At 42.6% G+C, this 72089-nt stretch overlaps 3 protein-coding genes and 1 pseudogene across 4 annotated transcripts in view; 1 reads left to right on the forward strand and 3 right to left on the reverse strand.

Annotated features, from left to right (window-relative positions):
* The window catches only part of WTIP (WT1 interacting protein), a 23961-nt gene extending 4596 nt beyond the window's left edge, over positions 1 to 19365 (reverse strand). For both annotated transcript variants that reach the window (XM_060083649.1, XM_060083650.1), the window contains exons 1-5: positions 18562 to 19365; positions 13418 to 13519; positions 948 to 1015; positions 726 to 788; positions 429 to 559 (exon numbers count right to left, since the gene is read on the reverse strand). In XM_060083649.1, the coding sequence (XP_059939632.1) occupies positions 429 to 559; positions 726 to 788; positions 948 to 1015; positions 13418 to 13519; positions 18562 to 19246 (1049 nt within the window). In that variant the 5' untranslated portion in view covers positions 19247 to 19365. The remainder of the gene's footprint in view (positions 1 to 428; positions 560 to 725; positions 789 to 947; positions 1016 to 13417; positions 13520 to 18561) is intronic.
* Positions 19366 to 21439: 2074 nt separating this feature from the next.
* Positions 21440 to 21782, forward strand: LOC132479605 (large ribosomal subunit protein eL30-like; annotated as a pseudogene).
* A 6013-nt stretch (positions 21783 to 27795) lies between these two features.
* UBA2 (ubiquitin like modifier activating enzyme 2) lies at positions 27796 to 60304 on the reverse strand. Its single transcript, XM_060084269.1, has 17 exons — positions 60119 to 60304; positions 58180 to 58263; positions 57205 to 57275; positions 55948 to 56012; positions 54456 to 54556; positions 52773 to 52894; positions 46409 to 46476; positions 45835 to 45956; positions 42366 to 42465; positions 41310 to 41476; positions 39477 to 39570; positions 39274 to 39386; positions 36328 to 36483; positions 34782 to 34878; positions 31935 to 32040; positions 30225 to 30361; positions 27796 to 28655 (listed from the first exon to the last, which is right to left on the reverse strand). The coding sequence occupies exons 1-17, from the start codon at positions 60254 to 60256 to the stop codon at positions 28474 to 28476; spliced, it is 1923 nt and encodes a 640-aa protein (XP_059940252.1). The 5' UTR covers positions 60257 to 60304; the 3' UTR covers positions 27796 to 28473.
* Positions 60305 to 64885: 4581 nt separating this feature from the next.
* The window catches only part of PDCD2L (programmed cell death 2 like), a 22673-nt gene continuing 15469 nt past the window's right edge, over positions 64886 to 72089 (reverse strand). The window contains exon 7 of the mRNA XM_060083996.1: positions 64886 to 65336. Within this exon, the coding sequence (XP_059939979.1) occupies positions 65206 to 65336 (131 nt within the window). The 3' untranslated portion in view covers positions 64886 to 65205. The remainder of the gene's footprint in view (positions 65337 to 72089) is intronic.

Below are 72089 nucleotides of genomic sequence, written 5' to 3' on the forward strand. Positions count from 1 at the left end.
CCATGCAAGGCAGCAGCACAGGACCAGAGGTCCGAGGGCTGAGCCTGGAGCCACAGCAATGGAGAACAGATCACCTGGTCACATGGGTACCGGACAGGCAGAAAGAGACTCTGCAGAGACCCCAAGCCCCCATTCCAGGCAGAAGAGTCCTGCCTGGCCACTAGAGCAGCGGGACAGAAGCTAGGTGGGGCAGCCCAGAGTCCCCACCGCTAGGACAAGGGGGTGCAGGCAAAGGCAGGGGGAGGAGAGGACTGAGACAGAAGGCTCCAGCGGAGATGTGCGCCTCGCCCCACCACTGAGCACACAGCGGAGGCCACAAGTGAGCGGGCCAAGAATGGAGGGCACAGACAGGCAGGCCAGAAAAATACTCCTGGGGAGAGGCAGGGGAACCATGGGAGTCACACTGCTGCACAGCGCCGGCTACTCACGTGTGATAATCTCGAACACAGTAGATGTTGTTCTCCACGTCCACAGTGAAGGGCACGCCGTCCAGGCACTCGTTGCACACCGAGCACCGGAAGCAGCCCGGGTGGTAGGACTTCCCAAGGGCCTGCAGGATCTGGGGGCAGGAGGCACTGAAGGGTCAGTGTAGGTGGAAGGCTCAGCACAGCCCCCAGAAGACACTCTGGCTCTGAGCCCCTGGCAGGTCTCCAACAGGTGAAAGGGTGGGGTCCTTGACTCTGCGCATGTCAGAGGGGCTCCAGGAGCCTGGGGGAGGTTCTCACCATCTCCATGATGAGGTGTCCACACACGCTACACTTGTCAGCCGTTTGCTGGAAGCCGGAGTACTGGGAGGGGACACAGGATCCAGGATGTTATGTGACAAAGGGGCACTCGCTGCCCAGCCAGCATCTGCTTCCTGGCCTCAGGTCACCACATGAATCAGAAGGAGGGTCCCCGCCCCTGCTCCCACCCATGGCACCAGCCAGGGCACAGCTTTGACTCACCAGGAAGTCCTCCTGGCAGTATACTTTCTCACCCACATTGTAGAACGCCTTCCCGCGAAGCCGTCTCCCTGCAAGGACGAGGGTTGAGAAGGGGGTCCCTGGCCTGCCGGGACCAGGGACAATGCTCCTGCTGCCGTTTCTCAGCACCCTCCTCCCACAGACGAGAAGCGGATTGCAGACAAATATTTAAATTTCCCTCTAATGTTATGTTATTATCGTTACGCTAATTAATATTTTTTGGTTTTGTTTTTGGTTTTTTTTGCGGTACGTGGGCCTCTCACTGTTGTGGCCTCTCCCGTTGCGGAGCACAGGCTCCGGATGCGCAGGCCCAGCGGCCATGGCTCACGGGCCCAGCCGCTCCACGGCATGTGGGATCCTCCCGGACCGGGGCATGAACCCGTGTCCCCTGCATCGGCAGGCGGACTCTCAACCACTGCGCCACCAGGGAAGCCCAGCTAATTAATATTTTTTAAAAATTAAATAGAATATGTTGTTGACAAAACTGTGGTAAGAGGTTGTCAAAGCAAACATATGAAGACCTGTTTCTCAAATGTAAACTGAAGTTCTGATAATTAAAAAAAAAACATTTGCGGGCCTCCCTGGTGGCGCAGTGGTTGAGAGTCCGCCTGCCGATGCAGGGGATACGGGTTCGTGCCCCGGTCTGGGAGGATCCCATATGCCGCGGAGCAGCTGGGCCCGTGAGCCATGGCCGCTGGGCCTGCGCGTCCGGAGCCTGTGCTCCGCAACGGGAGAGGCCACAACAGTGAGAGGCCCGCATACCGAAAAAAAGTAAAAAAAAAACATTTGCTTTAAGTTCAGTGGAATTCAGAGCAGACTCCACAGAATGAATTTCTTTTTTTTTTTTTTTTTTTTTTTTTTTTTACTTTTTCTTTATTTTATTTTTGGCTGCGTTGGGTCTTCGTTGCTCCGCGCGGGCTTTCTCTAGTGGTGGCGAGCAGGCGCTACTCTTCATTGTGGTGCACGGGCCTCTCTCATTGCAGTGGCTTCTCTTGTTGCGGACCACAGGCTCTAGGAGCATGGGCCTCAGTAGTTGTGGCTCACGGGCTTAGCTGCTCCGCGGCATGTGGGATCTTCCTGGACCAGGGCTCGAACTCGTGTCCCCTGCATTAGCAGGCAGGTTCTTAACCACTGCGTCACCAGGGAAGCCCAAGAATGAATTTCTTAATCTAGAAACGTTAGAAGTACAACTCTCACCAGGTGAAGGAGCCCAATATAAAAAAAGGTATCCTTTATTCCAAGGATGCCAGGATAGTTCAACATCAGCAAATCAGTCAGTGTGATACATCACATTAACAAAATGAAGGATAAAAATCCTATGATCATCTCAATAGACATAGAAAGAAAAAGCATTTAATGAAATTCAACATACTTTCATAATAAAAACTCTCAACAAAGCGGGTATAGAGGGAACGTACTTCAACATAATAAAGGCCATATATGACAAGCCCACAGCTGATATCATAAACAATGGTGAAAAGCTAAAAGCTTTTCCTCTAGGATCAGGAACAAGACAAGGATGTCCACTCTCACCACTTTTATTCAACATAGTATTGGAAGTCCTAGCCAGAGCAATTAGGCAAGAAAAGGAAACAAAAGGCATCCAAATTAGAAAGGAAGAAGTAAAACTGTCGCTATTTGCAGATGACATAATATATAGAGAAAACCCTAAAGACTATCAAAAACTGTTAGAACAAATGAATTCAGTAAAGTTGCAGAATACAAAATCAATACACAAAAATCTGCTGTGTTTCTTTTACTAAAAATGAACTATCAGAAACAGAAAATAAGAAAATAGTCTATTTACAATTGCATCAAAAAGAATAAAATACCTAGGAATAAATTTAACCAAGGAGGTGAAAGACCCGTATATTGAAAACTACAAGACATTAACGAAAGAAACTGAAGAAGACACAAATAAATGCAAAGATATTCTACGCTTATGGACTGCAAGAATCAGTATTGTTAGAATGTCCACACTACCCAAAGCAATCTATAGATTCAACACAATCCCTATCAAAATTCCAATGGTTTTACTGTTGGTGGGAATGTAAATTGATACAACCACTATGGAGAACAGTATGGAGGTTCCTTAAAAAACTAAAAACAGGGGACTTCCCTGGTGGCACAGTGGTTAAGAATCCACCTGCCAATGCAGGGGACATGGGTTCGAGCCCTGGTCTGGGAAGATCCCACATGCCACAGAGCACCTAAGCCCGTGTGCCACAACTACTGAAGCCCGTGCACCTAGAGCCTGAGAGCCACAACTACTGAAGCCCGTGCACCTAGAGCCCGTGCTCCGCAACAAGAGAAGTCACGGCAATGAGAAGCCCTCACACCACAATGAAGAGTAGCCCCCACTCACTGCAACTAGAGAGAGCCCGCGGGCAGCAACAATACCCAACGTGGCCATAAATAAATAAATAAATAATTTATTAAAGAAAACTAAACTAAAAACAGAACTACCATATGACCCATCAATCCCACTACTGGGCATATACCCTGAGAAAACCATAACTCAAAATAAGTCATGTACGACAAGGTTCATTGCAGCACTATTTACAATAGCCAGGACATGGAAGCAACCTAAGTGTCCATCGACAGATGAATGGATAAAGAAGATGTGGCACATATATACAATGGAATATTACTCAGCCATACAAAGAAACGAAATTGAGTTATTTGCAGTGAGATGGATGCACCTAGAGTCTGTCATACAGAGTGAAGTAAGTCAGAAAGAGCAAAACAAATACCATATGCTAACAACTATATATGGAATCTAAAAAAAAAAAAAGTTCTCATGAACCTAGGGGCAGGACAGGAATAAAGACACAGACATAGAGAATGGACTTGAGGACACGGGGAGAGGGAAGGGTAAGCTGGGACGGAGTGAGAGAGGAGCACTGACATATATACACTACCAAATGTAAAACAGATAGCTAGTAGGAAGCAGCCGCATAGCACAGGGAGATCAGCTCGGTGCTTTGTGACCACCTAGAGGGGTGGGATAGGGAGGGTGGGAGGGAGATGCAAGAGGGAGGGGACGTGGGGATATACATATGCATATAGTTGATTCACTTTGTGATACAGCAGAAACTAACACAACATTGTAAAGCAATTATACTCCAATAAAGATGTTAAAAAAAATTCCAATGGTATTTTTAGAACAAATAATCCTAAAACTTACATGGAACCACAAGACCCTAAATAGCCAAAGCAATCTTGAGAAAGAAGAACAGAACTGGAGGCATCATGCTTCATGATTTCAAACGGTATTACAAAGCTACAGTAATTAAAAAGTATGCTGTTGGCATAAAAACAGACACATTCATCAGTGGATCAGAATAGCAAGCCTAGAAATAAACCCACACATATATGGTCAATTAATTAACAACAAAGGACCTCACATCTATTAGAATGGCTATTATCAATAAGACAAGACATAACAAGTGTTGGTTAGGATTTAGAGAAAAGGGAACCCTCGTTCACTGTTGGTGGGAATGTAAATTGGTGCAACCTCTGTGGAAAACAGTATGGAGGTTCCTCAAAAAATTAAAAATAGAACTAACATATGACCCAGCAATTCCCTTTCTGGGGTATTTATCTAAAGAAAACAAAAACACTAATTCACAAAGATATCTGCACCTCTACGTTCACTGCATCATTATTTACAATAACGGAGAGATGGAAACAATCTAAGCGTCCATTGATGGATGAATGGATAAAAAAATTACACACACACACACACACACACACACACCAGAATATTATTCAGCCATAAGAAGAATGAAAATTAAATCTTGGCATTTGCAACAACATTGATGGACCTTGAAGGCATTATGCTAAGTGAAATAAGTCAGACAAAGAAACACAAATGCCGTATGATCTCTCTTATATGTGGAATCTTTAAAAAAAAAAAAAGCTCATAGTCCCAGAGAAGAGTTTGATGGTTGCAAGACACAGGGGGTTGGAGATGGGAGAAATGAGTGATGTGGGGTTTTTTTAGTTTAAACAAATTGAACAAAAACTTTAAAAGAAAAAGCCATCCTTGTCAAAACCACAGCCCCAGCAGACCTATGAGAGGCATTCCCATTAGAGTCAGGAGATGACAATACCTAACCAGGAGCAAGAGGGAACCTCCCCCACCTGATGAAGGGCACCTATGAAAGCCCCAGAGCTCACATCAGATATAATAGTGAAATAGTAAATGCTTTTCCCCTTAGGATTCAACAGTATACTAGATGTGCTAGGCAGTGCAATAAGACAGGTGAGAAAGGAAAAACTATAAACACAAATGACATGATTGTGTTATATAGAAAATCATAAGGAATCTATGAAAAAACTGCTAGAACTAATAAGTAGGTTTAGCAAAGCTGTAGAATAGGTGGTCAATATATGAAAACCAAAAATATTTTTATATTCTAGCAACAAGTGATTGGAAAATAAACTTACAACTTTTATTTTTATTATTTTGAATGCATTTTACTAGCACCTTCAGTATTCCTTTTTTTAAAAAATATCTATTTATTTATTTGGTTGTGCCAGGTCTTAGTTGCAGCATGCGGGCTCCTTAGTTGTGGCATGTGAACTCGTAGTTGCAGCATGCACGTGGGATCTAGTTCCCTGGGCAGGGATCAAACCGGGCCCCCTGAAGTGGGAGCACGGAGTCTTAACCACCGCGCCACCAGGGAAGTCTCCTAAACTTACAATTTTTAAAATGCATTTATAACAGCATCCCAAAAAAACCATAAAATACTAAGGGAAAAATTTAATGAAAGATGTGTCTGACTTTACTCAGCAAAACCAAACTTTGCTGAGAGAAATTTTAAAAGAGCTACATAAATAGTTATACCACTGCTGGAAGACAGTTCTCCATTGGATCCCTTCCATTTCTGCACATCTTTCAAACGGCTTGCGGCTTTCATTCCGAATTATCTTTCCAAGGACGTCTGTGGAGCAAACTGCTTAGAAGACAGAGATAGCATCTCCCTCTGAAGCAGAAGGCAGGTTGGTTTGCTGTTCAGTATAAATAAAGATAATGTGCTTCTCTGGGATAAGAGTCACACAGCTTTGCTGGCAGCCCATTATAAAAGCCTGGGGTTCCCTAAGCTCAGGTTTCCTCAGCCATGACATAGAGACCCACCGCCTGTGCAGCACACAGCTGGCATCCATGTCACCACTGTGGGACCAAGGAGGGCACACAGAACCGATGTGAACATGAAGCTCACGCTGCCTGCAGTGCTGTATCTGTCCCAGGAAGGTCGTGTCTTCAGCCAGCACCCGTGAAACACTGGCAGGCTAGCTAGTCAGCTTGCATGCAGGAAAATATCTTGGACCCTGCACAGTTTCGACAACCATCCTCATGGCTTCAAACGTTCTCATATCAATTCTCCCCAAATTGATCTACATATTCAATGCCACCCAATCAAGTTCTCAGCACTCTATTTTTTTCTGTGGAAACTGATGTGCCAATTTTTTAATTTATATAGAAATACAAAGAACCTAGAATAGCCAAAATAATCTTGGAAAAGATCAACAAAACTAGAAAACTTACACCACCTATTTTAAGACTTACAGAAATCAAGACAATGTAATATTGTGGTAAGGAGAGACAAAAAGATCAGCGGAACAGAATGGAGGGCAAAAATAGACCCATAAATATTTCAACAAACATACACGTGGGAAAGCAAAGTCTTTTCAGCACATGGTGCTGGAACAACTATATATTCATACGGAAAAACGAATAAGACTCAATTCCTTACCTCATACCATACAGAAAAATTAACATGAAATGGTTATCAACCTAAACATGAGACACCTAAAGCTTCTAGAAAATAACAAAGGAGACTATCTTCACGACCTAACAGGGGACAAAAAATTTTAAGTCACCAAAATAATAACCGTAAAACAAAAAAAAAAGGAAGAAAATATTCACAAAACTTTTACCATATATATTCCTATAACTAAATAATAAAAGACAACTCCCAATTTAAAAACTGGGCAAAAGAGGGACTTCCCAGGCAGTCCAGTGGTTGAGACTCCACGCTTCCAGTGCAGGGCCTGCAGGTTCAATCCCTGGTCAGGGAACTAAGATCCCACGTGCTGCATGGCAAGGCCAAAAAATTTTTTAAATAAAAATAAAATAAAAAGGGAGTAAGAATTAAATTAAAAATTATTTTTTTAAAAAAACTGGGCAGAAGACTTGAACAGACTTCACAAAAGAAGATATAAATGGCCAAGAAACAGAAGAAAAGATGCTCAAACCTCATCAGTTGTCAGGGAAATGCAAATTAAAACCACAGTGAGATACCACTTCAAATCCATTAGAATGGCTAAAATTAAAAAGACTAAAATACAAGTTGTTGGCAAATATGTAAAATAACCCAACTCTCTTACATTTCTAGTGGGAGTATGAAATGATACAGCCCCTTTGGAAAATAGTTTGGCAGTCTCTTATGAAGTTAAACGTACACTTAGCCTATGACCCAGAAATTCCATTCCTTGGAATTTACCCAAGAGAAATGAAAACATTTGTCCACAAATGACCTGTACAAGAATGTTCATAGCACAACCTAGTATCTATCAACAGATAAATGGATAAACAAATTGTGGTATATTCATACAATAAAAATGCTATTCAGCAATAAAAAGGAGTGAGCTACTGATTCATGTAACAACATAGATAAAAAAAAAAAATGCGGGGCTTCCCCTGTGGTGCAGTGGTTGAGAATCCGCCTGCAAATGCACGGGACATGGGTTCGAGCCCTGGTCCGGGAAGATCCCACATGCCGCAGAGCAACTAAGACCATGTGCCACAACTACTAAGCCTGCGCTCTAGAGCCCGTGAGCCACAACTACTGAAGCCTGCGTCCCTAGAGCCCATGCTCTCCAACAAGAGAAGCCACCGCAATGAGAAGCCCCGGCACCACAACGAAGAGTAGCCCCTGCTCGCAACAATGAAGACCCAATACAACCTAAATAAATAAATAAATAAATTATTTTTTAAAAAGAGAAAGAAAATAGTACATACTATTATGGTTGCATTTATATGAAGTTCTAGAACAGACAAAACTAATCTATGATGGTAGACATCAGAACACTGGTTGAGTGGATGTGATGGGAGAACATATGGGGATTAACTGAAAAAAAGGGAAGATGAAAGTTTCTCGGGTGCTTAAAACTTCCTATAACCTTGTTAGGGGTGTGAGTAATATAAATGTACACATTTATCCAAAATCTTTGAACTATATACTTAAGATCTGTTTGCTGCACTACATGTAAATTGTACTAAATTAAAAACAAAAACAAAGGTAAACCGAACATATCTTGTGCCAGAGTAAAGAAGTGCTCAAAGAACAATGGGGACATGTCAAAAGGGCACAGGAGTCAACTGGAAGGGACTTCCTCTGGCAATCTGAGCATCAAAAAGAATAATGATGGTACTGCAACACATTACATGAATACAAGTCCATAAGTAATAAGAATACTCATAAAAGAAAAAATATATTTGCCCTGTTTGAGTTTTTTCCTTAATAAAAAGTTTTCAGGGACTTCCCTGGTGATCCAGTGGTTAAGACTCCGCACTTCCACTGCAGGGGGCACGGGTTCGATCCCTGGCTGGGGAACTAAGATCCCACATGCCACACAGAGCGGCCAAATAAATAAACAAAATAAAGTTTTCAAACATCCCCTAGGGAGATGCACCTTCAACATACACCTCAATGAATTCCCACAGACTTCCACAATCAGAAATTACAAAACACATGAGGAAACAAGGTATCATCACCAAGAGTGAGGAGAAACAATAAACAATAGAAGTAGGACTTCAAAAGTCATCAGCTATTGGGATAATTAGATACAGAATACAGAACAGGTAGGTTTAATATGCTTAAAAAATAAAAACAGATGTCCAAAACATGAAACTACAAAGATTTCTTGGACACATTAAAAGCAATGCTGTACCCCGGAGGAATGTGAGGAGACAAGTGAAAGACCCAAAAAGAAGAAAAAGCAAAAGCCCTGGGGGCTTCCCTGGTGGCGCAGTGGTTGAGAGTCCGCCTGCCGATGCAGGGGACACGGGTTCGTGCCCCAGTCTGGGAGGATCCCACATGCCGCGGAGCAGCTGGGCCCGTGAGCCATGGCCGCTGAGCCTTTGCATCTGGAGCCTGTGCTCCGCAACGGGAGAGGCCACAACAGTGAGAGGCCTGCGCACCGCCAAAAAAAAAAAAAGTCTCGGGAGGCACTTAGGAGAATGGAATGGAAGACCCATGTGTCTCCTCCAAACCCCCAAAAAAGAAATCTTTTTCCAAGGAGGAGCTGGTTAGTAGTGATCCTGAAGAGACAGCTGGCAGTGGAAGTCTTACCAAGAGGAAGAAATCCTTCCCTAAAGAGGAACCAGTTAGTGATCCTGAAGAGTCAGGAAACAAGAGGGTCCCCAAGAAAAAGAGGAAATTCGCTTCCAAGGAGGAGCCACTCAGCAGTGGACCTGAAGAGGCTGCTGCCAGCAAGAGCAGCAGCTCCAAGAAAAAGAAAAAGCTCCGAAAGCTATCCCAGGAAAATTAGAATGGACATTTCCCTAGTAGGGCATAACTTGCAGAGATATTTCCCAACCAATCCCCTATAGCCCAATAAAAATTAAAATTAAAAAAATAAAATTAAAAAAAAGCAATGCTGTAAACAAACAAACAAAAATGATCCTTGGCAGTTATGTTTGGGGCAGTATAAGGTTTGTTTTCCCATATGCTTCACAGTGTCTTTTAACGAATAGAGGTTTTTAATTCAAATGTAGCCAAATTTGTCAATCCCCTCTTTAAAGTTTGGCAGTTTTTGCGTGAAAAAAACTTTTTTCTTAACCAGAAGACTGGTAAAGATATGTTTCTGTATTTATTTCTAAAATTGTCAAGTTTTTCTTTACCCATTTAGGTCTTTGATACACCTGGATTTAATTTCATTATTTTATATGGATAACCACTTCTCCCAGAACCATCTGCAACACTGTCTCTATCACCCATCAAGTTTTCACAGAGACATGGGTCTGTTTCTAAACTCTCCACTCTGTTCCATTGGTCTATTTGTCTATCCTTGCCCCAGTACCACATGAAATTAATTAATGTAACTATACAATATATACTGACACCTGGTAGTGGAAGTTTGCCCAACCTACTCTTCTTCAAGATCATCTTGATTATTCTTAGCCTTTTGCTCTTCCATTTAAATTTTAGAATTAGCTTGTCAAATTCACAAAAGCCTGCTTAACTGGAATTACAATGCATTATAGATCAATTTGGAAAAAACTGACATCTCAACACTATTTTATATACCCATGTTCAACAGTATATGAATATTTACATGATTATGCTACATTTCTTTTTCTTGTCTTACTGCAATGACTAGGACCTCCAGTACAATGCTGAATAGAAGACATGATTGCAGGCGTCATTGTCCTTTCCTCTTTTAAAGGTCCATTTTTCTTATATTTCACCACTGAGTATGATGTTTGCATAGATTTTTTTTTTTTTTTTTTTTTTTTTCGGTACGCGGGCCTCTCACTGTCGCGGCCTCTCCCGCCGCGGAGCACAGGCTCCGGACGCGCAGGCCCAGCGGCCATGGCTCACGGGCCCAGCCGCTCCGCGGCATGCGGGACCCTCCCGGATCGGGGCACAAATCCGTGTGCCCTGCATCGGCGGGCGGACTCTCAACCACTGCGCCACCAGGGAAGCCCTTTTGCATAGATTTTTAGTAACCAACTTTTATCAGGCTGAGAAAGTTCCTTTTTATTTCCAGTTTGCTAAAATCTGAATGTCAGATTTTATTGACTGGTTGTTCTATTCCTATTGAGATGATTATATAGTTTTTCTTCTTTAGTTTGTTAATGAGGTGAGTTACATTAATGAATTTTCTATTGTGACTCCACTAGTACTCTTCAGGTAAGCTCAACTTGGTCATAATATATTATCCTGATTCATACACTGTTGAACTCAGTACCAGTGGAAAGAAGAAGGGAATAAATAAGAACACAAGAAAAATTCCCAGAACCGAAGGGCAAGTCTCCAGTCCAATGGGGCTCTGTGTGTACGCAGCATCACCAATGGCACAAAGCCTACACCAAACATAAAGTATCCTAAGCCAAGTAGCTACAATGCACAATCTCAGGAGCACCATTCCTGTGGCATCTATGTAAGTGGCAACCCCTGAAACTGTGCAGTTCACAGCCCTTTCCAGAGGCTATTACAGGATTTGCTCAATGATAGCCCTCTTCCTGAGATCTCGCAAATGGAAAAAAACAGATCACACACACACAAATGAGAATCAGAATGGCATCAGAATTGAGCAGTAACCATGGCTTCTGGAAGATAAATCTATGACTTCAAAATGTTTAGTGAAAATTATTTCCAATTTGAAAATCTATTCCCAGTCAAACTACAAATTGTGAGGGTTGAATAAAGGCATTTTAGACACAACAGAATTCAGAAAATTTACCTCCCACATTGCCCTGCTTAGACAACTACAGCAAAACACTGGACAGTTTTGGTTGTTTCACAGCTTCGATTCCTCCCTACTTCTCCAAGTTGTGTTCAGTAACCAACCTTACCTCAGAAAGCCTGTTGTGTTTAAGGGAAACCTGAATCCACTCCCCTATCAATGGATGGGTTTGATTAGTATAAAGCTAATTCTTCTTCCCTTGTAATGGTTCAGAGAATCAGGCAAGTAAGTCAATCAAATCATAGCACTCCCCCCAGCCACAGGGGGCTTGGTTCAGGAATGGATGTGTGAGATGATCTGGCCAATGATATACAGGAAGATGTTTGCTAGATGTTTTCTGGAAAAGAAGTTTCCCCACCCCAAAAACATGACCAGAAGAAATGGCCCCTCTTCCTCCAGACCAGTGGTGTCCCAATGGAAGTCTCAAGCTGCCTCAGACATTTCACTACCATAAGAGAAGTCGCCCTAAGGATAAAGCCAAACCCAAGGGAAACACAGCCAAGCTATTCATAGGGCCTAAGCCACTAGATCAATCCCAGCCTGAAGCCAGCCCTATCTCTGGGCTCCCAGTTCAATGAGTCAAGAAATATTCTTAGAGTTTAAGCCTCCTCAGCAGCTTTTCTGTAACCTGCAGCTGAAAGTTTCTAGGAGACAGTGGATTCAATCCAACCAATATACATGAGAAGGCACAGAATGAACACCTCACAGGGGACCAGAGAGCAACTGGCTCAGACTAAGGAGAGGCCAGGGGCTCCAAGGGGGAACTCAAAAGAATGCCTACTAAAATGGGGCAACTGGAGTGGGGAGAGGAAACTGAAGGATATGTTAAGTCAAGACAATGCAAGGAGAAGAAAAGGTTGTTAAAAAAGAAAACTCCAGGAAAAGTAAATGACTATAGAAAAAAGGAGATATAACCCCAGTATAATCCTTGGTTCTGCAGTGAATAATATTTACATAGTCATATATTATAGTAATATAAACCTGGTTTATTGACTTAATCACAACTTATGATGACTACACTGAGAAGACAGAAGGAGAGAGGGGAGAACAGTCAGCATGAGAAACTATTCCTCACCTACCACAGCAAACATAAGTAAATCATTTCCAAAACTGATAATCAAGAAACAGCAGTGTATGCTGTTAGAACACGGAGGTGCCTACTAGATGAAGTTGCTAAAAAATACTAAGTGGCTGCCCCTGGGGAACAAGACCCGGGTAGAAAGATAGGTGGGTTTTTGCTATTGCAAAAATAGCTTCTCAGGACTATCTGACTTAACACTGTGTACATATTACACTTTTTTTTCTTTTAACATCTTAATTGGAGTATAATTACTTTACACTGGTGTGTTAGTTTCTGCTTTATAACAAAGTCGTATTACACTTTTATAAAATAAAATGTTTTGTATTAAAATGTTTTGTGTATATAAATAAAAGATGTCTTCTCAGGGCAAAGCATGAAAGAACAGTACGAAGATCAAGAGTGCAGACTTATTAGGTTGGTTGGATTATAGTTACTTTTTTCTTTTTATAACTTTGTCTAGGTTAAATTAAAACATTTATATTTTATACAGTGTGTAAAATTAGGACAAAAAATATATTGCAGGGAAAAAAATATTAGCCTCATATCCAGGCAGGCAGAAGGCACATCTCTGGCTCCACAAGCCCCACCCAGGCAACCAAAAGACATCAGTACCCTGCCCAGGACAGAGGTTCCAAAGCCAAGGGCTAGAAGGGCAGCCTTTCCCTGTGGCCAGCAAAAGGCTCCTCCCTGGCCTCACGCCTCCCTCCCCAGGGCCCAGCAGATCTCCCCAGGAGCCTGGGCCTCTCAAGCAGACTAGGCCAGAAGAAAAGGGGCCATAACTCAGCCTCCTCCACACTCCAGCCTGGGCCAGAGCTGGGTGGTCCATCTGTCTGGGACTTAGGTGCAAGGGGATCCACAGTACAAGAGGGACAGGGGAGAGGTTACCTACCACAGGAGTTGCAGGTGAAGCAATCGGTGTGATACAGGCTCCCCATTGCCTGGCACGCCTGTCTCGCTCCATAGATGCCAAGCCCACACTTGATGCAAATCCCTATGGAAGAAGAGGCAGGAAAGAGCAGCGATCAGCACCAGGACTGTGGACTTGAATGGACATGCATCTGACTCCCAGTCCTAATGCTGCCCAGCCACGTGATCTTGGGCAAGGAAATTCCATAGGCCTCCATCGCTCCATTACTAATGGCTAACGTGGGGACAGGAAGGGTACCACTACTTAGGGTTTGCTGCTGTTGTTTGAGGACTCAAAGAGTTTAGCAAAGCACGTGGCAAGTCAGAGCTAACTGACACTGTCCACACCATCAAAATTACAATGACATGTTTATACCTGGAAAGTTGGTCTAAGCCCCTTCACCTTGATCTGCTCGTGGACAGAGGGAAAATCCTTTGTGCTGTCTATGAACCCAAAAGAATGAAGACCACATAGACACAACCAGGGCAGAGTCCCTGACCCTCCCAGCCACACGTCCTTCATCTGTACAATAAGGTCAAGTTATTCTCTTGTTCAGTCAACACATGGACACTGACACCCCACATAGTTTAGGTGCCTGAGATTCTGCAACGCACCAAATCCCGCCCCCTCAAGGAGCCTGTATTCCAGTGGAGAGAGATGGACAACAGGTAAATCACATCTCAGGTAGAAACAAGTGCTATGGAGGAAAAGAAGGCTGATTAAGAATATGTCTGAGCGTGTGATTTTTAAAGAGGATGGTCAGAGAAGGCCCCAGTGACAAGGTGATATCTGAGCAAAGGTCTAAAGGAAATAAGAGAGGGAAGTTGCTCTGCAGGGAATAACTGAGTGGATTTGGGGACCACCCCAGGGTGGGGTGCTTGGCAGGCAGGGGAAGGGTGGTAAGGAGAGGGGTGACCAGCAATGCCAGGGCAAAGGCCAGCACTAGCCTTAGGGAACTCTCTAGCCAGCCCTCCTGGAGACCGTGGAGACGGCAGGTGTCCAGCCCAGACACCAGAGGTCCTCTCACAGACTCACCAAAGGTCTCCCATGCCACAAAGGGAATGGAGACAGGCCCCCCACTGCCCCCTGGACCCTAAGACTTCTGGCTGCTTCAGGACATGCTGCCCTCACCCTCTCCTCCCTGCTTTCCACCAGATCTCTCTCCTTAACATTTACCATGGCTGAGCGTCTCCCATCTTAAAAAAAACCTCCCTGCCCCATCAGCCACCCCATTTTCCCCCTCCCCTCAGTCAAGAAAGAAAGCTTAGTCCACATCCTGTCATCTCCTAACGGTGCAGATTCATGGACTTTCTCTTCTGATCTTGCTAAAGGGGGCCCTCTCCTCCTCTCGGGTCTCCAGAATATGACCCGCACCTGGCTTTCTAGTTCTTCTCTCTTCCCAGTTCTACTGGGTACTCCCTTGCTCAGTCCTGGGTCTCTCATGCCTCAGTCTCCCCAGGGGAGTGAGAGACAGTTCAGATGCCCTCAAACCCGGCAGGAGAGTAAAGGTGGCTGGTGGGCACCCAGGTGAATGGAGAAGAGAGCCACGGCCGCCGGAGGTCACAGACACGCCTCAGCTCCACTGATGGCTCCCGGGGAGGAATGCAGGGCCAGCTCTTCTAAAGATTCTGATTTTTCAAGAAAAGCTAGAAATCTAGATTTGTGCGTGAAATCTTTCCACACTGAAATTGTTAACTTAAACGTTCTGAGAATTTGAAAGCCAAACACGCCACGTCTACAGGTCTCCACAGGTGGCTTTACCCCAGTGCTATCTGCTCTCAAATGCTCAGCCCTGCCGAGGCTCCTGGCACTCTGCCCAGCCTGGATCCCTCTCCTGAGCCACTAATCCACCTCCCAGATGGCCCCAGACCCCCTCAGGTCCAGAAGAGAGCTCTGGGTTCCTGCTCAGAAAACGGCACTTTCAGGAAGCATCCAGGTCTACCCCATCTTTCTCACCTCCAACTCTGTTCCCTACTCTGGACTTCATTCCCTCCCCTCACTCCCACTGGCCCGATTCAACGTCATCAATTCTCATCCCACTTGCTGTTTCAACAGCTTCCTCACAGCATCCTACCCTGGCCCCCGATAATCCATCCCCAAAACTGCAGCCAGACTTATCTTTCTAAAGTGAAAATGACCCACCCTCACACCTTCACTCTTGTCCATCAACTTTGAAAACCTGACCTTGTCATTTGACTAAGTTACCAGAAAACACGATGCAAGGAGCAAAAGTCGGCTACCTATTGGAAGCAGAACAGAAGGATGGGCCAGAGGGGAAGTTATGACCTTGTATTATTTGTTTCTCGGTTCTGTTTGATTTTTTGCTAAATATGAGCTTGCACCACGTTAATGAAAATACGCTGAAGGAGGACAACCAGGACCACGAGGTACCTCCAAGATCCAGGGAGTAGACTGCTTCGGAGGAGAGCTGACTCCACCTTTGGGATGCAGTAAGATCCAGACCAACAAGACCTGGCAAATGCCCTCTGGTGTTTGGGGCTGGGGCTGGGGCATCGCCAGGGTGCTGAGCAAGAGCTGGGTCAGTCCAGTGGGAGGAGACAGAGATGGGCTGAGGGGAGATCGAAAGCGGATAAGCAAAGACGATGTCAACCAGACACTAGGATGCGAAGACGGGATGAAAGGGCGGATAAGACCTTGGGGCCATACAGGTTTGGGTTTGTTGTTTTTTCTTATTTTTGTTGTTGTTGCTTAATATGTTATACATATTTATAAACAAAAGAAAAGGGCCAGCGGAAAGAGGAAAGCTGAAGATGGAGGAGGTACAGGTTGGAGATGGAAGGACCTTCATCCTCAGACCTGGACATGGACTTGAGAGCCTTCAGGGAAGGGACAGGAAGCCAAGACTGCAACTGCTGACCCCATTATCCTCAGCAAAGTAGAAAGCACGGGCAGGGCCAGAGAGAGAGGCAGGCTGTTGAGGGACTGAAAGAGGAACTGACCAAGGCTCAGAGTGACGGGTGGTGCCCAGAAGAGCACCAAGGTTAAAGGCCATCGCTCTGCGGCCTAACAGAGCGGCAGAAAAGGGGGCTGCAGCACTGACTTGGAGCCACGGTTCTGCAGGGCAAACAGCAATCAGAGGAATCAGAGGTAGTGGTGAGACGCAAGCTGCACCCAGAACTGGAGACAGCTGAAGCGAGGCAAATCCAGGGTGTGGCCTTGGGGGTGGGCGGCTGAACAGAAGGCAGAGAGATCACCAAAGTGAATGAGGTTCTGGAGGCCTGAGGCTGTTGGCTGGCTCATGGCCAGCAGAACTTGGTCAGGAGAGATGCCCATGAAAGCAAGAGAGCAGCCAGGAGGTGAGCGGGCGCCAGCGCCAAGAAGAAGGGATGGACAGAGAGGAAAAAACACTCTAAGGGTGAGGTTTATCAAGATCTCTTGAGCTCATGCTACCTGCAGACTTCCTTTTGGAAAATGTTGTATTATTCAGGTTGATCTGTACGAAACTGCCGCTTTCATAGCCCCAAGATGTGGAATATCGGCAGTAAGATAACAGCAGTTCAAGCAAATAGCTGCTCATATTTTTTAAAAATCAGGAAAATGTTACCTAGATCCGGCTTCTCTTTAAAAAAAACCCCGAAGATCTATCATCACTGACCTCTCACTCCCACGTGGCTTCAATGGGAGCAGCAGGTCCCATGAGAAAGGATGACCCATCAGCCCCCTCGCTTCTCCCACTACTTGCCCCGATCTTCACACACAGATTCAGGAGTAGCTACGGAGGCCCAGAGAACACACCCCTGCCCAGGCCCTGCAGCGAGTGGGGACAGGAAAAGGGGCGGTCTCCCCGGGAGAGAGCGCTGGAATCTCATTCTCTTCAGAAGGCAGCCCAGCTTCTGCTCCTGGTAGCCGCCTGGCATGAGAGGCAACGGCTTCCTACTCCCTCCCTGCTCCCAGGCGGTCTGACAGCAGCCACAGGACCTACCAGACCACAAATTCTCACCGTGATGCTCCTAGATGAGCAGGTCCCCTCCCAAAGGCAGGACAACCCTTTGGCCTACACACTCCCTTGACCACCTGACCCCTCCCTGGGCTGCAACCCCAGGGAGTATAACGGAACCGTACACATCCTTACTTGTCTCCTTTTGCCCACATTCTTCCCTCGGCCTGCAGTGCCCCCACTGCCTGTCCCATACAACCTCCTTCTCTCTCAAGATCCAGTTCAGGGCAGTCCTGAGCTGCTAGCTGGAATGAACCATGAAATACAAACTCCAGGACAGCCTCAGTCCCAGACATGATAACCACCACCCCCTCCAAAGCCAGGTGCCTGCTTATCAGTGAAGGAGGGAGGGAAGCCCCTCCCCAGGCCTCCCCTCAGAACCTCAAGCCTCAAGTTGTCCAAAGGACTTGGGATCAAAGGGCCAAGGTCAGACTGAGAAAGGGAGGCTGTCAGAGACTGGTGGTCTTTGCAAATGATGTGAAGCAGGATTCCCTTCGGAAACATCCCATATACACAGCACAGCCGAGAGCGAGGGCAGCGCAGTATGACCAGCTTAGTCTCCCCACCTCCCCGCCAGCGTGGGCTTCTCCTCCCTCAAAGACTCTACTTTCAGCCACTACCATTATCAAAGCCTTCAGGTCAGGCGGGCTCCGGTGGTATCCAGGCCACGCCACCTCCCTGCCCCTGTTCACAGCCCTTACTGCTGGGGGAAGGGAAACACACAGCTTCGGCTGACCGGCTGATCACAAAGCATCGAGTACGATGAGCTGAAGCAAGTGCCAAGGGTTAAGAAGAAATTATTCAAAAATAGCTTTTTCTGCCTATTAACGTGACTTTTTCTCTAAATTAGGGGCAACGCATCCACTGACTTTGCCAGAACTCCCGGCCCGGAGACCCAGAGGCTAAGCCACTGTCCTAAACAAGCCCCAGACCTGGAGGTTCACACACACACTCCGTCTGCGGGAACAAACGTCGCCAGCTCCCCAGCCCCACGGGAGGGAGACACGCTTTTTGCAGCCCGGTCCCTTGTCCGAAGCCCAGCCCTGGGCCCACCCAGCGCTCTCCTCGGCCGAGCCGGCCGCCTACCCGGAGGTCGTCCCCGACCCCCGACGAGGACAGCGGAGGCCTGGGGCCGGGGCGCGCGGGCCGCGCGGCCGCGCTAGCTCACCGAAGTAGTCCCGCGCAGTGCGCGCCTCCAGCGCCCGCTCCAGCTCTCGGGTCAGCGCCTCCAGCCGCCGCTCCGCCGAGCTCGGGGCGCCCTCCCGGCCCGGGGGCAGCTGGAGCGAAGGCAGAGCGAAAGGGGCCGACCCGGCGGGCTCCGGGGAGCGAGCCGGCGCGGAGCAGGCGCCGGGCAGGAGCAGGTCGGAGTAGGCGCCGGCCGAGCCGCGGGAGCCGAGGCTGGACACGCTGGAGCGCGCGCTGCCCACCGACGGCGGCCCGGGGCCCGGGCGCGGGTCCGAGCGGCCCGAGCGCGGGCTGCCGTGGCGCTGGTCGTAGCCCAGGCTGATTCCGCTGGAGCGGGCGCTGCCGCTGCCGCCGCCGCCGCCGACTCCGTCGGAGCCCGCCAGGCTAGCCCGCGGACTGCCCGCCGGTTGAGCGCTGAGCTCGGGGGCCGCCGCGCGCCGCAGGCCTCGCTCCCCGCGGCTCAGTCCGTCCACCCCGGCCTCGGGGCCGCCGCCGCCGCCGCTGCCCTGCCCTCTGCGGCCCAACGCCTGCGCCGCCTCGTCTCCCGGCCCGGGCCGCGGCCCCCGCCGACCCCGGCCTGGAGAGTCGCCGCCCGGCTCCAGCTCCCGCAGGGCCAGCCCGGCCAGGAGCAGAGCCGCCTCGTCCGCGGCCGCCCGGGAGCGCTGCATGGCCCGGCCCGCCGGCCCCGGCGCGTCACCTCCGCCTCCGCTTCCCGCCGCCGCTCCGGCCGCGCCGCCGCATCGTCCGCCCGAAGCCCGGAGCCCGCCCCGGGACCCCTGGGCGCGGGGCGGGGCCGGCGCCGGCGCCGGGCCGGGGTCGCTCTGCGGGCCACGCGCGGTCCGGGGGCCGCGGCGCTCCGCTCGGTGGCGCGCGCGGCGGAGGAATGTGCGCTCGGAGGCGCCGGGCCGCGTCCCCTCCTCCCTGCGGCTGTGCGGGGGGCGGAGGGACTCCTTTGTGGGGGCAGGAATGCGAGGAAGGAGACGGCGCTGCGGCCTCTGGAATGTGGGGGGAGTGGCGGCGGCGGAGCCGCGGTGTCCGCGCTTCGCCGCGAGCTCGGAGGGGCGCGGAGCCTACGCTGGGCCGCCGGGGCGTGCGGCTTGGAGCTGGCGCTCGAGTGGCGGAGCGGCCAGCTGTGGCGGGGCGGGGTGGGGGGGCGCCGGGGGCCCGGGCTCCGTTGTGCGCCCCGACCGTCGGGCCTCTGGAAAGATCCCGTATCCCCGCGGGCTGAGCTGGAGGCGGCTCCCCCAGTCCCGGCCAGAGAAATATGAGCAGTTGACAAACGTTTCCCACATCCTCCCCCATCTTACTTCCCAGCGTCGCCACGGTTTCAGGCGCTGGGCCGGACAAGTTCGGCCTTGGGCAGAAGCGCTGCACCCATCCGCCCCAGGGCACTGGAGACCACTGCGCGTCTCCAGCAGATGCGACCCCAGCATCTAGCGTGACCCCGAGATCCTAGCGTGTCCCGGGGCCATGTGGCTGCGCACTGGTTTCGGGTGCCCCCACCTGCCTGGTGGGGAAGGCGCCTTGTACTAGGAGCTGGGGCTGGATGGAGACTGGTCCCCAAGGCTGGTCGCCGTTCACAAGCGCCCAAGGCCAGGCGAGGCCGGAAACAGGCCTCGGGCTAAGCCAGGGGGCGGGGAAGCCTCAGTTGTGACCCACGGGCAGTCACCAAGAGATGTGAGGACTCCTCTTTCCAGCACCGGCCCACAGGGGCTTGGGTGAGGCGCCAGTTCTGGGACGGGACAGGGCCTTGGGGCCACATGGTGGGGGAGGGGAACGAGAGGTGACTAGGGCTTTGTCCCCCAAAATACAAGCTACAAAGCCCTTGTCATACATTTCAAACAGCTTGTAGGAAAGAAAAGCAAACCATTATCTGTCAGGGCCTGTGGATCCAGGAAAACAACCTTGAGTGGGAGAGTTCTCTTATTTCCAGGCACCTCCCTCCTCAGAGAATTCCAGGAAGGCACCCACAGTGTCTCAGGGAGCAGGAAGCCTGGATGGGGAATGGTCCCGGTGCAGACTGAGCAGGGCTCTGGCCTCAACATTGCTGAGGAGCTCACTGTGGCACATTCTCAGCTGTCAGGGGAGCAGTGTCCGACCCAACTACTCCTCCCTCCTTCCACCTCTCAGAGCTGGAAGAATTCCAACCCTACAACCCAGGCTGGGGGGTGGGGAGGCACAGGTAGGGGCAAGTGGTTTGGAGGGAGCAAATATCCAGAGGAGCCATCTGGTGAAAAATGATCTTGCACTCTGAGAAAGGAAAATAAATTAAATCAACAGTAAGGTATTATACTTCACGGATCACATTATCTATCTACCATTTGTAAATGGAAATATTGGCAAGACTGTGGTGTATATTTGTGTATATTTTACTGGTAAGGAGTGTCAGTTGGTACATCCTGTCAGAAAGAGCAGTTTGGTGTTATTAACATCCTCACAAACAAAAACACTCTTGAAAGCAGTAATGTTCCAAGTATCTATTCTAGGCAAGTAATCCCAATGCAGACAACAGTGTACCCACAAAAGTGTTTATCACATTACTTATGTAATCTAAACAGTCCTACCTAGGATCTCCAGCCTTCTGAAAAGGAGCTCTCTGCCCTCAAAGGTACTTCTTGAATAACCGTTCCATCCTTTCCTGACCACTTGAGCTTTCAAGATTTAAATAATATACTGGAGTCCAGGGTCAGCTAAAGGACATTACTTACTCTAATAGTAGATAGATAGGTAGATAGATAGATAGAATAACAACCACCCACAAACAGGAGGAGAAACAGCCTAAAATATGTTTGCTTTCTCTCTCTCTGGCAACCTTGGCAGCTGTTCTTGGCTGGGGGTCGTCCCACACCTAAGACAGGAAGATGGTGGCAGCAAAGATGAAAAAGTTGCCAGAGTCCATCAACTCTAGGCTCCTAATCACTATGAAAAGTGGCAAGTAGGGCTGAGGTACAAGCCAACTCCGAAAATGATCAGACAAGGCAGAGCAAAGCCAGTCATCCTCCACTAAAATGGAAAACCGCTGTCCATCACTACAGTGGCAATAAGATTGAATTGGGCAAAACGGATAGAAAATACTAGAGAGTTTGCACACTGGCTATCATTGATCTAGGTGATTCTGATGTAGTCAGAAGCATGCCAAAACAGACTGGTGAAAAGCATGCAAAATTATTCTTTAATAAAATTGGCCAGAACTCGTTTAAATAAATAAATAAAATATTCACTGTTCGGGACCTCCCTGGTGGTGCAGTGGTTAAGAATCCGCCTGCCAATGCAGGGGACACAGGTTCGAGCCCTGGTCTGGGAAGATCCCACATGCCGCGGAGCAACTAAGCCGGTGCACCACAACTACTGAGCCTGTGGTCTAAAGCCCGCGAGCCACAACTACTGAAGTCCGCGTGCCTAGAGCCTGTGCTCCACAAGAGAAGCCACTGCAATGAGAAGCCCATGCACCACCACAAAGAGTAGCCCCCGCTCGCCACAACTAGAGAAAGCCCACGCAGCAAAGAGCCAACGCAGCCAAAAACAAATAAATAAATAAAATAAAATAAATATTCGCTGTTCAACATTAGAATAAAGTACTTCCACGAAGTGGGAAATTCATTAAGCAATTATTTATAAATACCTTTAAAATATTTAATGATGTGGGGAATCCTACCATCATGCCATTAAGTGGATACAAAGTAGGATTCAAAATCACATGCTCTTATCTATACATTACCTGAATGTGTCCCAGACCCCATCTCCTTCTGTATCCTCAATAAAGGGTGGGTTTTGATCTCAGTTCACTGGCTTTCTGCCTGAGAAGCACAATGGGGTGCTCTCTGGCCTTTTTCTTCCTGAGTCCAGGGGTGTGTGTAAAAGATGAACAACCAGCGCTCTGGGGGAGATTTGTACAAATCAGGAGCCCTGATTTGTACAAATGGTCAATTCTAAACTACCAACATGGTGTCACTGAAGAGAGTTGGGAAGAAATGGGTAAAATTAGCTCTCGAAAGCTAGTATGAGCTGGCTCAATGACCACTGCATGGGTCCCGCTGTCGGAGAAAGAAGTTTCACAACAGAACTGCTGGGCCTCTAGTTCTATCATTCTTTCAACCAGAATCTTCTTTGTCTAGACAAACGGACCAACACTCAGGAGGCTAGAACAGGGCATGTTCAGTCTAGTCTCACACCAAACCCTGAACCACCATCTTTTCCTTCTAAGGCCCCAGATGCTGACCCTACCCAGACTCTGTCTACACTAATGGTGATTTTTTTTTTTTGAGAGCCCATTGTCTCACCTTGTCATGAGACCCCCTTATCTGTCTGTAGTGTCCATATTTTCTGGACCCCAATTATGGACAAAATTCAGTGGTTTTCTCACAGTCTTGGGACAGACACACTCAGATGTCAGTCAAGTATGGACTGAGTAACTTGGGTTATGAGGGAAGGGGGATGGCACGCAGTCAAACACCATGTGGAAGAATCGCTGGGATCCGCATTTCTTTCCCTCCCCTCAGCTTGCAGCAGTCTTTACCTTCATAATTTTTCCTGGGGAGAGCAGAAGTAATCTTTCACCTAAAGCACTCGTACCTCTCCCAGCTCAGAACCTAGGGGCCAGTCCTCCCATTAACACACAGCACCAGACCCAAGGTGCATGTTCTGACTAATCCACTGGGAGTTGTGCCCAAAGGGATTTTTTTCATCCCCTTTTCTGAGGCCCAGCTCTTTCTACCAGGTTGAGTCCACCAGCTTCCCCTGGTCCTAGTTCATCCCTTAGGCCTCTCTGGGGGCACAGAAGTTTCAGAGCGTTGACCACTAAAGCCATGGATGGGGCTTCCCTGGTGGTGCAGTGGTTGAGAGTCTGCCTGCCGATGCAGGGGACACGAGTTCGTGCCCCGGTCCGGGAAGATCCCACGTGCCACGGAGCGGCTGGGCCTGTGAGCCATGGCTGCTGAGCCTGTGCGTCCCGAACCTGTGCTCCGCAACGGGAGAGGCCGCAACAGTGAGAGGCCCGTGTACCGCAAAAAAAAAAAAAAAAAAAAAAAAAAGCTATGGATGGTTGGTTCCCCAATATAAGAATTAGGGTTAGGATCTGACCATTACAGCTTGCTTCCTCCATCAGGGAGCAAGTGGCCATCTTGGGAGGACCTTCACTTTCCTGCCCTGAAACCTTATCCTGCACTCAGGAATGGGAATTTATGCACAAACTTTACATGGCAAAGACCCCAGCTAGTCTGCATCTCCATGGGGAGGAGCTATTTGGGGATACCCAGATTCCTACAGCCTTCGGAATCACATTTTTGAGCATGAGGTTGGTGTTCATGACTTTCAGTGCTGCTGGAAGCTACCACTGGGACCAACTGGGAAGCTTGGCAACACACAGGCTGCAGGTCCTCAGATTCTCATTGCTACCTATTTGCTGTCTTAAGATGAGAAGTTTTGTGCACACCAGCCCTTAGTTTCTTACTGCTTCCAAAGATTTCTACCAGGCTGGCAAATTTGGCAAGGTTTTCCAAGAGCAGCATAGTGCGGAGTAGGGATGCAATATGTTTATAGAATGAGTGAATGATGGTGTGTACAATGCCTACATTCTAAGATTGATCTTCTGAGAAAGTAAATTTCAGAAGACTTATAAAGTAGATCTTGGGGACCTTCTTGGAGCACTGTACATTCTAGTAAAATTTTTGCTCAGCCTTTCCCTGTGTAGTAAGTCATCATATGCTGCAAGATTTAAAATTCTTGGGGACTTCCCTGGTGGTGCAGTGGTTAAGAATCCACCTGCCAATGCAAGGGACACGGGTTCGATCCCTGCTCTGGGAAGATCCCACATGCCACGGAGCAACTAAGCCCGTGCTCCCCAACTACTGAGCCTGTGCTCTAGAGACTTCGAGCCACAACTACTGAGCCCACATGCCACAACTACTGAAGCCCGCACGCCTAGAGCCCGTCCTCCACAAGAGAAGCCACCGCAATGAGAAGCCCGCACACCGCAACGAAGAGTAGCCCCCACTCGCCACAACTAGAGAAAGCCCGCACACAGCAACAAAGACCCAACGCAGCCAAAAATAATAAATAAATAAATTTATTAAAAAATAAAATAAACTTCTTACAACTGTTATAGGGAATTCCCTGGCGGTCCAGTGGTTAGGACTCTGTGCTTTCACTGCCAGGGCCAGGTTCCATCCCCATTCGGGTAACAAAGATCCCTCATGCTGCTTACCAAAAAAACATTTTTTTAAATAAATAAAATGAATATATAAGATATATATATATATATATATGCAAGCGCAAAGCAGCATCAGAGCCCTATAGTTCCAACGCAGTTTTTTGAGAGCAGTTCAAAAAATGTTCCGTGTGTGCAGAATGCAAATAATGTATTCCCAGTATGAAAGTGTCTATAAAAATACTTCACTAAATATATCTTGCAAAACAATCAAATGGCTCCTGGTCCTCAGGAACACTACTTTAAGATGCAAGGACATGAGAGATCTTCACCACACCTACAAGCCACAATGACTAGAAACATGTGCCAACATTTTTCTACCCTAATTTCTTTGGGTTTGTAATAGCTTTTGCTTTCTGTATTACAAGAGGCTTAAATTTGCCCATGGTCCTTGGCCATAGGGCAAGTCCCCTTCAGACATATGTGCCATCAATGGGCAATTTTCAGGAACAGGAACATGGACTATGAACCAAACGTTTTCTGGCCACTTCTAAGTGGACCTTTAATCCTGGGAACAATTTGGTCCTCTTCTTAGTTCTTTGGAAGCTCAAATGAAAGACTTCCTCCTAAATCTCAGCCTAGCAATACGGACAAGCAAAGCTGATTTCATCAATGCCAACCCAGGAATCGCTGTAACACTTTCTCATTCCAACTGATATTTTTAATAATCTTTATTACCTTTCTGATTTCAATCACAGGATATACTCAATACAAAACTTGAAAGAGACACAGGCACTAAAGAAAAATACAGAATATGTATCTCCACCTTCACTATGAAAGTTTTCAGAGAAAAGTTAGATGGCACAGTGAACAACGTATATAGGCTCCATCTATATTCAATGTTAATTTTGCTTTTTTTTCTTCCGGTATTATTTGCTGAGCCATTTAAAAGTTGTAGGTATTTCGAGCTTCATCTCTAATGCCACAAGAATAAGGACAATGGCCTATATAAGAACATTACCATAGCTAAGAAAATAATTCGGTTATCACCTAATTTATTCCACTTTCAAATTTCCCATTTCTCACAAGAATTTAGTCATTTATTTTGCACTTGAGTTCTAGAATATCACACATTCTATACTTGCCCAATTATTTCCTCTTAATGTTTAATTTGCTCCTGTACCCCTCTACTTCCTGTCAGTTGGAAGTCTAGATGCTATATACAAGTTACTTTTCTGGGGGGGCCCTAGGTGGTGTTGTGTTCTTTGAATCAACATCTCATCAGTAAGCACATACCAGGTTGTCCCATTAGTGATGCTAGGTTTGATCACTTGATTACAGTGATGACAGATCAGTCCATTGTCAAGACTGAGCTTTTCCCTTTCGTGAGTTTTTTATACAGCAACATTTGAGCACTCTGCAAAGGTTCTGTTCCTCAGGAGCCTTTTACTAAAGGTTTTGATATCCACTGATGATCTTTGCCTCATCAGTTATTTCGTTAATGGTTCAGGCTCTATATTAAAACACTGAATCCTTTCATGGCACATGCCAAGTACGTGGAATGATCTTTGGGACAAAGGACTCTCTAGGTAAACTTGAGTCGCCAGACTGCTCCCAATGAAGCTGGAAGATGGTTTGTCAGACTGTATTTCAGGCTGGAGCTGCCAGAGATACACCCTGTCGAGCCTTGCTTCCAGCCAGCCCACTAAGAAGACCCATGTGGGAAAACCATGAATACAAGGCCAGTTTCTAAAGTATCTCCACTCTCCAGGGACATGGGAGCAGCTTGAATCTTAGTCTAGTTGAACAAGACACTGTAGTCAGACCTGCTTTGCTGGTAAACCCAGATTTTATAAAAACAAGTAGAAAACGGACAGAAACTGCTGGAAAAATGGTCACAGAGTTGTTGCAAAGATGAACACCACTGCTCTGCCAAGACAGAAACACACCTCTACAGATAAATGGGAAAGAAAAAATGGAAGAACATACACAAAATGCCAGAAATACATTGTTGACAATTGTGTCTAAAAAGGCAGGGTGAAGGGTGAGGTTTTAAGGAATGGAGAGACTTTCAGATTTTCTCCAGAAAGTACAAATTTTCTGGAGAGCTCTTCGGAATGCAAAATTTCAAAATGGGAGATGATCATCAGGGACCAACCAGTTAACCAAAACTTGCTTCTGAGAGGTGGTATTCCAGAATATCTCATTTTTATCTGTTACACAGCTCTGTAATTTTGAAATTTATTTTTCTGGAGGAAAATGAAACCTCCAAAAAAATCTAGAGGCCAACTGAACCTCACAGGGTCATAGAGTTGTGGGTGGGAATCTAGCCTGCTTGTAGTTGTCGTATCTGAAGACTGGAAGTCGGTTCATCCTGGAGGCGTCAAGCAGCATGCTCCTGCGGGCTGAGTCTTGTTCGCCACGATTTTTCTGAAGGCTGATTACATGATGAATTTAAAAATGACACAGACGAGGAGTAAGCTGGATGGCAGAGTAAGAATTACACAAAGTGTAACAATACAGAGAATTATCAACTTGAAATTTGGCTGACTGTGACCAAAAACACCAAAGGCAGAGGTACAGAACTGGGCAAACAGCTTCATGGGTTTCTGTTACCCAAAAACTCCAGGCACATCTGTGTGACAGCGGCCTGAAGGCCAAGGCCTTCCGAGGTCCGAGACAGATGTGAGTGCTGCCCCTTCAGCACTGGTGTGGCCACATCTGCTGGCCAGAGTTGGGTCCTGAATGGTACAATGCAAGAAGGGATTTGGATGACCTGGGGACAAACCAGAGTGGAGGAAAGGCTTTCCCCGTGGAGTCTCAAATCGAAGGCTCCAAGTTACTGGGGCTGAGCAAAGATCACTTAAATGTTCTCAACAGAAGGCCAACTGTTTACAATCCGAATGCCATTAAAAGCTTTCTTTCAGAACGTACTCACCTATGGTAAACAGCAGAGGTCTTGTAACCTCCACGTCCGTTTCTGAGTTAATTTTCTAAAAGCAAAGAATATAGCATGCCTGCAGCAAATACAACATATAAACCCAGCAGAAACGTGAACTGTGCAGGCATGTATAACAAGTATGCAGATGCCATTTATTTGGTCCATAAGTACAGTATAATCGTATTTGAGTTTTACAAAACATCAAATATAAATAACCTGAAACTGGAACAATACACAAAATTGGCTTCTTACACAGACATACCAGGCAGTACAAGCTGAAAACTTGAGTAAATTAACAACTGTTTTACATTAATATACATAGTGCCAGTTAACATTTAAAAACAAGTTTCAATGCATAGCACTTGATACTTCTTTGAATCTGTTTCAGTCAATTAAGAGTATGAAAATGGTTAGATCTAGGCTAAAAATAATTCTTCTTCTAACCAAAAATAAAGGCATAATATTTATAACCAGGTATCAACTTTACTAAACCACAATATTGTAAAACTGTTAAATGATACCTAAGGGTATTTACATTAAAAAGGCAACATGCATTGTGTTGTTCCACCTCATGACTGGTTATGCACACACTTTGTTCAAAGGGTTTTAAAACTATATTCCTACTTTCAATACAGCATACTGCAATGTTTCTAATAGTTCTAGCAAAATGAATGCTTTCAAAGGGAGCAGAATCATCTTCAAGTCACTGGTGCCAATGTTTTCCCTTTGGAACAAAGGACATAACAAATAACCTGGTTCTGCCCGGAAGGCCTACTGCAGTAAGGGGTTCTGTTCAGAGGCATTTCCGTTCAATCTAATGCTATAACATCATCAAGCTCCTCTGTCTGCTCTGTGCGTGACTTTTTCGCACTGACATTCTCTTTCTCATCTAATTTCCTCTTGCGACTTCTTTCTTCTTCACTGATGTCGGCATTATTTGAGGGACCTTCTTCATCCGAATCAACTATGAGCACATCATCTTGCTCTTGTGCTTATTTCAGAAAAAAAGAGAAAAAATGGTTAAAAGTGGGGGGTTACTAGCAGCTCACTAAAATTTTATGTATGTGAAAAACTAACTCTTTAATATACACCAAACTTTAGAATGGCTACCCTCAGGACCTTGGCTTTATACATTACATATTTCCGTAGTGTTTTAATGTTTTCTGTTCCAAGCACCTCTTTCTTTTTTAATCAAAACAAAAATTTTAACAAGCATTATATAATTCAAAGGAATTATTACAGTTCCTTGTTTCTACTTCTCCAACAGAAAAGAGGAGGGTGAATATCCTAATATTCGCAGCAGTGGTAGTAATAAACAACAACATATACACAGCACTTACAATGTGCCAGGAACTGTTCTAAGCACTTCACATATACAACTCATTTAATCATCACAACCACCGTATAAAGAAGATAACATTATTATCCATTTTCCAGAAAAGGAAACTGAGGCACAGAGACTTGCCCACGGTCACACAATAGCAGAGGATGAGGTCAGGATTCAAACCCGCAGAGTGGGGCTCTACAGTGTATGCTCTTAACCCTACACTACGGTTGGTTTTGTGTCCCCCATCCCCCACCACTCCACTAAATCAAAGGCAGAAAACCTACCTTACTCATTGCTAGAACCTCCAAAACCTACCCACAGCAGTGCATCAATAAATGCACATTTTGAATTATGATTTTTGAAAAACTACTAGTCCTTTCCTTAAAGGAGGATGATGAACCTTTCTTTTTTCAGAGGGGGGAAAAGTTCATGAACCCATGGCCCACACACTCTGGACTACCTCAAAGTCCATCTTTACAACTCTCAGAGAACATGAGAACCAAGGAACCACCAATATTCCAAAGAACCAAAGACACAGGGTCAAAGAAATGAAAACAAACAAATGAAAAAGTAGTAACTTTTAGTTTCCTGACACTAAATGAAGAGGTAGGTAGGTAGCGTGTGTGTGTGTGTGTGTGTGTGTGTGTGTGTGTGTGTGTGTGAGAGAGAGAGAGAGAGAGAGAGAGAGAGAGAGAGAGAGAGAGAGAGAGAGTTGGGGTGGGGTGAGGCAGGTAGTAAACGTTTACATTAGAGCACAGTGAAGTACCAACACTGAACACCCAGGAAAAGAGAGCTTCTGGTGCACTTTACTGAAGTCACACTGGTTCTGAGAAAACTGTGAAATGCTAAAATGCTATACTTACCAAGCATCTGTTCACTCAAAATAGTTAGATGCACTGATTTACTGCCCCTACGAACAGGCATACAAAATCCGAAACTACTACTACTAAGAATGAACCATCTTTATACACCAGCAAACTGACATTTCCAGTCGTAAAAACAAATGAACAAAAAAATAAAGTGTCTATTTTCCATAAAAATTTTACCCAGTCTTAAATATCTTCATGGTTCATACATTCAAAGCTTCATTAAAACAATGCCAAACCAACACACACCTCTAGTAGTCCTATGGAGTTCTACTTTATGGTCAACATTCATAAAATAATCAGTTTGTTCTAAATAGTCGTGCTTGGTGCGTAAATTAACAACCTGCCGGCCAGGGCCATGACTCACCTGTGGATGTGGAAGGCTGAGCTCCATCGTCACTGCCATTGGTTATGCTTTTGGCAGCATCTTCAGCTTGCTTGGGCCCCACTTTTTCTGGGGCATCACCAACAACTTCAAATTCAACATCCTTTCCTAGGTCTTCACTGTAAGAGAACCATGTACTATAACACTGGACCACTGCTATACTACTTACAAAAGCAAAGGCACACCAGACAGAAACTGTCCTCAAAGCTCAAAAAGTGTATACTACATACACACCAAATATTTGGATTCTGATTTTCAAAGAGTTTAAAAAAAGACTATAACAGATTTTTATGATAATTCAAAACTCTAATTCAAATGGTCAATAGCATCGCACTTTCAATTCAGGGAAAGGGCTTTTTAAAAAAATGTTAAGTAACTTTTATTGCTAAAGCAGAAAACGAGTTGAAAACTGTGAGGCCTGATGTAATTCTTAGGCATTATTTCTTCAGCTACTAGGTGAAAAGATTCTATACACTCTACTCTGAGCTTGACCAGAGTAATTTAGTGTTTGCGGGTAGAGTTACATGGATTCTCGGTTTTCTCCCCATCTTTACAGGCAGCACCCTGCTTTTGTAATGAGTTCCCAAAAACATGTATAAAAGTTTAATGCATGAAAGTCAAACAAAAGACTTACATGTTATAAGGGGGGTTCTGTTCCCAGAGAGCTAAAAAATATGATAAAAAAAACCCTAATTATGCCTCCTTTTTTAGACACCATGTGATATATTTCCATTTTATTGTACATGTCCTTTCACAACTAAACACAAGCACACCACTAACATCCAACTGGTGTCTAATCGAGGCCAGATATCACTCCCTAGCGATATCTACCTTTCACTCAATTGTCTCATTTTATACTAATAACCCACATTCAGTTTTTCCTGTCATTTTATGCTTTTTACAAACTAAGTATATATATAATGTAATACTCTCCAAACAACTACACAAGTTCTAAATGTTTGGATATATAGATAGCAACATTGGCAAAAAACATGTGGATGCAGGTGGAAGCCTTTGCATTTTGTTAGATGCTACCTAAAGTAATGAGTCAGGGTGCAGTTTAAGGGTATCAACGAGCATGTTACCTCATTCAGCAGATAAACACACCAAAGTGGAGGACCATCTGTATTTAAATTGTGTTACATATGTGCAAATATCCTGTAATGCAAGCACTCTGGATGCTTTTTTATAAAGTGGGCATGATATAAAATCAAATAAAAAGAAAAAAATACATGACTCAGGAATCTATATAGGATAAATTTTAATGCTCTCTTGTTACTGTTCCAGATCACAATGAAATACTTGTTTTATGGGAGAAATATTTCTTTCTTCCAAATCAATCTTTAAAACTAATTAAAATTTTTTATTCTAGTTCAATTATCAAAATGAACGCAACCCTGATTATAACTATTCAAATGCCTGGATTTCTACCCTCTCTAGGTCTTTCTGATCAGCCACCACTGATGAGTTAGTTAACCCTTAAACATTTCTTGCTTATCCCTTTTCTTTCTGGATTATCAGATTTTTCTGTAGGTCAAACCTCAGGGAACTTAGCGGCCAACTTGAGCATATACATGGTGCAGCTTCAAATGAACAGTAAGGTTTAAAGGTAAGAAAACATTTTCTCTCCACTTTATCTTTAGTTTGTATATTCAAATAACTTCTTACACTTAAAATGTTAATAGTTCCTACCTATGAAGGATGTTGATCAATAAAGTGTAGTCCTGAAGGAAGTCGTCTGCTTGAAGTCGACTCCCATTTCTAATTCCAAATTCTGATAACTTCTTGTGATTATTAGCTAGAAAATTTGAAAGAAATTTAGATGCTTTAGTTACATGTCCGTGGAGCAGTCACCTTAATTTTTAAAAGGTAAACCCCTTGCTATAAGCTGAACTCTATCTCCTGAAAATTCGTACACTGAAGCTCTAACACCAGTGCCTCAGAATGTGGCTATACTTCGAGACAGTGCTTTTTAAAGAGGTGATTAAGTTAAAATGAGGCTGTTGGAGTGGACCCTAATCCAATCTAATTGGTATCCTTAGAAGAAGCCAAGGAGGGAGGCCTCAGGAGAAACCAAACCCATCGACTCCCCCCACCCTCCCAACACTTTGATCTTAAGAATTCTAGCCTACAGAAATAGAAGAAAATAAATATGTTATTTAAGTCACTTGTCTGTGTATTTTGATATGGCACAGCCCTAGTAAACTAGTCCACTAAAGTATTACTCACTTAGGTACTCAGCCCTGAAAACTTAACTACCAAAATTACTTCAAGGGAACCAAACTGTGAGAAGTTCTGAGAACCTTCTCCCCTTGAAACCAAATTAATCTGGAATCCTACAGGAGTCAGTGACAACTTACAGAATTGTTCAAAATATACTCTGTTTCTAAAGAGGTTATCCACAGAAATGCCAACAAACTACTTTTTGCAAATTTTACAATTCAGAAGTATGAGGAAACTTTATTTCAATGAATTTTTCAACATAAAATTTCAACATTTCTCAATGGACAGACAGCAAGGTCTCCAAAAACTACTCATTCCAACTTAGTTCTCTCTTCCACAGGTCATTCTGCTTCATCTGAATATCCCCAGCATGTAGCACACCATGCTTAGCACCTACTAGCACTCAGTAGGCCTTTGCTACATGGATTATAAATACTCCAATGAAGATCAATCTCTCCAACCAAACTTCTGGTGTCACCACCTCCTCCTACCTATTCTAGGGCCCATCCTGCCTTAACTATCCTTTCTCTCCTGTATGTTCAAATGCTCCTCTCTCCTGACCTGTAAAAGCACTCAAGTTTCACTTACAAAACTGCTTCTTCATTTAGCTGCCAATTTACACTCTGCCCTCACAACACTCAGTCAGCTTTACTGAGTATCTGCTCTGTGTCTACAGACTGTGTATAACCTGTTGACCTACAGCCACCGTGCCTGGCACATACTAAGTAAACTGTATTTTAAATTCTACTTACGTTTAAATTTACATAATCTAACAATCTTTTACGTTCTTAGTTTTTATTTCTTATTTTACCTTTTTAGTCTCCCTGGAATGTCTCTGGAAAACAATAGTTTCTATCCAGACTTCCATCCCCAAGCCCTTTCACACTCCCTAAAACTCCCCAGCCCAACATGTTCAAAAGGGAACCAGTCACTGAGCATTCTATCCTGGTGAATTAGCATCACCTCTGAAGCCAGGGTCTTGGCAACAGCTCTGTCCAAGCCTAACGATGCTTCTCTTCTTCATCTGTGCTCTAAATTCTGCCTCTGCAAATCTCAAATCTGCCATTTGCTTCTGCCTTAGTGAAAATCCCTCACTTCCCTCCATTTGTTTCTGATTCCCTGCCTCTACTCTTACATCCTTATCTCACCCCCCTGCAGATTATACTACAAGGTAACTGCATTACTTCCCTGCTTAAACCCTGGTGGGAGCAGGATATTGGGGGAGGAGGAAGACAAACAGACATTACACATATGACACAGCGAATCTTCCAGCTGCACAGTCACTGCCAACCCCACAGCACTCCACCTTCCAGTGAAACAAAATAACTGGCCATTCCTAAAGCTTTTATATTGCTTCATAAGTTTATGCCTTTGTAGATGCTGTTCATTCTGCCCAAATGCAGACTCTCCCCTCTCAGCTCGTCTTCAAGAATTGGCCCATGAGTCCTCTTTCTCCTGTGACACCACCCCCCACCCTCCTTTTACAAAGCTTCAGTTCAAACTTTGTACACTTTCTCTCTATAGTATTTCTTAGACGGCACTAAATCTACTTGTTGATAATCCCTCCTCTCCTTCTAGGCTGTAAGTACTTCAAGCCAGGGACAATTATCTTATTCATCTTTGAATTACAAATATCTATGACTATGCCTGCAATACAGAAGGACTCCAAACATATTTGAATAAATGCTCTCTCACCCTCAGTAGCACATGTATTTTGTGGAAAAGGACCACATTTGAGCCACTGAGATTCTTGACCAGTTTCCATTTTTAAGGTCCTAGCCTTTAAAAGAGACAGATGGCTAGAATGGGGCTTAAATATTCAACTAGACTCTTAAAACAGACTATGACCCGGCCAAAACGCAACCTCCAATTACTCATGACCTAATATCCCCAAATTTCTTAACAAGGAGCTATAGCCAAAAAGAATCCTGACACTCCCCGTCAGGACAAATGAGGTGTGGGAACTTCTAAGTCCAATCAGATTGACCAGTGTGGTCTGAAGGAGGCATAACCACAACACAATTCTCACTTAGAAAGCTTAAACAGAATCTAATGCATTACACCTTATATAACAAATACATTAACAAAAGGGATGAACTGCTTAAACCAAAACTGGGCACTGATTTCAGCAATACTCTCTGCTCTATATCACGAGCAGGCTATCAAGGCTTCCCCACTCTTGGACAAACATCACCCCTGTCAGCTGAGGTACTGAGTACCATATATAGTGAATGGATAAACTAACGTGCACTCCTTCACGCAGGCAGTCTGCATCCAGATGAGGGGGAGTGAACACAGGCAATGTATAATAAATACCTTCTGTCTCTCCCTCTTCTGAAGATATTAGGATTGTTCCTTTTCCATCTTCAATTTGGACATCTGGTGCTACCATAGCAAATTTTTCTTTCACTATCTATAAGAAAAAAAAAGATTCAAAATATTAACATACGGAATTAAAGACCACAAAAAGCCTAGACTTTTTTTTCATAAAGGCTCTTAACTTTCCCCTTCCACTGGAAATGAGCCAAGTTGCTCTTTAAGGTACCTTAGGGCAACGAGGAAAGCAATGGGAATTTACCCAATTATCCCATGCCCATGTTCCATCCCCATGTTTGACCACTGATAAAGATCAGGTAAAACTTCCTCCAGATGGGGACTGAGAACTCCTTGGCTGGCTCTTGGTATTTTGTCCTTCCCAGCAGATTAGGTACTAAGCTAGATACTTGACATATTTTATCTTAGTCTCTATTCCAAACCCGTACTGACAGATGTTTTACAGACGAAAAATTTCTCATCAATCTGATTCTCAGATAAACAGTCTTCCCCTTCCCGAGTTCCATCTCTAAATTCCAAGACAGATCAGGAGTGATAATACTGTTAAATCCTACCTGATCCTATGAAACAAACAAATAAACAAAAAAACCAAACAACGGAGGAACTCTCTAAAGGTCCAACTACCCTACCAATAGTGGAATTACCTTTAGCTCAAGAATGAGTAGATGCCAACTATAATCGTTTCTTTCCTAAGAAAGAAGATGGGGCAACCACCCTCTCTGCTGGCCAGTATATCAAGTCCTGCTGCTTCCCCATCCAAAACATAAGCTCAAATCAACCAGCCCTGTGTAACCATTTCTGGGAGAAAGGCCATTCATTCTCAAGCAGCCATTAGGGCCACGATGGTCTACTCCTCCATGTCAGGAGATATATAAATATGTAACACTATGATGGACATAATCAGAGGAACTATCTGAAATGATCCCCAAAGTGGGAAGTGGAACCCATTCAGGCCATTTTTTAAATCTTTCCTAATTCAAAAAAAACTAGGAGGAACTGAAGGACCAAGCTATAGAACCAGACCATATCCTAACCCTCCATTTCTCACTCCAGAGCTCTACAGGTGAATCCAAGTGTGCAAACGATGCATCTTCTCAGGGACTAACTTAACATACCAGAATCAGGACCATCACTAGATCATGTAAGGATACCTCCTATCTGCCAAAAAAATACAGAATTTACACACTGCTTGAGAAACAAAGAACTTGCTTACTAAGATACTGTGCCACCAATGTACCACCTGTGCTCCATATTCTAGCCAAAAACGCCTATTCCCTTCTGGGATGTGAAGCACATATTCTGGAACCACAGACAGGAAAGACAACAGGACCCAGATGGTAAAGCAACCCAGGATATCAGAGCAACACACCTCAGTAGTTAGGGTAATTATCTGGCTTTTAGTTTGTTATCACAGTAACACTGTAAAAGGCAAAAGGGGACTTCTTTTTCTTATAAAAAGAAAAATGAACAACCTTTCTTATAAAAAGAAAAATGAACAACCAGGAAGAGAACTAGGTCCTGCACTTACCTTATCTTGTAAGGTGAGAACAGTCACTTTATGGACATTCAGCCGCACAGTCACCTCTGGCTTGCTGGCACATACATAACAATTAGGGTTGGGAGGATCCAGTGCACAAGGCACAAGGAGCTTCTTTCTTGGGTTTGGTTGTTTATTCAAAAAAATCTTTGGAAAAAAAAAACACAAGCAAAATCAGAAATTTGAGTCATAATTTATATACCATACAGTGTTCACTTAAATACGCCCTTCCAGAAGGAAAACCAAGACCTTAAAAAAAAAAAAAAAAAAAAAAAAAAAAAAAGTTTGAGCATGTACTTATTTGTTTGTTTACTCATTTATTTATTTATGGTTGTGTTAGGTCTTCATTGCTGCATGCGGGCTTCCTCTAGTTGTGGTGAGCGGGGGCTACTCTTCATTTTGGTGCACGGGTTTCTCATTGTGGTGGCTTCTCTTGTTGCGGAGCGTGGGCTCTAGGCATGCGGGCTTTAGTAGTTGTGGAACATGGGCTCAGTAGTTGTGGCTCGCGAGTTCTAGAGCGTAGGCTCAGCAGTTGTAGTACACGGGCTTAGCTGCTCCGTGGCATGTGGGATCTTCCCAGACCAGGGCTCGAACCCGCGTTCCCTGCATCGGCAGGCAGATTCTTAACCCATGCGCCACCAGGGAAGTCCCAAAACCTTCTTAAGAGACTGGTTTTTCCAACCTTCTTTTTAAATTAGCTACCTTGTAAATAAGGCTGAGCTTACTGAAAAGAAATCTCCGTGTACTGAAGACTCTATAGACTATTCTGCACACTATTTTAGCATGAACAAAGGCCTAACCATACTTGTCTCTGGTATCATTAAATCTGGTATCATCAGTTTTGGGGTTCCTTCCTAATGGTTATTCTTATCAACTTTAAGCCAACTTCTAACAGGACCAATACACTAATTTCTCTAATTAATGATAATGCTTCCACAGACATATGGAACAAATGAGCTACCTTTTTTTTCAAATTTTCAGATGACTATGATATTAACATTTACATAATTAAAGGAAAAACAATGTATGTCTGGCAGTATTACCATTTCCCTAATACCCAAACAAAATAATAATAAGAAGCAAGGGAAATAAAAAAAAAACAAAACTGCACTTAAGTTACGAATGTCAGAACACTGGAAGCTGATACACAAATTCTCATCGTGGAATTACCATGTAGTATGGTATCTGCTAAGATGAATTAACTCTAAAGAAGAACCCCATCAATTCCCCAAAGCTTAAAGAAGTAAATCCCTTGACAGGCATTAAGTGCTAGGAAGAGCCCTACTGTAGTCTCTCCCCACAATAAATACTAGGCATATACATTTGTACTCAGGGCTGGAAGCAAGGTACAATGAGAGAACAGACTTATTTGATCTTGATCTTCACTGGGAAGGTAGAAATCAACAGTAATAAAAACAACTGCTAACACTACTAATACTCAGGCTAACACTATTATTAATGTATCCTGGCATTCATTTATAAATGTGAACAAATGAAGCCCAGACATATGGGTATCATTAGCCCAAGAGAAGAAGAGAGATAAGAAAGCAAAGAAATGGAAAGGATGTTACAGAACAAAGTAGATACTTGTTCAGGCTGCTATAAAAAGGTAGAAATAAAAAAATATATAGTTCTAAAAAATATACATATATAGTTCTTATAAATTAAAAACATGACAACCAAAATAAAAATTTAAATAGAAAACTGAACCTAGATGGCAGGTTCACTGACCATATGAGTCTACATTCCCTCACCCTGAAATTTCATGGAAACAATAAAAGGTATTTTAAGAGTGCATTAGGGCTTCCCTGGTGGCACAGTGGTTGAGAATCTGCCTGCCAATGCATGGGACACAGGTTCGAGCCCTGGTCTGGGAAGATCCCACATGCCCCGGAGTAACTAGCCCCGTGAGCCACAATTACTGAGTCTACGCGTCTGGAGCCTGTGCTCCGCAACAGAGAGGCCGCGATAGTGAGAGGCCCACGCACCGCGATGAGGAGCGGCCCCCACTTGCCGCAACTAGAGAAAGCCCTCGCACAGAAACGAAGAGCCAACACAGCCATAAATAAATAAATAAATAAATAAATTACCAAAAAAAAAAAAAAGAGTGCATTAATAATGGCACTGGGTGGCTTCCCTGGTGGCGCAGTGGTTAAGAATCTGCCTGCCAATGCAGGGGACATGGGTTCAAGCCCTGATCCTAGAGTCCGTGCGTGCTCTGCAACAAGAAAGAAACCACCGCAAATGAGAGGCCCGCGCACTGCAATGAGGAGTGACCCCCGCTCGCCGCAACTAGAGAAAGCCCGTGCACACAGCAACGAAGACCCAATGTAGCCATAAATAAATGAATAAATAAAATTTTTAAAACTAAATAAATAAAATTAAAATAAACACAAAATCCTCTCTGAAGAAACACACCTTCAATAGGTCCTTAAAGAATTATTACAGATAGTGTTAACAAATACTAATTGTTTTTAAAAAAAATCATGTATCACATAAGCAAACAAAACACTATGAGAGAGATCTAGCAGATGACTGTAAACTCATCCATAAAGATTTCAGACATAAACATGATCAAATATAAGTTTAAAATAAAAAAGACTGACAAAAAAATGACTGAAGAACAGGGGACTATAAAATAACCAAATGGAATTTTAAACCAGAGAACTCCTAGAGCTGAAAAACAATTGAGAAAAGTTAATATAAGGACCCCACACAATGAGTTCTTCCAAGAACTCAGTAAAACTAGAAATGTTAGAAGCAAACTAGCTTCTGCAAATCTGACAAAAGAGAAGCAAATGTGTTTTCCTTTTTGTTATAATTTCCAGGAAGCTTACTTAAACATGCAACTCACAAGGTAACTTGAATAATTACTTTTCCATTGCTTTACACCAATTTTATTGTTTTAATTTAAAAATTGCAAATAGAAACACTCACTGTTCTACACTGGTCTATTTTTCCTGATAAAATCTTCAATCCTTCCAATACTATCAACCCAGCAATCACTGCATTAGTAGTAGCGATAGCAGGAATAATGTTCCCTGCCATTGCTGGAAAAAAAAAAAAAAAAAAAAGTTTAGCTGTTTAAAAAAAAACCTTAGAATTTTAGATGATACAATTGAAGTACAAAAAAAACTTACATTTGATATCAAATCTGCTCTTCATATTCATACTGAAAATATGCATCCTGAGGTTTGCAGCAGAGGTGACGAAATCCATTGCAGACGGGTCATCCTGCCAATAATTTAAACAATTTAATAAGTCTCCCCACAAATTTACTCATTTGGCTAGTGTTTCTTTCAGAACAGCAGTTTCACACATTTATAACAAGTCAACTAGAACAAGAGATGGCCTCTCTGGATGAGAAGGGGGCAGGGGCTAATCATCAGCTCCTGTGATCCAGGAATGCGGTCCTACCAAGAGCCAGCAGGTTCTAGGAATTCACTCCTGCTTACACAAATGCACTGGAGACTAAGAGTATAGACCAGAATACCAATTCCATTTATTGATTGTGGCAATCCTTCCCTGGGTCCATCAGTCAACAATAAGGTTGTTTGACACATACAGAACCCAGGGAACACAGGCTGTTTTGAGAAAGCTATTTCATTGAAGCCTCAGAAACAGCTGAACTACTCCTTTTGGCTTTCTTTCTCCAAACTCCCTTCACGTACTCCACAGTCCTATATTGTTTCTTTTCAGCTGTGGCAGGACAATACTTTTCCCTTTACAATTTCCGTTCTTCCTGAGCCGATATCCTAGTCTCTCTAATTAGATTTCAGCAAGGTTTCCTGCTTTGAACTGAGAAGAAACTATCGTAGCCCATAATTCAGAAACACCAAAGTATAAAAGAAAAAGCACTGATAGGATGTGGGTTCTTTACATACTTATTTGGCTGGCTATGTAACCACAGGCAAATAAACCTCCCTGACCCAATATTCATTCATCTGTTAAACAGGGAAAATTATATAAACATCCTGTAAGGTTGTGGTGAGAATTAAATATGATTATTTAAGAGTACCCAACACAGTGTCCATCAGGTACTTCCCCAGGCAATTGGCTTATCACACCCATTAGTTAGAGTTTACTCACAGAGGCTAACAATTCACAGTTCCAAGTTTTGTTATGTAGCCCCTGTGTATAGATGAAAACCTCCCAAGCCACTAGTGTAACAGTAACAATGAAAAAAAAATTTTAAGTTACTCCTTATAGCACACAAACCCTAAAGACTAATGTTTACGAGACTCCCCCAAATCTAAATTTACCAGATTTCAGATGACTAATTCAACCCGTCTCAAAATTTGCACATAAAGTTACCTTAGTTTTCTTAAACCGATCAAACTTTTCTCCTTACTTTAAAACTCACAGCAAATCTCTACCAATATATGAACACATAAACTTTATCAGATAAATCATTTACAGCCACAGAAAATATTGACTACAATTAAAAATAAGTTAACTTACCAAATCTCAAAACGTAACATTTAACTGCAAAATACTATTAAATATTGTTTTAACTTGTAAGAAAAATTACACCTCATTTTTCAATTGAGAAGTCTCTCAGGCCTTTAAGAGTTAACAGGCAATTGTTTTACTTTCCAGGCCAAATTCGGCCTATGAGCTGCTGTCTCCAAAAGGATATTAGGACTTGTATTAACAAATCTCTATTACGTAAGAAGTTCTCTGAAGCCTATTTGATTAAGTCAGATAAACATTTTACTCCAGTAAAGTCACATGTATAAACCATGAACTCATGAGAATCTAAAATGAGGTTTTATGATATTGCTTAAATTCACATATAGAAAATTCATAGTTCAATGTAGTAATCAGAGAGGAAAACATCCAAACAAAAATCAACATGTCCTCAAAATCTGGTAGAATAAACAATATCCCCAAATTACTAGGCTCTGGTACAGCTCAAGAACTAAAATATACATTTGATATACAAGTAATTGCCACACATTTTCAAAACAAACCTTGTCCCATATAAGCTCAGCTCCATCTCCCTTTTCTGCTAAATGAACTCTCAAAGTCTCAATGCTCTTTGAAAAAAGACGTGCATAGCTCTTTACATCTAGAACTTGCTGGTCTCTCAGACCTAACTGGGGTTCATTTTGTTGATCTGATGCATTGGTTTCTTCTCCTAAAGAAAAAATATTAGAAATTTCACTATTAACATCATTCCTCTACTGTTTAACAATTCAATACCCAATGATAAGAAAATCAAATAATATGAAACAAATTCCATTAAAGTAATTATCACTATGATACACTTATGTGTACAAGAAAATCGCCAATACTGATATGGGAAAGGGGCAAGTGTCTCAGAACTTCATAGGAGATTACGAGAGGATTCAAGAATATAATGTAGATAAAATAATTAGCACTATGCCCAGAACATAGTTAGCACTCAGTAAGTGGAAGCTATTAGAGCAATACTTGAATTGGGCCATAAAGTGAAGTATCCGTTACTGTAGGTAACTGTAGAAAACGGCTCCAAACTGACATCCTAAGTCTCCTGGTACCTTTTAAGTTCTACTATACTGAACACTGCTGTGCAAAACAAGCTGAGACACAATGTGTGGAAGGAGACTGGGTAAGTCGGTAAAACTACTACAATAGTTTTTCTTGCACTTAAAGTTATAAATATGTTCCTAAGTTAAAGGAAACATAGGGAAAATATGAAACAACTAAATGTTAACTGATAAGGGACTAGTTAAATAATACCGACTGAAAAGAACAAGTCAGAGTATATAAATAGTATGATTCCATTTACGGAAAGTGCATATACAACTGCCTGCGTCTACGTGCACAGAGTTATCACCAAGACATTCCCTACAACATTAATAGTAACTATTTCCCTAGGTGATGAGATTTCCAGTGATTTTCCTTCTTCATACTTTGCTGAACTGTCTGAATTTCTTACCATGGGTGTATACCACTGAATACCAAGAAATGACAGGGCTATTTAAAGACTTTAGGTTAGAGAATTTCCAATTTAGGTATCCCAAAGACAAAAATGTATCCTTTACCTTGACTTTGCACTTCAGCCCAATCCAATGGAACTGGAGGTTTCCTTTTCCGCCACAGTTTGTCCATTGTCAACAGATACCTGATATCATCTTTAAAAAGCTAAGATAGAAAGAAGGGAAGAAGTAAAGGAAGAAAGGTAAATTCCATGAACCCTACAGTCCCTATGCTGATAAAATATAACAAAATTTGCCATCTGATTTATTTTAAACATTACACTATAAAATCTGATTTAAAGAACACATGTTATATACCAGTAGATTAACAATTCTCAAAGGGGCAGGGGGAGCTTAAACCTTTGTGTAAAAGGAAATTTTACACAAAACCCCTGCACGTGAAAACAGTTAAAATCAGAGATGCTGATGAAAGCAGAGTAAGGAAACTCTGAACTGTGCTGACTGACCCTGTCCTCCCAAGTCACCTCCCCTAAATTAGCTCCTCAGATCAGTCGGAAGCACAATCATACTGTTCAAGCGGACTAAGTGAATACACACCAACTCCACAAGAATTGAGCCTAAAGGTACCAGTTAGCAGTATCTCCAAGTTTGTGGGTACATACCAATAAAGCACACACATTTAAAAAGGGCTCAAAAACAGAATTTCTTAACCATCTGCAACATCTTTGAAATGTGCTCCCGCCCCCCCCAAATAACCTCAAACACACAAAACAATTCCTATTTCGAAAATAAAAACATAAACATTACCACATGTAGACTGAGAGACCATCACATGAATCACACTTCCTATGTGGCAGAATCTCAGATGATCTTAATAGTTTTACCTTTTCCTTAGCTATATTTTCTATTGTTGACTGATTTATTCCACGGGTTTGCTGTATGTACCGGGTATGAATTTAGATGTGGCTAAGTTAAAAGAACTATTTCTATCAAAATATACTCAATTCAATAAATATTTATTAAGCATCCTTAATCTTTGAAAACCAGCCAAATATACAACTAATTAGAGTACAATTCAGTGTGAAGACCACACAGCTCTGAGTACTATAAGTTTTTTAAAATATTTATTTATTTATTTTTGGCTGTGTTGGGTCTTCGTTGCTGCGCGCGGGCTTTCTCTAGTTGCGGTGAGTGGGAGCTACTCTTCGTTGTGGTGTGCAGGGTTCTCACTGCGGTGGCTTCTCTTGTTGCGGAGCACAGGCTCTAGGCACGCGGGTTTCAGTAGCTGTAGCATGTGAGCTCAGTAGTTGTGGCTCACGGGCTCTAGAGCGCAGGCTCAGTAGTTGTGGCGCATGGGCTTAGTTGCTCCGCAGCATGTGGGATCTTCCCGGACTAGGGCTCGATCCCGTGTCCTCTGCATTGGCAGGTGGATTCTAACCACTGAACCACCCGGGAAGTCCCTATCTTCACACTCCTGTCTCTTTCTATAAACCTATGAATCTCAACCAAATCCTTAGTCTAAATTGCTCTACTTACCTATAGGACCATCTGTCATCTCTCTAATATCCCAGAGGAATCTCAAAATTAATTCTATCACCTTCCCCTCTTCCCCAACCCCCACGCACACATCTGTTTCCCACCCTACCTATCTCAGAGAACGGCACTTCTGTTCACCTGCTGCCCAGCAGGAAACCAGGTAGCATTATTCTTCGCCCCTCACCTTATACATACAAAGTCCTGTTGAGTCTAACTTTTCCTCCACACTCCACTGGGAATGCAGATGGGTTGTACTTCAGATTACTCTGGCATTGCACAACTCCAGAAGGCACTGCCCCATATTGGTTACAAGAGGAACACCAGGTCCTACAATAGTGCACTGCATACTTTCTATACCTTATAGACTACCCTTTAATGGATTCCCACTGTCTTGGTATAACATCCTTATCATGACCTAGGAAGTCCTGCCAGATCTAACCTCAGCTTACCTTTCCAGTCCTCTTTCCACTCTCCCGTTTAATGGGAATTATTTCAGTTCTTCAACCTGAAACTTTCTTTCTATATGCTGCACACTCATCCCCACCTTTATTCTTTAAAGTCTTGAGTTGAAATGTCAAGACTTTAAAGAAGTCTTGACAGCCTCTGGACAGCCTCTTCTGAACCTTCATACTAGGTCTAATAATGTTTAATAATAAGTGGGGTTAAGTTTACTTATTATTAGAGGGTTCCAATGCATCAGAATTTAACGTCGTAACACCCTGAACTTGAAATTACTTGTTCAATGTTTGACTTCCCTTCTAAATGCTGAGTTCCCTCCCTAAAAAGAGCTGGGACCCTATTTTCTGTCTTTCACCACTAAATCCTCTGTACTTAAAGTGGCCCCTGGCACACAGCAGATGATTAAAGTTACCTGTTGAACAACGGATTGGAGATGTATTTCAGATTATTCTGGCATTCAACTGTTGCTCAGGTTGGAATGGAAATAGGTATATGGATACTAGTTTGGAAAACATTGTCGATATCCATATCAGAGTTAAGTGCATCTGATTTTAAGTATAATCAAAATAAAAACCATTTTCTAGGTAAAGGCTGTAGTGAGGAAATAAATGCAGTAGGTTTAAGAAAGTCAACCTGTGACATGTATTGTCACTGAGGAAAGATGAAATAGAAGCTGGAGGGAGCAGTAGGCCATTTGCTTAGGACAATAGGACGTGTGCATGTCAGAAAGCAGACAGAAGGAGCCAAGAGACTCAAGATGCAGGGCAGAGAGAAAATACTATTTGAAGAAAAAGGTACAAGACGGAAAAATAGCAGGTGGAAGCGCTAGCCTTTACTCAAAGGGATTTCTCTCAAACAGAAAAGAGCTAATAAGAACCTACTGTATAGCACAGGGAACTCAGTACTCTGTAATGACCTGTATGGGAAAAGAATCTTTAAAAAAGTGAATATATGTATATGTATACCTGATTCACTTTGCTGCACACCTGAAACTAACACAACATTGTAAATCAACTATGTTCCAATTAAAAAATTTTTTTTAATTAAAAAAAAAGCAGGGGAAAGAGAAAAGACTTTTTAAAACACAGATCTGAGGGCCTAGCTGAGCCATAATTAGGTAGACCTAATTAAAGCAATCTTACAGATTTCTCTAAAAATATTGAGCAAACAATATATAAAATGAAGAGGAATTCACCCAAGAACACAGGCTTAGGGATTCAAGAGCAATTTAGAACATGTCAACCAAACTCTCAATAGAAGATTTGAGCGGCAAAGGGACATAAGACAAGAAACAGCAGGAACCAAAAGTCAGTTATATAAACAAAATCAAGAAGTTCAGTGAAAGTGAGGGAAGGAAAGACAACCAAGAGTAAATAAGCAAGCCTCTGTATTTTACCTTCTATAAAGATGCTATACTGATTTAGTATTGTTAAAATTTCAAACCTGTTTATCCCACCTGCATCAATGAATTCACTAAGACAGCAGTAGGCATAAAAAGAAGTGTAATTCAATCATGCACTAGTTTAAAACAGAATAACACAAATCTATCCACAATTATAAAAAAAAAGGTAAACCTAACCTTGGTAAAAAGTTTAACTGGATCATATCCAGTTGATTTAGCCCATTCCTTGGTGGAAATACGTTTAATGTCACCATCTTCATTAGATGCTCTGGCTCTGGCTTCGGCTTCCATTGGTTCCCCTACAAAACAAACACCATTTTATTTTCAACTGTAGTTAGTGTAGAACTAAGTTCTCATCTACCTTTAGGGGAAAAAAGAGTCACTCATGGAGGTCACCAGCATCTGACACATTCTGAGTTCAAGGAGACAGAATTATAACATGCTCACCACCATCTTTTTCTACCTCAGTTTCTGAAGGCCATATGTAGAGCAGTTCCAAGTACAGACCTATAATCAGATCTGGGAACAACTCCTGGCTCTATTTACTAGATTTGTGAAATTTCCCTGAACAGTGTTTCCTCACAAGTAAAATGGCAGCATCCACTTAAAAAAAAAAAAACCTTAAATACATAATATATTATCTAGCACATAACAGCAATTATTTCCCCCCGCCTTAAGCTATCAATACTAAATTAGCAAAATAAAGATAGTGCTCACCAATAAGAAAATATACCCCAACTAGTTTACTCACAGGAAGCTTCAGGGTCAGCTCTGTCAGGAGACACTTCTTGATCAGCATCTTCTTCCCCAAACAACTGGCTATAATTTAAGAATAGTAAATATTTATGTATAACAAAATACTCTGAACAAAGGTTAACTTTTCCTACTTTTCTCAAAAACAGCTAATTTAGTTATCTCAAATCTTTAGTAGGGATGAAAAATAAACAACTGACAAATTATGTTCCATAAACTTAAAAGTATTAAAACAATCTGTTTAAAACAGCTTGTAGGGACTTCCCTGGTGGCACAGTGGTTAAGAATCCGCCTGCCAATGCAGGAGACACGGGTTTGAGCCTTGGTCCAGGAAGATCCCACGTGCTGCAGAACAACTGAGCTCGTGCGCCAACATTACTGAGCCTGTGCTCTAGAGCCCACGAGCCACTACTGAGCCCGTGTGCCACAACTACTGAAGCCCGCATGCCTAGAGCCCATGCTCTGCCAGAAGAGGAGCTACCGCAATGAGAAGCCCACACACAACAAAGAGTAGCCCCGCTCGCCACAACTAGAGAAAGCCTGCATGCAGCAACGAAGACTCAATGCAGCCAAAACTTTAACAACAACAAAAAAAAAAACTGCTTGCATCCTCATTTCAACCACAACACAGGCAAGGCTAAATTTTAGTAGACCTAGATTCATTTCTGCTAGCTAGGCTCTGCAAACTCCTATGTTATAATTTTTGATCAAGAGACAGGTGAGCGGCTTTTACATTCCAACATGGATAATATTTCACTGTCAGAATAATAATTGTGAAGTATACCTGCAGCTAGCTGTTAAACAAATACTGGCACACCAGTATTATGTGCGAGGCACTGGTCTAGGTGCAAGAAACTCAGCAGTGAATAAGACGGTTTTCTTTTATAAGAAATAACAGAAAAGTATTAAGCTGAAATTCTCTTTTGTTAAGCAAGTTATCCTAAGAATTGTTTAATAACTTTCCAACCATTCCTCAAGCACATAACTTATAATAAAGCTATCTTAAAAAGCTATCTTTTTTTTTTTTTCAGCTGCGACACGCAGAACTTCCCCGACCAGGGATCGAACCTGTGCCTCCTGAATTGGAAGTACGGAGTCTTCACCACTGGACCACCAACCAGGGAAGTCTGATAATAAAGCTATCTTAAAGAAATCCTTTGTACAGTAAAAAATCTCAAAGATCCTGATACACTTTACAAGAAAATGGCCATTTGTTTCCCACACTGGTTGTGCCCCAAAATACAGCCCCACAACAGCACACAAGAGTTCCTATCGACTTACTTCCTCTCCGGACCTAATGTTCTGCCAAACTAGCAAGTATAAAATTGTATGTTACTGTGGCTTTATTCGTGATTTTGCAAGTCAATCATAAAGTTAAACACTATCTTCATTTGCTTATTGCCTATTTGGGTTTCCCTTTAAGTGAAAAAAATGTCTGTTAGTATTATTTTGTCAGGTTGTCTTTTTCCTACTGATTACAGGAATATATTCCAGATCACAGTTTTGGTTGCTTATATGTTACAGCTATTTCACCCTATATAATAGCTTATTATTTATACATCATTTAATGTCTCTTGATGACGAAACACTAAATGAACTTGAATGTATCAATCCTTTATTTTATAATTAGCACTTTTGTATCTTGAGAAATTGTTCCTTAACCCCAAAGATAAAAGATTTTCTCCTATATCAGAAAAATTAAAAGTTTTGTCTTTCACATCTGAATAATTAATCCACTTGGACTTAATTTCTATATATTGTTAATTTACACATATCATTTGAAGTAGAGAATACAATTTTTTTCCACATTGGTAGTGAACTGCCTTCCCTTCTATTTAGTCCCTTCTTTCACCTGGGATCTACTGTGCAGCCTCAATTACAGTGTGTTTTTCTATCACTGCACCAGCAAATCACTAAATTATTTTTACTTTTTTTTTTTTTTTTTTTTTTTTTTTTTTTTTTTTTTTGCGGTACACGGGCCTCTCACTGTTGTGGCCTCTCCCGTTGCGGAGCACAGGCTCCGGACACGCAGGCTCAGCGGCCATGGCTCACGGGCCTAGCCGCTCCGCGGCATGTGGGATCTTCCCGGACTGGGGCACAAACCCATGTCCCCTGCATTGGCAGGCGGACTCTCAACCACTGCACCACCAGGGAAGCCCTATTTTTACCTTATATTAAATCTTGAAATCTGTTAGAGCAAGTCACCTCAACTTACTCTTCTCCAGAAGTATTTTGGTTCCACTTAAGCTTTATTCTTCCATATAAATTTTAGAATCAGCTGAACAAGTCCCCAATGAGATTTTAATTAAAATTGCATTGAATCATATTAATATTTTATATACACAAATTAGTATAAATATATCTTTTGCTCTGTCAGCTAAGAGGGTCTAAAAGAAATGGCACCCAGAACTATGCCTAAGCACTTGCATCTTGGTTCCTAGTATCATTCTTCAATTAAAGGAACCAGGGCTCCTTGAAGAAATGTCTATTTCTAGGACTGAAGCAGGAAATATACAAGATGAGCGTGGAGCATCTTGTAGTACCAGAAAGTAAGGAATTGCTCCAAAAAATCCCCACACATTGATGGCAGTATATCGAAGAGCACAAAGCCAACTGAAGAGCTCCCAGTGGCCAAAGCTGGAACAATTTGAGCAACAAAATAAAACAGTATTAGATTATAACCGAAACCATTATTCAGTATCAATGAGTCCACACTGATACCAATAAATGGGTGAGAAGAGACAGGACAACATAGAAAGGGGAGGGAGTAACTTTACAGTGGAGAAAACAGACAAACACTACATTAAAGTAATCAAGGCCTACACTAATAGTCATAAATCATATTGATAACATGTACCCTTCATATGATATGATGAAAATGGCACTTTATCTCTGTGGTCTTTCTCCCAAAAATCCATAACCACAGTATTATCAAGAGAAAAACATCAGACAAATTCCGACAGTGGGGCATCCTAAAAAATACCTGACCAGGGACTTCCCTGGTGGTGCAGTGGTTAAGAATCCGCCTGCCAATGCAGGGGGACACGGGTTCAATCCCTGGTCCGGGAAGATCCCACGTGCTGTGGAGCAACTAAGCCCGTGCGCCACAACTACTGAGCCTGCACCCTAGAGCCCGCGCACCGCAACTACTGAGCCTGAGTGCCTAGAGCTCATGCTCTGTAACAAGAGAAGCCACCGCAATGAGAAGCCTGTGCACCACAACAAAGAGTAGCACCCACTCGCCGCAGCAAGAGAAAGCCCGCACGCAGCAACGAAGGCCCAATGCAGCCAAAAAAAACACCTGACCAGTACTCTTCAAAACTAACAAGGTCATCAAAAACAAGGAAGTCTTGAGAAACTGTCACAGCCCCCTTAAGGTGTGCCTAAAGACATAACTAACTATAATGGGGTATCCTGGAACAGAAAAAAGACATTGGGCAAAAACTAAGGAGATTTAAATAAACTATGGACTTTAGTTAACAAATAATGTATCAATATTGACTCACTGTTATGTATGTATCATACTAAGATGTTAATAACAGGAAGCTGGGTGTGGGAACTCTGTGCTATCTTCTCAATCGTTCTGTAAATCTGAAACTGTTCTAAAAAGTCTATTAAAAAAGAAAAAAAAGTTTGCCAAGTAAATAAAGCTTGCAACTGTATTTCTTGTGAAATTTTGTTGTTACACCATTACATGTATACTTTTCTGAGTGATTATACCTTAATCAAAAAATAAAGAAAACTAATGTTTGCTGTAGATTTCTAGAAAATATTTTTTATCTGGTTGATAAAGTTCTCTTCCTAGTTTACTAAGAATTTTTGTCATGAAAAGGTGTTTGCTAAGTTTAACCAAATGCTTTTTCGACATCTATAAAGATTATATAGTTTCTCTTTAAATTCTTAATGAAGTAAATGCCATTTATAGATTTTTCTAGTGTTAAACCATGCTTGCGTTCCTGAAATAAATACAGCTTGGTTATGGTATACTTTTCTAGATTTGTATGCTAATGGGTTTTTTTTTGTTTTTTTTTTGCGGTACGCGGGCCTCTCACTGTTGTGGCCTTTCCCATTGCGGAGCACAGGCTTCTGGACGTGCAGGCTCAGCAGCCATGGCTCACGGGCCCAGCCGCTCCGCGGCATGCGGGACCCTCCTGGACCAGGGCACGAACCCGTGTCCCCTTCATCGGCAGGCAGACTCTCAACCACTGCGCCACCAGGGAAGCCCTATGCTAATGTTTTATATAGGATTTTTTCATCTACATTTATGAATGAGAATGTCTCGCAATTTCCCTCTTATAACGGCCTTAACTGTTTTGTTTCTTAAACAATGTATGTAGGACATCCCTGGTGGCGCAGCGGTTAAGAACCTGCCTGCCAATGCAGGGGACACGGGTTCGAGTCCTGGTCTGGGAAGATCCTACATGCCGCAGATCCAGGAAGCCTGTGCACCACAACTACTGAGCCTGCGACCTACAGCCCACGAGCCACAACTACTGAACCTGTGAGGCACGACTACTAAAGCCCGCGTGCCTAGAGCCTGTGCTCTGCAACAAGAGAAGCCACTGCGGTGAGAAGACTGCACACCACAACAAAGAGCAGCCCCCGATCGCCGCACAGCAACAAAGACCCAATGCAGCCAAAAGTAAATAAATAAACAAGTAAATAAATAAATAACAAAATGCCCTCCTTAAAAAAGAAAAAGGTTATTTATTTATTCATGCACGCATGCATGCAGTGCTTGGTCTTAGTTGCGGCATGCAGACTCTTAGTTGCAGCATGCATGCGGGATCTAGTTCCCTGACCCAGGATCGAACCTGGGCCCCCTGCATTAGGAGCGTGTATACTTACCCACTGGACCACCAGAGAAGTCCCCAGCCTTAACTGGTTTTGCTATAAAAGATATGATAGGCCCTGGGGGCTTCCCTGATGGTGCAGTGGTTGAGAGTCCGCCTGCCGATGCAGGGGACACGGCTTCGTGCCCCGGTCCGGGAAGATTCCACATGCCGCGGAGCGGCTAGGCCCGTGAGCCATGGCCACTGAGCCTGCACATCCAGAGCCCATGCTCCGCAACGGGAGAGGCCACAACAGTGAGAGGCCCGCATACTGCAAAAAAAAAAAAAAAAAAAAAAAAAAAAAAAGCCCCAAAACATGAAGTATTCCATTTTTTAAAAAAGTTTGGGGCTTCCCTGGTGGCGCAGTGGTTGAGAGTCTGCCTGCCAATGCAGGGGACACGGGTTCGTGCCCCGATCTGAGAAGATCCCACATGCCGCAGAGCGGCTGGGCCCGTGAGCCATGGCCGCTGAGCCTGCGCGTCTGGAGCCTGTGCTCCGCAATGGGAGAGGCCACAACAGTGAAAGGCCTGCGTATCGCAAAAAAAAAATAATTTAAAAAAAAAAAATAATAATAATAAAAAGTTTCTCTGAGACTTTATATAAGATTAGAATGATATATTCCTTGAAAATTTAGTGGAAATCACCTATACATTCACATAGATTTGGTGCATCAGAGGAATTTAAACCACTGATTAAATTTCCCTAGGGAGCCTTTATTTCTTTTTGAGTCAGTTTTCTAAGTTTTTAAAATGAATTTATCCAATCATTAAGTTTTTTAAATGTACTGACATAGGGACTTCCCTGGTGGTCTAGTGCTTAAGAATCCACCTTCCAATGCAGGGGATGCAGGTTCCACCCTTGGTCAGGGAACTAAGCCCACACACTGCCTGAGTATGAGGGCCACAACTAGAGAGCCTGCATGCCACAGCAGAGGATCCTGCATGCCGCAACAAAGACCCAACGCAGCTGAGGGTGGGGGTGGGGGGAATATGTACTGGCATAATCTTTTATTATCATCCCTTTTTTCCCATTATTCTAATCTGTGTGGAGATTACATTCCCCACTTAGTTATCTATCCCCCTCTCCTTTTTATGATCAAACTTGCCAACCTATTTTTCGCTCTTATCTCAATTATATCGTTCCTTCTAATTTTTTTGACTTTATGTTGTTCTTTTTCTAACATAAGTTGGATCCTTTGCTCATTAATGTTCACCTCTCTTCATGTGTGTAAGCCTGTATCTTTTCTTCCAACTACCACATTCAATGTATCCTACAAGTTCCACATGTAGTATTTTAAGTATGATTACAAAGTATTTCCAACTTCCATTATTTCTTTTTTAACCAATGAGTTACTTCTAAGTATGTTTTAGTATTTCCAAATACATAGATTTGTATTCATTTAGTTACATGCCTGTCTCCAGACTAAGCTTCACCATCTTAAGTACAATTTCTCCAAGGTACTTAAATAAAAATGACCCCACTGTCCATCATCAGTACTAAAAATATGCCCAGAAATATATATACTCTTACTTGAACAAATATTTTGCCCAAACGATGCAATGAATAGGTTCTGAAGGTGTGTTACGAATTGTACAGCCAGGAAAAGTTCTCTGGGTTGGTTTGGGATGACATTCGTAACACTCAGTCACACCCTGCAAAGTCAGGACATGAGAAAAACATTTATCCCATCATGGTGGTTTCTCAATATTGTAATATAATCATAAACATTTCATTCCTTCATCTATATTCCAGCTGTCAAGAAAATTTTAAAATATTAGTGACTCCAGAACCCTTACTTTACAGATAAGGAACTACAACATAAAAGTTAATTGAATCTACCATAGTCACAGCTAAGACTAAGCCAGGACTTCTCTGATTCCTGGCCCGGTAGGAGAAAATACAAGTTTACCTTGATCACACTAAACAGACAGGGAAAACTACTAGAAAGACAAATAACAACTTTCCAACCAATTATCTCTCAAAGTTGTGAAACTCAGTTATGTAAATATTATGTATAGATTTACCTTATAAGCTCCTGAAGATTAAGTGAGTTTAAAGCATTAATTTCCAGATCTATCCAGGTACATGGAAAAATCCTAAGTATTGCCAAACCAAACACTCTTCATTTCGTTGCTAAAGGGTTATGTTTAAAGTTATACTGTAAGGAATCCTTGAAAGAAGTCCACGGCACCTGAGATAATTTTCTAAAACTTAGAATGAATATTCTTTATCTTGGCAATCCTCAATCTCAGCCTTAACACAGACTAGTGTCTCAGGATCATGGTGATGAGCAATGTCTTTCTAATAATGGTTAAAGACCCCAAACCTGCAAATAATACTTTAATATAAACTGCAGCAGACGCAGTGTTTTCTCCATAATGCCATTTCTCATGTCCTTCCAATATGCTTTCTTGGGGGCAGCGATATGGCAAGCAGTCACCCCTCATAAACTGATATTTATAAGACTTTATAGAATGATATAAATTAAGCTTTCGAAGAGTAATATTAAACAGTAAAAACAAGTGAAGCACAGCCACAATTTTCAATATGGAAAAACTGCCAAAGAGCAGACAAAAATACCAAATTTCAAGTAGAGTGTAATTCCTTTTAGTTTCAAAACCTGCAAAATGATTCTTCAAATGTAACTATGTTTAATTTCTTAAAAGAATTCAAAGAAAAAAGATTTGAGGCAGCAAATGAGTAACAATGCTGAGATTGTATAAAACTGGGTTATGAACACACATGTATTTGTTCTTATTCTCTAGTTTTATCTAAATATTTGAAATATCAGTACTCACAAATACTCCAAAAATTTTTTTCAAAGTACTCTTCAGATCTATAAATCCAGACTTTAGACAACAAGTAACTTTTTAGAAGGCTGGTTTACCATATATCAACTATAACATGACATGTAGTCTCACGGCTACTAAGAATTTTAAAAGGCAAGTTTATTATGCTTGCCAGCCTAAGGATTTTAATATATAAGCTACATGAAACAAAGTAGCACAGAGCTAAAAAATCTTTGCCTGTACTCTTTTTGGTACCTTTATAGCATCTAAGTTTTATAGGAGCACAAAATAATCCTTACATCCTGGATGTTGACAAGCCCATGTCATATATATCCAAAGTTTACTTCTTCCCTCCTTAAGGTCCCAAATAAATATTTGGGAAGCAAAAACCAAACCAAACCAAACCAAAAAAAAAGTACTTTACCTTTTTGATAGTGGTTACTTGCCCAAGATAACCAGCAGTTCCACTCTCAATAAGAGGGACATCAGCTGCTAGACACATTCTATTAACATGGTTTCGGGCAGCTGGAAGAAAAATACTAGTTAACAGGAGTTTACAAAAAAAAAAGAAAAAAAGAAAAAAGAAATTATGTAGTTACCTTTAATGAGGATGAAATTTACCCAAACCATTTTTTATTGTTTTTATTTCATGTACAACTTTCTTATAGCTATGACCAGAGTAATACAACTGTTATAGACATTTAAGAGACATTCAACAGCAAAATTTCAAAGATAAGAAATTTATATCACAAATTTACTGTAGGAGAAGCACCCCTATATATTACTTTTTAATACCAAAGTGCCATCTTCCTCTTCTATTGCTGTACCTACTTCTATTAAATATGGCTAAAACATTGTTTCAACGTTTTCCAACCCCTTAACTTGCTCTTATTCCAATAAAATTATCAGGTAATACATAGAAGTAAATGGAGAATGTGGAATATCAACTTTGGAACTATTTATCTTTTTTTTTTTTTTTGCCGCACGGCATGCAGGGTATTCGTTCCCCGACCAAGGATCAAACCCATGCCACCTGCAGTAGAAGCTCAGAGTCTCAACCACTGGACCACTAGGGAAGTCCCAACTTGGAACTATTAAGGCAGTTTAAGGTGAGGGGAAAAAAGATGAGTCTGGTTAAAAGAGTTATACTCTTTCTCATGCTACTTTGTACGTTTTTTCTTTTGATATTTCTGGCCCCAAATTGTTACAAACTCATTTGACAGATGTACTTTTACATGTGGAAGTAGTTACAGAAAGTATTTTAAGTTATTTTCACCCCACATTCCAGACACAAAGATTTGCTAACAATAACTGGCTATATGATACTTGATTATATATCACCAACTTGTGTAAAGTTTAAATGGTCCAAAACGTGTACACGTACATAATAGGATCCAGTGTGATATATTACAGCACCAGATATACCCAAAATAATTCAAGAGCCATGACTTCTATGCTAACTTTGACATCCTATTGCCTTACTCTCAAAACAGTGGTTTTCAGCCCTAATTGCCCTTTACATCAGCTGGGGAACTGTGAAAAAATATGATCTTTAGGTCCCATTTACAGAGTTTGACTCAATTGGTTTTGGGTGAAATCTGGGCACTGATATTTCTTAGGTCTCCACATACACGAAGGAAGTCACACTGTGCTTAAGCGCTGGGATAATCTGAAACAAACATACATGCACGCAACCTATGCATCATCCTCTTTAATGATTTTAACTTCCCCTATATTCACAGTAGTTCTAGTTAAAATTACAATCAGTTGGCAAGCTTTAAACCTGATCTTACTTCCCTTTAGGTCTTTTAAGTTCTAACTCATAAGGAAATATTTTAATTAACACTAACTTTGTAAACAACCTTGTTATGGAGGAAGGGAAATACTTAGAATTAAAAGTATTAAAATAATCTCACCTCTGTTATCTAAAGCATTCATAACCAATATAAATTGTCGAAAAAATTCCACATTATAGTCAGGGCTACAAAGTAAAACAACAACAAAAAAAAAAGGTCACCAAAACAACCGGCCTTACACATGAGCTTCACAGTATAATACAGGGTCCTAAAAAGCACATTAAAGTAATAAAAGTACAAAAATAACTGATATTAGGGGTCTCTACAATATAGATAGGTTTGATTTTTCCCCAAACACCAGAAACAGATTTAAACCACACATCCGTTTTGGCCAGCTACCTCGGGCACAGAGCAGAATCTCAAACTGGCATGACTTCGAGAGTCCCACCAGGCCTTCTTGGGGCAGCAAGTGCCTGGGAACATACAAAGAATACATTCCCAGGATCTGCCTGGCCTGTAGCTTCACCTCACATGGTCAGGATCAGGCAGGGTTCAGGCCCCTAGGGTCCCTGCTTTTAGCAGCACTGGGAAAGCAACACAGGGTAAGGAGGTTGTAGGGCTATAGTCAAGCTTGTGGAGCAAACATCCAGAGAATGAAAAGGAAGCTGGAAACACAAATTCCCTGAGAAAGCATAAGACATTCTCTAATCCAGGCCTCAAACAAGAACTCATTATTTTTAAAACCACTTACTTGTGGACAACAACTATAGATAAAGGACATTTTAGACGCAGGGTTCCTTTGCCCCAACGCCTCCAAAGTTATATTTTTACTCTATCTTTACTGAGATCAGAGTATATTTATGTACCATCAAAACTACTGTCCCATCACAATTCCCAGTGTTATATTACAGAAGTCACAGTCCTAATAAATTATTTTGAGAGGGAACCTTTTAAACTGAAAAAGGTCACAGCTGAAATCGATCAGAACGAGAGCAATATATTTAGAAAAGTCTGAATCATCATGTATATTGATTTCTTATAGTTTAGAATATCCCTTTATTTAAAACAAGAATATAAGGTCCTTTTAGGTTTCCAAGTAACTTATTTATTGAAAGTATTAAAGGAAATGACCTCTTATCTAAATCATTCAAATTATATTATATACATATATATACACACACACATATATATGAACTGTTAAAAGAATGTCACTTACGTGGACACAACCTACTACATTTTAATTATTCTAGGAAAATTTTTAAATAAGCAGATTGACTGAGTTCATATATTTAGCTAATAAAAGTATCTTATGCTTTAAAGGTTTAATTGAAAATTCACCAGCAAACACAGTTTTGCAACATAATAATTAGAGCATACTTCATGATGCTGTCATGGTAGGCTATGATATTAGCTTTCGGGTAAAACTGCAGTACACTTTCTTTGGCAACCTGGAAAAACAAACAACACTAAATTACTAATTTACTAAATTACTACAACATTTCTATCTGAATATGAAATCTATCTACGGCAGACAATAGTTATTTCACCTACTTATAAACACTTGTACATGAATGGCAAGCTTCAGCAAAAATATCAAATGAGTAACCAAGTGTCATTCATCCATTCAACAAATATTTACTAAGCATCTTTCATATATCAGAAACTGTATAAGGCACTTGGTGAGCACAAGTGACATTAATCAAATAACCACCCAGATAAATTTAACTACAAACTATGATAAATGATACACAGAAAAAGTAGAGGCTGTAATGAGTGGAAGATACGATTTAGTCTAAGAGATTTAGGAAAGCACGCCTAGAGAAGATCTGAAAAATGAAAAGGAGAAAAGAGTGAAAGTTTGCCCAAAAAGCTGGGAGAAAATCAAAGAGAAAGATGTTTTAAAACCTTGAATCAAGATGGAACATTCAAGGAACTAAAGAAAGATCAGGATGGCTAGAACCTCAGGGGAGGCTGTCTTCTTCTAAAGGGAACGATGACATAAGCTGTAGCTTCTCTTGCCCACAAACACAGGAGCAGCCAAGCTCTAGGCAATGTAGGAACACAAGGCTCATTCTAAGTAAACGACCAGAAATTTAAGAAGGGGACACCATTTCCAGGACTGGGTGGAGCACTTTTATTTCCTCTGTAGGTAAGAAAGGATGGCACAGTCTTCTGTCCTTTTCTAGACATCTTCTTATTCTTCATAATCCCTCAGCTAAAAAGAGATGGCTTCCCCCATATTCTCCCTCCTACTAGAGAGTCCAAATTAACCTAATACCATAAATAGAAGATCCACCAAAGGGCAGAAATATAAATGAATAAATAGAAATGATATGAGAAATACAAAGTTACCTGGGCCTTTGATCTTCCAACATGTTTCTTTTGAAACAAAAACTGCCTGTTGAGGTTGCTGACATCAATAGTATCCAGATCAATCTACAAATGCATAAACCCCAGATAAATCACAAATTTCCTGGTATGTCTGAGCAATACGTATCACTATCCTCAGCATCCATAACCCAGAACTTTTGATATCTGCTACGTTAGGGGAGAAAATGCTTTTTGACCAATATACTAAAGTTGTTAAATTGATAAAAATAATTTAATGCGTACTAAAACAAAACAAGATTTAATTTCAGAGACAACTTTCTCAAAAATATTTTAGAAAGGATGCCTTTTTTGTTCATTTGTTTAATCATACTGGCAAATATGTCAGTAAATTCCTTAGACGACAAAATGATGCTGAAAATGCATTATATTTCCATCATTTCTCTATCAACCTCATTACTCTTTCAAATCCAACATACTAGATTTAACTGTGCTCTGGTCTTTTTCTTAAATGATACTTGGCAAATAGATTTACTGAATTTTTGCTTTCTTTAATTCAAAAGTCTTTACCCACACACAATTTCATTTACAATCATTACTTGAGGGCTGCGGAGGGAAACTTCTACACAAGGCTAGAAGTCTCACGTTTTAAGTCTTATCTAACTGCTGCTTCAAAGTAAATATAAGAGAAGAAATAATTATAACTAAAACCATTTTCACTCCATTTCAATAAATTTACATGAAGAGTAATCAAATGTTCTAACTGTGAAACACCCTAATGGTTTTGGTGAACATCACCAAAACATATAATCACCTAACATTTTTTATCTGTGCTTTCTAAATTTACTACAAAAATTAAACCAAATAAAAAAGGATCAGCATTTATTTTTCAGGTGCCCCAATTCACTGTCTTGTCTATTACAAAATGATGCTTTTGAAGAAGTATTAGTAGGTATTGGCTATGCCACATTCATATTTGGGACATAGAACTGAATGGAAAGACTAACCCTATAAAAACCAATGGAAAATGCGTAAATGCTTTTCCCCCCAGTCACTCATTTATTAGTTCAGTCGGCCACCTCTACTTCTTTTTAATTCCATGTTTCCACTGCACCTTAAGATGCTATAAACTCACATCCAAATTTCAGGTTACAACTCCAATCTCTAAAAAGTTTACATTAACAGAAATGACTTGACTCAGAATTACAGTAGCTTCCCGTCACTGTTCAACAATGCAAAAGTTAAAATCCTAACCAATACCTTTAACGAAATAATCTACGGTGATAACAATGACTGTCACGCAGATTGCACCCAGGAGAGGAGCGCGAGCCACAAAGGAGTCCTAGGTAAGTTACTAAACCCCACCGTACCTCACTTTTCCTCTTATCTGTTAAAAATAAAATGAGGTGAAGACAGCGTTTACAAGCCTATGATGGTAGTGAAGATTAAGTGCGTTAAGGCGAGTAAACCGCGCAGGACAGCGCCGGGCTCGGGACAAGCGCTCAGTAGGTCCTGGTTGTTACCACCGCCATTCTCCGCTCTGCATATTATTTGAGTTAAGGGGGACTTCGAATTGAACACTCACAACATCCCCAAGGGACTCGAGACAATCCTCTCCCGCCTCCGGTTAAAGCTGGGGAACTGCTCTGAAGCGAAGACACGAGGACTCTTCCACACCCCAGAGCCGCCACAAATTGCCGCTGCCTGAGAGGCGGGGGACGGCTCTTCACGGGACGCCCGGAAGACCCGGGCCCTTGGCCTCCTCAGCGTGCGGAGCGGGCCCGGCGTGCAGCGGCGCCCACCCCGTAGCCGCAGAAGAGCTCCCTCTAGGCGGGCAGCGACGACCCCAGGGCCTCTTGGTCCGCCCCCGCACCCACAACTCAGGTCCGGACCTCCGGGCCCCGATCCCCCGGCCCCGGTTCCACGGCCCGCCATTCAGCCCGCGCGCACGCCTGCTCCTCACCAGGTCGATGTGGGAGAAGCCGGTGAGCACGAGGTTTTTGAGGAGCTCGCAGCCGATGCCGCCCGCGCCCACCACCAGGACCCGGCCCCCGGCCACGGCCTCGGCCAGCTCCCGCGGCAGCCCCCGCGACAGTGCCATGGCGGGACAACCACGAGCCTCGGCGCAGGCGGAGGCGGGAGAACTGAGCCGCGGCCGGAAGTGAATGGGGGAGGGGCGGCCTAGCTTCCGTTCCTGCGCACTGAGGCCGGTCGGCGCTGAATGGGCGGGGCCTGGGGATCTGGCCAGTCCGCGAGCGGCCCGGACTGGGCTGGACTGTGAGCGGAAGACTCTTCACACCTCCGGCTATACTCCAGACTGGTAGTGCTTCGCACCGAGGCGCGTAGTTCTCCTCTCCGGCTTAAGATTTATTAGATTTTTGATGTGTATTTTTAAAAAATACTTTGCAGCATATATGTAACCGAGCAAAGGCCTCTTATTCCCCAAGTGAAGAAAGCCAAACTTTGACAAGGGGAGTTTGCAGAAAAGTAAGGACTTACTGCAGGGTCCCAAGCAAGGGAGTGGGAAGCAAGCCTCAGATCCACTTCAACTTGGTCTCTGAGTTAGGGTTTTTTTTTTTTAAGGGTGAGGAATGGAATATTCCCTGCCCCATCAGTAAACAAAGGATGTCATAGTCAATCAGCAGTTGCAGCCCTCCATTCGTGAGCTGGTGAGCCCCAAGGAAACTCAGGAAGGAAAGAATACCTGCCATCTAGCAGCCATCAGACTGCAGCCACTCCCTACCGTGAGCCCTGAGGGAACTGAGGATGTGAAAGCACAGGATACTGGCCCCAGATAGCTGAGGTGCATATCAAAGGAATGATTTCAGTGAACCCAGACTCTTGCATCTTCCCATACAAAGAAAAGCACTAAATTCCTTAATTTGGGGTATCTGGTTTTCTTTAATTTAGAATAATCCTTTGATGTTCCAACTACCTGCCCTTTGTTGCAAAACTTGTATATAACCTGGCTCCCCGCCCCCCACCTCCTCAGAGCAGTTTTCTCAAGGTTACTTGAGATGCTGCCTCCCGGACTTGAAGTCCTAAAAATTCCCACCAAATAAAATACAACTCTCAACTTTTAGGTTGTGAATAATTTTTTAGGTCCACAAGGGGAAGAACAAAGAGGCTGGGATTAATCATCATCTTGTGACATTTCTGTGACATTTCTTAATTGTAGTTTTGGGAGTTAGGATGTCTCTGGTTTACAATTTTCTGGCCACGTGGTCCATGGTTCAGGAGTCTGTTAGCTCATCTTCCTCTGGAGAAACAACATGAGTTTATACCTTAATGATGACATCTATAATAGCAAGGTTAGTACATTAACGATGTTATCAACAACAGCAATTTTAGCCATCTGACTCTGGGTGATTAGTGTTCAGTTAGCACAGGATTGAGATCAGAGGGGATAAGAAAGGGAATAAAGTTTTGGAGAGAGAGATTTATCGTAAACTCAGTAAAGGAACTCGATTTCCAGGGGACTCAGTTTCAGTTACAAAGTACGTCCTGGGAAAATATTGATGGTGGAAACACTCATAATATTGAATGAAAAAGATACAAGACTTCCCTGGTGGTCCAGTAGTTAAGAATCCGCCTTCCAATGCAGGGGACGCGGGTTCGATCCCTGATCAGTGAACTAAGATCCTACATGCAACAGGGAAACTAAGCCAGCACCTGCAACTACTGAGCACATGCACTCTGGAGCCCACGAGCCACAATGAAGAGCCGGGCAGGTAAAAAAAAGAAAAAGACACAAAACCACACATATGATTAAATTTTGTTAAAAAAAAACTTTTTTTAAACAGGAAAATAACCATTGTTAATATTTTTGTGTATGTGTGTGATGAAATTGTGGACAATTTTTATTACTCCTCTAAACTATACTGTATTTCCCAGATGCTCATGCTCCTCAAAGAAAATGTGAATTTTAAAATCAGAAAAAATTATAAGAAAAAAGGAAAAGATGGTGTGAAAGGAAAATCAAAATAGAGTATTGCTAAGAGAGCTCTCTAAAATGGAGCTGGAAGGCCACTGACAAGTAATTTATGCATGGCTCAGCCTGGATGAAATCTGACGTTTTGACCACTTACTGTCCTAATGAAGTCATCCAGAACATCTGCCAGAAACTTGATACTTATTACCCTTACCCTAATATAACTCATGACGGCCTATCTATTTATCAGATCCTTAACCTAAAACAACTCGTGACCGCCACCCCTAAGGATGAGTGTATTTCTTTTCTTGTGTCAGAGTACAGTCTCGTGGCTTTTGCCTTTATAAGCCCCTGACTTTTTCTCTTCCCCGGAACACTCCTTCCCTTTTAATCAAATCTGTGTCTTCCGAATTGCAATTCTTACGACGCCAAATATACTCTTATCCTCTTTCTTCGTTTTGTTGGTTGACAGTGGAAAACAGAGGAAAATGCTTTTGACTTCTGTGGTCTTTCTCATCAGTTGCTTGGTTCACCAACCACACACCAAGCCTGATCTGTGAGGAGTACTCAGTCTGTTGCCCTGATCCATGAGACGAAGGAAGGGCCAGGGCACCCAACTATGGCTGAGGTGGGAGGCACCCTTGCATAGTAAGCTGCTGATGTTCCTTCCCTACTATTGGCTCTCATAAAGGCCCCCTGTGGCAGCTAAAGCTAACAGAGGTCTTCAACAAAATGCTGACCTTCCTTCTCCCACTAGACACCCAGTGGATAGAGCCACCTTCCTTTGCTTCTTTCCTGCCTCCCTCCTCTTCCCTTTGCCTGGGCTGGAAACCTAACCCTGAGGCTTTGCTTTTCTTCGTGGGTTGGTGTGTTGTTAAAAACAAGATACAAGCTCAGAATGGAGTTGCTTATGCTAAGCCCCATGTCACCAAACTGAGACTTAATTACAGTTTCGGGTCTCCCAGAAATAGAATCTTAAACCATCAATCAGGAATCACCGGATCAGCACTGGTTAGGTAATCTACCTGAGAGACCCCTGCCGTCCCCTAAAGGAAAGTAACTTGGCAATAACCAACCCCCTTTTTTGCTGATATAACTTTCTTGTTCCTGTCCCTTTCTGCCTGTAAAAGTCATTTTGTTTATTAGCTCCTTGAAGCTCCTTCCTTTTTGCTAGATTGGGTGCTGCCTGGTTCCAATTGATTTTTGCTCAAATAAATTCTTATGCCTCAGTTTATCTTTTAACAGTGTGTATAAAGTATAAAACGCTTGCCCACCTTAACAAATTCAAACAGGATGCAAGTGCAGGAAGTAAAAACTGAAAAGCACCACTCACAAAATTGCACACCTAATCCTACTCCTCAGGGCCTTGCTGGGGTTTATATTTCCAGATCTAGATCTTTTACACCGCACTATGAAGAGTTTTACATTTAAGTGGGTTCACACTAGACTTGTTTTCTCATATCTTGCTTCCTTAACAATATGTCACAAACATTATTTCTATGGGATCATGGGAAACGCCCCTGCTAATCTGTACTCTATTTTGGTAAGACCTCATACAAACATGTATAACTAGATTCAAGAACATGTTTGGTTGGAAGCACAAGTTGTCTCCACCTAAAAGTCAGCCACATTACACCTAGCTCAGATATCTGCAAATGTCTGTATCAACAGTTTAAAGCAACAATTCTACCCCATCCTCTCATCAAAGGAGGGTACTCTCTGGCCATTTAAATAAATCCAAAGTGATATACCTGCAACTATAAGCAGTATGTTTTCTGCTCCAGTTGGAGTGAGTGGTCTGACAGTCTGAGGGATTCTCCACCCACAACAGAAGTGCCACAGGGGAACCGGTGGTCACTTCTCCAGCATAACAGGGAGGAGGAATCAAGACCTCTCTCTGCAGGTCCACACTCAGCCTCGGCCCTGCAAACCCAGTGATCCTGAAGTATCACTGACCAACACCTTCGCTTTCTTCTACACAGCCAGCCACTTTCCCCCAGGTGCCTCCCACCCTCCCAGGAAAGGGGGAGAGGGCAGGGCAGCATTAGATAGGGTTCTCACCAGTCACACACTGCCCAGGAGAACCACATCTCATGATAATATGGGCCTAATGTGTTATTTACCAAAGTTTATGTTTATTAACATAAATCAATCAAATTGTTTATGTTAACACCCAGTTTCCTCATCTATGCAGGCAAACAGCAGGTCTGTACACAGCTGGTGGAGGTGTTTTCATGCTGCTGTCAAGGGGTAGCAGAATGGAAGCAGCTGATAACATAAAAACTAAATGGAGAAAGGGGAGATTGGAGAGGTAGACAGCTGGATGGAAGGACAATGTCCAGAAGAGAGAAAGGGCCCCCTTCCTGTGATGCTTTAGGGGCAGGAGGTGAGGGCGGAGAGCCTGGGGTGGGGGAATACCAGGCAGGTCTAAAAAGCTCACGTCACAGGGCAGGAGCCTCAAGCAGCTGGAGCAGTTCCAGTAGTTTGCTCTGTCAGCACCCAGGGACAGCAAAAGTGCCAAGGCTGCAGGGGGGGTACGTGGCTGGCTGCACTCATGGCTCTCCAGCTGCTCTCCCTCCTAGAACCCACCGGTCTGCTTACATAGGATCACCTGCCCTCTGGGCTACAGAGGAGCCACATTCTGAGCTGCCACTGTGGACACAGGCCACTGACCCTGGAAGGGTTAACCAGCCCACAGCTGGGAGGTTCTAGTCCTGGCTCCAGACCCATCAGGGGTGCCAAAAAGCAAAAAGAAACAAGAGCTAATAAATTGTGAGTCAAAATGAGGTAAAAACACAATTTAAACATTAAAATTTGCTTTAATTTATATAAACAAAAGGAAAGGGCTTCCCAGGTGGCACAGTGGTTAAGAATCCGCCCTGGTCCAGGAAGATCCCAGATGCTGCAGAGCAACTAAGCCCATGGGCCACAACTACTGAGCCTGTGCTCTAGAGCCCGTGCTCCGCAGCAAGAGAAGCCACCGCAATGAGAAGCCCACGCACTGCAATGAAGAGTAGCCCCCGCTCTCCGCAACTAGAGAAAGCCCACGTGCAGCAACAAAGACCTAACGCAGCCAAAAATGAAAAAAAAACAAACAAAAAAACACAAAAGGAAATGCACTACTTAAATAATAATTCATCTGGGTCCTCTTGGATAATACAAAATTCTTCCACGGGAGTCTGATGATTTTGAGGCCAGCAACTCTTCTCACATGTGTATATTAGAATGGTTCCGAATTCCACAGAAAGACCTGAAAAGTACAACATATTCAGGATTCCAGCAAAGAGAAAACTTATGAGATACACTCAGTATTAACAGTTTGCCCTGTTTGGGGAAAGCATCTTAGGAGCTTGTGTAGAAATCAGCGATTTTTAGAACATGGCTGCTGTCATCTGACGATGCTGGCCTTCAGCTGCAACATTTCCAGCCTCCAGCCAACCCTGCTCACTTCAGACTGGTCCCCACAATCTGAATTGGTTCTGGCAAGTCCATCCTGTTATTAAAGGCAGTGGTTTTTGTATACTGACAGACTCCCTTGGTTTGTCTCACATCTGAAGTCAAGGGAGATTCTGTCAGCAACCAAAGACCTCTGTTCAGTCCTGAATAGCAGGTTTTTCTTCCAATTCCAGGGCTTGTTCCTGTACTTGGTGCTCCTAAGTGTATAGTCATACCACCCCTTCGACTGTCTAGTTGGTGAATATATTGTGCAGTGTTAAATACATCGCACCCTCAAAGCTGTTTGCCCATTTTGTCTTTATTTCAAAAATCTGAACAAATGGCTAGCATATACTTGAACTCTTGGTGAAATTTAAATGTTAATAAAATAGTATACCCATCAAAAAAAAAATTCAAAGTTTGCTTAGTGGATAGAGCCAAGACTCTGGAACAAGATTGCTTGAGTTTAGAGTTTAGAGCTTGAGTTCTACCACCCTGAGCAAGTGATTTCACCTCTATGTTATAATGACTATATTTATCATGATGATAAGATTGCTGTAAGGAGGAGTAAATAAGCCAATACATGTAAGATACTTAGAACAGAGCCGGGCACATCTTAAGTCTTAACTGTTAAACAAAGAGGTTAAGCAATTAGAAGATAATACAAAGGAAGGAAAAAGATGGCTCAATATCAGGATAATTGGCGTTGCCACAGGGAGTAATTCTACCTTACACACTGAAAAAATAATTACTTAAAGCAAAAACAGTGCTCACTAGTTTTCAGTCACAATACAGTTTCAGTATTCTTACAAAAAGTGACTGCTGATTGCAAAAAACCCACAGATTTATCAGTAAAATATACTATTTTTTTAAAAAATGTTTATTTATTTATTTGGCTGCATCAGGTCTTAGTTGCGGCATGTGAGATCTTTAGTTGTGGCATGCGAACTCTTAGATGTGGCATGTGGGATCTATTTCCCTGACCAGGGACCGAACCCAGGCCCCCTGCATTGGGAGCACAGAGTCCCAGCCACTGGACCACCAGGGAAGTCTCAGTAAAATATACTTTGAAAATAAACAAAAAGTCTCAATTAGTCTTCATTACAAATGCCTAGACTATCTGACATTGAAGATCATTTTAAAATATGTTACACTGGGGCTTCCCTGGTGGCGCAGTGGTTGAGAGTCTGCCTGCCAACGCAGGGGACACGGGTTCGTGCCCCGGTCTGGGAAGATCCCACATGCCGCGGAGCGGCTGGGCCCGTGAGCCATGGCCGCTGAGCCTGTGCTCCGCAATGGGAGAGGCCACAACGGTGAGAGGCCCGCGTACCACAAAAACAAACAAACAAACAAAAAAATATGTCACACTGACAGAACACTACCTCCAAGAAAGGATACAGGCAAAAAGTAGAAAATAAATCCTAAGAATTTATAGAAGTTTATTGATGGATGGAGCCACGAAGAATGTCATCAAGAGAACATGAGCAACAAGAACTCCTGTTGAAATCAGAATAGGAAAACAGGAGTCAAAAGGAGGAGTTGGGCAACTGGTTTGCAGCAGCGAAAGAAAAATACCTTTTAAAAATGTAGACAGCAATAATGGAAAGAAAATCAAAGAAAAATACCTTTTAAAAATGTAGACAGCAATAATGGAAAGAAAATCAAAGTACAAAGAAAGGTCAAAATAGAGCTGATTTTGAAAAATTAATGTGAATTTGAGATAATTCCCAACTAGAATGAGCAACAGGCAGTTTTCAGAGGGCATTGAAGGCTGAAACTCAGTACTAGTAACCACCAGGAGAGGAAAGAAGGAGGTGTAAGGAATTAGATAGAATAAAATACCAAGTAGCTGAGTATTATACATGAGCCCAGAGACCTGCCACATTTGGGGGATGAGGGAGGGGGAGGAGAAAGACACAGTATATGGAGATCAAAACAGTCCCATTACACATCCAATGAAAAACATCAGAAACCACAAGAAACGGAAAAGACAGGTGAAACTTAATTACAGGTAGAAAAAGAGGCTTGAGAGAATCTCAATGAATGTAGAAGGAAAGGGAAAAGCATGCATTTGAGAGGAGAAAGCTGACCAAAGCAACTGGTGTTGCTTCCATAGAAAAGCTACAAATTCAATAGAAAAGATACTCAGAAATAAAAAGGAAGAAAAACTAAATATATGGGTCGGAAGACCTATCCTGTCCCACAATAAAAGGATTACAGAACAATGGGATGGCAAGACATATGTTGGTTCAGTGCCCGGACTTCATAAATGAAGAAAATTCTACGGGCATCCTAGCATAAAGTTAGTTACAAAGGTGGCAGCGGTGGGAGGGGTGGAATCAGTCCACCCTCAGACTTCTACAAAGCAACATTCAATGCCAAAACATACTTCGCGGTGAGACGCAGCCATGGGAGATGACAGGAGGTACCAGATAAAAGGACTGGCGGGGCTCTCACTGTTGACAGCATGGGCAATTACAAAGTTTTGAAGAAAGAAAGTGGGGCTTAAGAACTTTATACATAAGTTGTCCTTCAAATATAAAGGCAGACCAGCACACACATTCTAAAGTAAGAACAACACCTACGAGCCCTCTTTGAGGTTATTACTTGATAGATTCCAGCTAGGAGAGAACAGTCAAAATAAAGAATTCATAGGCTAAACAGCTGTGAGAATTATGGCTATAGAATACAGACTTATAAACCTTGATAAAGCAAAAATGATACTAAAATATTTGGAGATGGAGTAGGGTATACATTTCCTTATCTATTATAGTAAAGGAGCCAAATGCGTACTATTCAAAATTGAAATATGGAATTAATATAATTCTCTTAATTTCAGAGGATCTTTTTAGAAACTAGGGCCTCTTGAATAAAGAACCCATTACCTAGGAACTTCCCTGGTGGCACAGTGGTTAAGAATCTTCCTGCCAATGCAGGGGACACGGGTTCAAGCCCTGCTCTGGGAAGATCCCACAGGCCACGGAGCAACTAAGCCCGTGCACCACAACTACTGAGCCTACGCTCTGGAGCCCGCGAGCCACAACTACTGAAGCCCACGTGCCTAGAGCCCGTGCTCCGCAACAAGAGAAGCCACCGCAACAAGAAGCCCGGGCACCACAACGAAGAGTAGCCCCCGCTCGCCACAACTAGAGAAAGCCTGCACGCAGCAACGAAGACCCAACGCAGCCATTAAATAAATAAATAAATAATAAATTAATTAAAACGAAGTACATGGTAAGGATTTCCTGGATATGACAGCAAAACACAGGCAACAAAAGTAAAAACAGACAAATTGGACTATATCAAAATTAAAAACTTATGTGCATCACAGGACACAATCAGTGGAATGGGAGAAAATATTTGCAAATCATATCTGATAAGGAGTTAGCATCTAGAATATATAAGCAGCTCCTACAACTCAACAAAAATAAATAAATAAGCCAATTAAAAAATGGACAAAGGACTTGCACAGGCATTTACATAAAGTGATATGAAAATGACTAATAAGTCATGAACACGAAAAGATGCTCAACATCATTAATCATTAGGGAAATGCAAATCAAAACCATCACGTAGCACCTCACACCCATTAGGATGGCTACTATGAAAAACACAGAAAATACGTGTTGGTGAGGACATGGAAGAATTGGAACTCTTGTGCACGGTTGACTGGGAATATAAAATGGTGCAGCCACTATGGAAAACAGTATGGTGGTTCTTCGAAAAAATAAAATAAAATAGAATTACCATATGATCCAGCAATTCCACTTCTGGGTATATAACCAAAAGAAGTGAAAGCAGGATCTCAAAGAGATATTTGTATACCCATGTTTACTGCAGCATTATTCATAATAGCCAAGAGGTAGAAGCAAGTGTACATCAACGAACAAACAGATAAACAAAATCGGTATATACATATGATAGAATATTTATTCAGCCTTAAGAAGGAAGGAAATTCTGACACATGCTACCATGGATGAACCTTAAGGACATTATGCTAAGTGAAGTAAGGCAATAACAAAAGGGCAAATACTATAATTCTACTTATATGAAGTACCTACAGTAGTCAAATTCATAGAAATAGAAAGTAGAATGGTGGTTACCAGGGGTTGTGGGGAGTTATTTGATGGGTACAGAGCTTCAGATTTGAAAGATGAAAAAGTTATGGAGATCCGTGTCACAACAATGTAAGTAAACTTAACATTGCACAGAGTAATGATTTAAATATTTTACAAAGCCATCTCCTAGAAAAACAACTAGGAGATAGACTTTTTGACTTAGAATTTTAAAAAGAAAAGAAAAAAAACAACAATAAAGACTGAGAGAAACCCATACATTTTTGAACTGTGAAAACCTAACACAAAAGTAGTTAAAAAAAAAAAAAGAGGAGGATGTGTAACAAACAAGGAAGAGGTAGAATAAATACCTCAGCAAGAAAAATATGAAGATCTCAAAAAGTTAAGGGCTCACAGGATTGGTGTCAATAACATTAATTTGTAGAAATACTGGTTAAAAAAACATATGCAACTACATATTATCAATACATAAAAGGGCAAAATAAAACTAACGTTTTTTCCTAAAGAATGAATGTTCATTATTTAAGTTGGCTTAATTACCTCATTGGGACTTCCCTCGTGGTCCAGTGGTTAAGAAACCACCTTCCAATGCAGGGGATGCCAGTTCGATCCCTGGTCGGGGAACTAAGATCCCACATGCTGCAGGGCAACTAAGCCCATGCACCATAACTTCTGAGCCCACGTGCCACAAGAGAGAAGCCCATGCACCGCAACAAAGATCCCAAGTGCGGCAACTAACACTCGACGCAGCCAAAAAATAAATATTTTTTAAAAATTGTTTTTCTCCATTAAACCTAATTGTTATAATTATCACTTTGCTGTCATAATTGTTGTCCCTGCCATCCTTATAAGGATCACCAAAGGCATTATGAGTTTGTGCAGCTGCTTACACAGTGTTTTTCTTAATTAAAATATGATTCACATGCCATAAAATTTACCATTTTAAAGCTACAGTTCATTGGTTTTTAGCATATTCACATAGTTATACAAACATCTCCACTATCAGATTCCAGAACATTTTCATCACCCCAAAAAGACACCCCAGGCCCATACCCGTTAGCAGTCACTCCCCATTCTCTCCTGCCTCCAGGTACAAGCAACCACTAATCTTCTGTTTCAATGGATTTGCCTATCATGGACATTTCATATAAATGGAATCATATAATTTGTAGTCTTTTGTGTCTGGCTTCTTTCACTTAGCATAATGTTTTCAAGGCACAACTATTTGTAGCACGTTTATCATGTAGTACTTCCTTTCTTTTCATGGCAGAATAATACTCACTGGAGATACCACATTTTGTTTGTACACTGATTTGTTGATGAACATTTCAGTTACTTCCACTTTTTGGGTATTCTGAATAATGTTGATACGAGCATTTGTGTACAGGTTTTTGGTGTACGTATGTTTTCAATTCTTTTGGGTGGAATTGCTAGGTTATGACATTTTTAACAATAATATTTGCAAAACTTTTCCAAAATTTTGTACCAGATGCTGCAAAAGATGCTGGGATATCAACAACCTCCTATGTGGCTGATGGCAACAGAAACTGGTAGATACCTACCATGCAACAATTTGCTAACATGACTTAAATAATACTTGTATACACAGCTATTAAAAAGAACTCAAAGGGACTTCCCTGATGGCACAGTGGTTAAGAATCTGCCTGCCAATGCAGGGTTCATGGGTTCAAGCCCTACTCTGGGAAGATCCCACATGCCACGGAGCAACTAAGCCCATGCGCCACAACTACTGAGCCTGCGCTATACAGCCCATGAGCCATAACTTCTGAGCACACATGCCACAGCTACCGAGGCCTGTGCGCCTAGAGCCCATGCTCCACAACAAAAGAAGCCACCTCAATGAGAAGCCCGCACACCACAACGAAGAGTAGCCCCCACTCGCCACAACTAGAGAAAGTCCAAGCACAGCAACGAAGACCCAACGCGGCCAAAAATAAATAATTAAATAAATTTGTTAAAAAAAAAAAAAAAGAACGCAAAAAAATAGGATTAGACAGGCACTTCTTCAACCTGATGAGAGCATTTACAAAAAACCTACAGTTAACAAAAAAAACCTACAGTTAAGCTACCTAACGATTAAAGACTGACTGCTTTACTCCTATGATCAGAAATACGACAAGGATGTCTGCTCTCATATTTACATTCAACACTGTACTGAGGTTCTAGTCAGTGCAGTAGACAAAAAAAAAAAAAAAAAAAAAAGAAGAAAAGAAAAGAAAAAGAAATAAAAAGACAGCCAGCTAAGGAAAGGAAGAAGTTAACTGTCTTCATCCCCAAACGACAAGATTGTCTATGTTCAAAACCTGATGTAATCAACAAAATAATCAATAGAACAGTTGCAGGGCACAAGATCAGTATACAAAAATCAATTGTGGGGCTTCCCTGGTGGCGCAGTGGTTGAGAGCCCGCCTGCCGATGCAGGGGACGTGGGTTCGTGCCCCAGTCCGGGAGGATCCCACATGCCGCGGAGC

This window comes from Mesoplodon densirostris, chromosome 19 (genome assembly GCF_025265405.1).
Source record: "Mesoplodon densirostris isolate mMesDen1 chromosome 19, mMesDen1 primary haplotype, whole genome shotgun sequence".
NCBI classification, from domain to species: domain Eukaryota; kingdom Metazoa; phylum Chordata; class Mammalia; order Artiodactyla; family Ziphiidae; genus Mesoplodon; species Mesoplodon densirostris.

Excerpts from the sequence above, each read along its gene's own strand:
- UBA2 (XM_060084269.1), bottom strand. The coding sequence starts at position 60,256 with ATGGCACTGTCGCGGGGGCTGCCGCGGGAGCTGGCCGAGGCCGTGGCC. Across the intron at positions 52,895-54,455 it reads AAGTAACCACTATCAAAAAG|GGTGTGACTGAGTGTTACGA; the intron begins GTAAAGTACTTT and ends CTGACTTTGCAG. Across the intron at positions 42,466-45,834 it reads CAGTTAAACTTTTTACCAAG|CTTTTTAAAGATGATATCAG; the intron begins GTTAGGTTTACC and ends TTTCTATCTTAG.